Below are 72,089 nucleotides of genomic sequence, written 5' to 3' on the forward strand. Positions count from 1 at the left end.
ATTATTCACCCATTCATTTAATAAATACTTTAAAGCACTTACTCTGTGCCAGGTACCATTCTAAGCCCTTTCATACAAAATGTTGTCATTCAGCTGAAGCTTTTCTCCTGGAGGGCTTTCTGCCTGATTCCTTCTCCTCCCCTCGGGAACACAGCCCCAGCGTGCCTTTGGAGGCTCGTGGGGAGAAACATCCCTTGTGAATTCTTTGTTCAAATTAGACATTTTCTTGGCTCCAGAATTTCCTCTTAGCCATAAAGTAATATTGACAGTCCCCACAGACGTGCAACTTACCAACTGCCCTGGTTTCTATGCCTCATGATTATGCTGCGTCATCATCTTGTGGGAGTGATTTGTGTTAAGAAGGCTGTGAAAACCACCCTGTTCCAATTGAGCGGCTTCCAGATGGGCCACCATGCTGAAAATGACATTGACACTGAGCGGGCAGCACCGTATAGTGGCTGAACGCTTGGGTGCTGCAGCTTGACAGCCTGATTTCCAATTCTTGCTGAGCAAAGTTCAAAAAGACCCCCATCTCTTAGCTGTCATTCCTTCATCCTTCCTACTTTGCAAGGTTGAAGGGACTACACGGAATGAGGGGAGCCGAGCACTCAGCACAGTGTCTGGCACAAAGGAAGAACCCAATTTACATTAGCTTTATTGTTGTTGGTTAAAAGAGATCAAGCTGGAACTACACATATGTCCTACAGATGCCATTCACTGCAACTTAATAGCTACCAGAAAACAAAACAAACCCACAAACCCCAAGCCCTCTATCAACGGATGTGCCGTGAGACGCAGCTAGGAGTTTAAGTTGATATAGTTGTAAGACGTGTTTTTATGCCACGAAACCCCATGAGAACACAAGTATTGTCAGGACGTGAACAACACCCATATCCGAGGATTAGATTATGATATTCGTACGTAAGTTAAGACTACTGACTTGACCTGTGATATATTTCTATCCTTGCAATAAGAATAAATGATTTTCTTCTATTGTGTGTGTTGGCCAACAAAACTAATCTAAACCTCTGAAAAACATGATTCCAGATTCATTGTATGTTGGCACTTTGGAAGGGCTCTTGGCGATCATCTAGTCCTGCTCTCTTATTTCATAGATGAAACCCTAAGGAGGCCTCTTTAGGCCTTAATGTTAAGTGGGTTGATGAAGTTGGAGCTAGAAGACACTATGATCTAGTGCTGTTGCCAAACTCCATAAAGATTCTTCATATAAACAAAATCAAATCACATATGTTACTAACCCTTCCCTTAGTGCCAGATGAGCATTTGGGTCTCCAGCCATAGAACTTATCAGCACTGGTCATATGTGTCACAGAGGGGCTCATCCATGCCTCCCAGTGTGCACAAACATGGACTTTTCTCGTGCTTAGCAAGAGTTTAAGCCAGGCATCCTCTATATACCTACTTTGAAAAATTATTTCTATATCCATATTTCGATTCACACAGATGCACCATGTCTGCTGACCCCACCTCATTTCTAGAGTCTTGGGACACTATTCATATTGCTTTTTATTTGTATTTAGCTGTAGTTAATTTATTTTGAAAACTTGAGCCACATGGAAGAATGGTATGATTCTCCAGTGAAAATGTTTCGAACATCCTCAAATGATGTTTTACCTACCTTACTCCAGCAACGATGTAAAGCTGCTTAAAAGGGAACGTAATATCCCAACAACAATGAAGAAAGCAAGCACAAGACAATAAAGTTTTTAAACTGGTGATCTGGAATTTTTTTCTTTGCGCATAATGAGGCCAGGTTCAACATATTGATTCTTGTTAATCTGATCTAATTTTAAGAACTTTGTTTTCTTCCCAGACATCGATTTTCACTCCAGCCTTTGGATCAGAAACTAAGGTCAGAGTAAACAGTAATATGAGGACTGAAGGTGTAATAGAGCAACTTCTCCAAAAATTTAAGGTGATCTTTGTCATGAAGCTGAGCTGTAACTCTCTTGTATATAATTTAACTGTAGATACCTAAATGCACTCTTCTGGAAAAGATCTATGAATATGTAAATCTAAATTAAGCTGTTCAGTTCTGAAGAGCTCTTTCTTATGTATCTCACACCTTTTCATAATTGAGCCTTGAGAAATTACGTTATTCCTAGGGAGCAGAGGACTTTTCATGTCTAAAAGTGCAAAATGAAAGTGAGGAAACAGGTGGATAATTTGGATCTGGTTGGCTTAGAAAACATCTGACAATGAACAAATGATCAAATATGAAAGAATTCATGTTCGTTTATTTTTTTTCCTTTGACAGATTGAAAATAGTGCCCAAGATTTCGCACTCTACATGATTTTTGCAACAGGAGGTAAGCTTGATCGCTCTTCTTCATAGGATTCCGGGGTGTTGTAGTTTTCTGTCCCTTGGGAAGGCAGAGGAGCAGTTAAACCTCATTCTGTGGAAGAAAGAGAAGGAAGGAAGAAGAAAGAGAAAGGAGGATAAGAGGGAGGGTGTTTTACAAGGTTATTCGTATTTCACAATCTTAGAAGAAGATGACTTAAGAATAAGGTATTTTAGAGGAGCTTATAATACAAAAGAGTTTGCTTGTTGGCCAGATATTAAATTACCTGAATGGAAGTCAGAGCTCGGAGTTGGCAGGGGGTGGGGGGGTAGTCTGTGGAAAGTTCCCAAGAATTGTTATGCTTTGAAGTCCTTGATTTCTATACCTCTTACTTTTTTTGGGTTTCCTTTCTCATTCCAGCTCCTGCTGGAGTCATAATGCATACCATTTCTCTTGTTATTATCACTCTCTTAGCACAGTTCCTGCCACTCTGTAGATGTGTTTTCTCTCCCTCAGTAGAGGAAGTTATGCACAACTCGGTGGTTGGGAGCAGAAGGTTGGCTGCAGGACATTGGGAAGAGGCTACGCATGGGGTGCTGAGAGCAGGGATGAAAGAGACATTAGAGAAAAAGCTAAGGCAATACTGAAATGAAATTTTTGAAAACCCTGAAACTGAAAAACTTGTATGTAAAATTGTAGAAATATCTCCAATTACAGTTTAAGTGTCAGAATGTTTGAGCTGGAAATTGAACAGAATAAAATAATATGTTTTGATGCCAGAACAACTGTAAGAAAATGAAAGTTGGGTCTTTAAAAATAACAAAATTAAAGCCCTTACAAATTGAAAGCTTAAAATATAAGAAATATAATATAAATTTTAAAAATTCTAAAGGTGTGTGTACATATCTATTTGTATTCTACTCATTTAGGGAAAAACTAAAAGGTATAAAATAAAAAGCAGAAACAGACTATATAAAAATGCAAAAGATACAAATAGTAGATTATGAAAACTATCAGATAAAAGATTAATACCTATAATATCAGAGTTCTTGCAAAACGATAACAAAAAGACAATTCAATGAGAATAGAACCCACAATGCAATTATATCTCAACTTTTAGCAGATTGGCAAAGTGTTTCAGAAGGGTTCTACCTATGTCTGGTGTATTGAAGGGCAAAAGGATATTTTCATGCAATTCTGGTGAAAATAAGACCGTCTTTACTTTTTTGGAATTCATTCTAACATTATTAACATTTACAGGGTACATATCCTTTAACCCAGCAATGCCACTGGTGAGAATCCACTCCACAAGAGTAAAAGGACTAGTACCTATAGATTTATGTGCAAGGCTATTTATAATGACAAAAAATTAAAGACAAAGTCACCTATCATAGGAGAATGATTGAATAAATGGTTATTAAGCAGCCATTAAACAGAGTGTGTTAGATGTATACCAGTTAAATGGAGGGAACTCCATAATATCGATTACGTGAAAAATGCAACATGCCCAAAAATGTGTATAATATGATCCCATTTCTGTAAAAAATTACAAATCTCATTTAAATATGTGGTACATAAGTTCATATGATCAGGGAGAAAGGTATGAAATGACAAATATTAAATCATGAACATCGATTACCCAGCTAGGGGCTTAGGGTGATGCAGAGAAGAGGATGGAAGAAGGAGGAACACAGAAGCAAAAAAAAAAAGGTAAAACATTTTTTAAAACATGGCTACCGTAAAAATAGCAAGTTTCACATGACCATCTTTATGTACTGTGTGTTTATGTGTGTGTGTAAAGACGTATACTAAAGGATGTCCACACGGAGGGTGAGGCTGTTTGTCTCAGAGTTCTGGGATTCCAGGTGATCTTTACTTTCTGCCTGACACTTGTCTCCGTAGTTTCAATTTACAATAGCATGTGTGTTTTTTAAGACTTTATTGAGGAATAATTGGGAATAATCGACACATATAATTGTATACATTTAAAGTATATAATGTGATGATTTGATATACATTGATATTATGGGATGATTACCAAGATTGAGATAATTAACACGTCCATCACATCACATAGTTAAAGCTTTTCATGTGTGTGCGTGTGTGTGTATGTGTGTGTGTGTGAGAATACTACTCTCAACAACTTTCAAACATACAATACCGTATTATTAACTCTAGTCACCAGAGTGGACATTAGATCCTCAAAATTTATTCTTCTTTTTTTTTTTTTTAAGATTTTTATTTATTCGACAGAGACAGAGACAGCCAGTGAGAGAGGGAACACAAGCAGGGGGAGTGGGAGAAGAAGAAGCAGGCTCATAGCGGAAGAGCCTGATGTGGGGCTCGATCCCATAACATCAGGATCACGCCCTGAGCCGAAGGCAGACGCTTAACCGCTGTGCCACCCAGGCGCCCCCAAAATTTATTCTTCTAATAACTGAAAATTTGTATCTCTCTCACCCTCTTTTCCCTCCCTGGCAGCAGGAGTTATTTTTATAATCAGAAAAAAAAAATGTCTATTTTCACTGCAAAAATGTAGTTCTTTAAAATTTTATCTGTAAAAATCTTGTTTTATTTTATTTTTGGTGTCAAAAATTTTGTACACAAAATCCAGAACAGAAGATAATCCTAACTAGCACCGTTTAGGGATCAGGAACAGAGAAAAGAATGGAAGCGTTATTTTTTTGAAATTTTTTTAAGGTTTTATTTATTTATTTGACAGAGAGACAGCCAGCGAGAGAGGGAACACAAGCAGGGGGAGTGGGAGAGGAAGAAGCAGGGTCCCAGCGGAGGAGCCTGATGCGGGGCTCGATCCCATAACTCCGGGATCACGCCCTGAGCTGAAGGCAGACGCTTAATGACTGAGCCACCCAGGCGCCCCAAGAATGGAACTTTTAGCACAGCTTAGGTATTAATCTGGAAAATACAGACAGGTGCATTTTAACACCTTGTATCGACTAAGCCCATGATCCAAAACAGTGTTTTTCAAATTCTAGTGCGTTTCAGAATTACCTGAGAAGTTCACTAAAAATACAGATTCCCAAGCCATCCAGATTCAGGAACAGTCTGGGAATATGTATTTCTAATAATTATCCCAGAAACAAATTCATGAAGCAAGAAACTTTGCTCTGTAATATTAAGAACGCAACAAACTGACGATGCAAAACCAAGTTATTATAAGATGTAGAGGTCAGAAGAGGATTCTAGTGGGTTAATAAGATGAGCTAAATTATCAGGCTTCTCCCTCGCTTCAGAAATGTGGCGGAATTAAAGCAATGAACTCTGACTCCGTGGAAACAAGAATGAATAACATTACTTTAATTGTGCTCTCGATCCTCTCCAAGTCCCACCCAGGGGATGAGAACAGTTCTGATTCTTAGAACTGTTAAGAGCCCAAGGTGATTGATTTCATAAATGGCAATGTAGAAAGGACTGACTGGTCTACCCTTTTCCCCTTTCAGTCTATTTCAACATAGCAGGCAGACTGTTCTTTAACAGTGTAAGTCAGACCATGTCACATCACTTCTCAAACCCTTAGTGATCTCTCTTCCCATAGTAAAGCCAGAGTTTTACGCTGGTCCCACTACACGTTCTCTCCAACTCTCTCTCCTTCCCTCATCTTCATATTTGCCACCCTGGTCCCTTGCTGCTCTTTGATAGCATTCGAGATGCACTGACCTGCAGGGTCCTGACTTACTTACTTACTCTGTTTGGGACACACTTCCTCCAAATAGCTGTATGGTTCCATACCTCATCTCCTTCAGTCTTTATTCAAATGTTACGTCTTCAGTGAGGCCTTTCTCAGCCACCCTATCAATAATTACATACGTGTTCCCTGTACACATCTATTTGCACATACATATTCTTTCTACCCCTTTCCTTGCTTTATTTTTCTTCTGAATACTTATCACTAATACATGATGTGTTTTGTTGGTTTACCTTCCTTAACCTCTGTGTCCTCCACTAGAATGTAAGGTCCGTGACGGAAGTGATTTTACTCTGCTTTGTTTTATAAAGTGCCCCGCACAGAAAACAATGCCTGAAACATAGTAGGAACTCAAAACATATTTGAGGAAGGAGGAAAAGAGATGAATGTAAGGGCACTGTGTTCTGTTCATGTTTCACTTTGATAAAAATGAAACCATGGATGTGAAACTATTTTGACAGAAAGCTGGAAGTGCTTTGGTGGGTGGGAGTATTTACAACTTTTGGAAATTTGAAGTTCCGGGAATATAACATGTTGGAAGTTATTTTCTTTCGCATCTCATTATTATGGCTGAATGGATGAAACCCTCAGATGAATGAAATAATAAAAATACCTGTGATGTAAAAAACATTATGAATATATTTTTAAGGATGATCCAAGGGTTGGATTGGGATGAGAAACAAGGGGATCATTGAAGATGATTACAAAGCTTTGGACCTGAACAACTGGGAAGATGGAAATGCAGAAACTGAACTAGGAAGGAATCAGTAAACATTTGTTGAGTGAATGAATGAATGAATGAATGAAAACTTATAAAGAATTTTGTGGGTGTGTGGCTTGATAAAAGCATACACGGAACTGGAGATTTGTCCGAACGTCCGAACCAGAGGCAAGGCTGAATTATCTGAGATAGGAGTCAAGTTGAAGAGATAGCAAGAGAAAGGAGTCCTTTTGTAGTCTTTTTCTTTGAAGGCTTTAATTTTAATTTACTGATTTGAATGAAGGCTTCCTGTTATATGTTCTTTTTAGGTCTTCCTCCAGTGTGAGCTAAAGAAAGAAAATGGACCGACGGCGTATCTTTCTTCTCTCTCTCTAGGACGGACTCCTGCCTATCGTTGATTCTTGTTTTCATTTGCAGAGCAGAGACGGCTGAAGAAGACAGATGTCCCGCTGCTGCATAGGCTCCTGCAGGGACCCTCCAAAGAGAATGCTCGCATTTTCCTCATGGATAAAGATGCGGAAGAAATTAGCAGTGATGTATGGATACTGTCACCCCGACTCTGTCTTTGCTTCCTCCTGACTCAGCACCTCTCACAGAATCTGCTTTCTTTTTTGTTTCATTTTGTTTTTTCCCTTTCTAGGTGGCTCAGTACATTAACTTTCATTTTTCTCTCCTGGAATCCATCCTTCAAAGATTAAATGAAGAAGAGAAGAGAGAGATCCAAAGAACAATAGCCAAGTAAGTCAGGAGCATGCATGCCGGGTGCCTATTCCTTTAATAGGCCCAGTGCACAAAATGTGTTCAATTTTGAATAGCTTTTTTTCTCCTTCTTATTTTCAGATTCCGTACAGAAAAGGCTATTATACTGAAATGCCTTCAAAGTAAACGCGTAGTAAAAACGGAGACAACGGTTTAGCAGTACAGGCTGCAATTGCTGCAACACTTCAACAGAATCAGAGGGATATTACCATTTGATGAATGCATGCCTTCGACCCTTGCATTCGTACAAATATATATGAACTTGAATTTGTAGGAAATTGAATGTTGAAAAAGCTTGTCTCTCTTTGAAGTGATGAGGTTAACTAGGGTTCACAGTTGCACTGAAAGCGGCTTCAATTTAGTTTCAGTAACTGAAACAAGCTTGGATACTGTGTATTCCAAATACTTTAACAGTAAAACACTCAATGAACTCGAATCTAAACGGTGTCTTCAGACGTTGTGTAACTTGAACTTTTTTTTAGCTCAAACTGTCAAGAGAACTGGAGCATCATCAACTGATCTCAGAAGTAAAAGCTGCCAGCTCTTGAAATAAAAGAGAAGCACCCTATCAAGGAATCGGAGGGGGACAGTGTTTCACAGCTCCTTGAAAACTCTTAACATCTTTACGAAATCCAGGATGGTCTCTAGATGGTCGGGGGCTTTTGGCTATTTGTAACATCAGAGCTATCTGTCCTTTGGGATGGAAAAGATTATGGGCTCTGTTAAGAAATCCAAATTGCAGTTTTCTCAACCTCAGCCCTTTATTCCCCCCCTGTTCTACTCATGACTTTCAAAAATATTCTTAAGCATTTTTAAAGTCAGTTGAACTAGTTTTCTTTGTTTTTCTAAACAAGTATACCACAGAGGCTTAATATATTTAATCAGCTGGACAAGGTTTGGCCCACAATAACCATTCATTGCCGAATGAAAACAACGGATAATGCAGAACTTGCAGCCGAAGGTAGGCAAGGAATCTGGAGTTCTGCTCTTTTCCCCCAAGACAACCCATTCCACGAGACAACCCTCAAGGTACTTAACAGTCCGCTAGAACCAATTTGAAAACAAACACTGAGAATGCCACAAGTATCATCTATGATTTTATTTATGAACTCTATATTAGAATGGAGTTTTATGCCACACTATTCCATTCTCTAAACTACGTCCATTTGCGTTCCTCATAAGCATTGTATTAAATTGTTTGGGTACATTACATGTACTAAGGGAGAAAGGTTGGGTGTCATAAGCCCAAGTTGGAAGATTCATTATCAAAATTAAAATGCGAAACCATTGTAAGACAAAGGTGTTACTTCTTAGTGTCACCAAAACCGAAACCTAAACTGGATGAAAGCGAAAGTGTACTATGACCTTTAAGTCCTAAGAAATCTTTTCTTGAGGAAAACAGAGGCTTGCTTCATTATCCTTCCAGCTATCAGTTAATAAGAAAAGGGTCTCATCTTGCCAAAATGGGGCAAATGAAATAGTTAAAATTCACTATACTTATAAAAAAATTTTAAGTAGTGTCAAGTGCCTGCCATAAATGACAGAAGATTAATCATTAATATATTGAAAGTCTACAAGATGTGTAAGAAAAATACCAAGACATGGAAAGAAAAAAAAAAAAGGAACCACATAAAAAGTAAAATACAGGGAAGGAAATACAAATAGCTACTAAGTGTGTGTGAGGAGGGACTTGTATCTTACTGGAGATCAACTGTATTAGTTTGTGGCCAGTAAGGAGACAGAAACACAGTAATTTAAGCAGGAGAAGTTTAATATAAAGAATTAAGCTGTGGTGATAGGAGAACAGAAAGAAAGAGAGCTCCAAAGGATACCCTAAGACTGAGGAAGAGGACCCCCAAAAGGGAAGGTTTGGAATCAGGGGTTCGGAACTCACCAGAAAGGCTGTGGTTGCAGCCCATGGTAGAGGAGAAGTTTGCTGCTTGCTAGCACCACAGTCGTAGGGCAAAGGAGAACAGCCCTTTGGGATGCGGAGCAGCTGGGGTAAGTGGGCAAGTGTGCAGAGGGCCTTGGGGGATTCTCTGCAGGCCCAAGGCCCAGGTCTCATAGTGTCGTGTCTGGAGGTCTGTGGGAAGTTAGGGGGCACAAAGAATCAGGGGTACTGCTGCGGGTGTGCCTGGACTAGGAGCTAAAGGGGCTTCCTTTGCAGGAACCCAGGGCAATTCCGTGCATGATTTGGGCTGCAGCATCTCCAAAGCTGTGTGGGACAGAGGCTGGGCCAGTGGCTTCCTAGATGGCCACCCCCGGGGGCGGGGGGGTGTCTCTCTGTGAACAAGCCCTGAATGGAGGAGGTGGAGCAGAGATCCGTGATTCGTGCTAGGTCATTGACCTGGGCTCAGCTCCAGGTTATGCCACCACACACCAAATCGAAAGCTGGAGGAGGGGTTGGGGACACAAATGGGAAAGAAAGCTGCACCCTACAGGCAAGTATCCTGGAGAAAGCACTCCGGGCAAAGCAGTGGAGGACAAAAGTCCACCTCCCAGAAGCCTTGACAGTCTGCCCCTAGAATCAGGAAAGCCCAAACTTCCTCCTTCAGTGTTTCTTCAGCGCCCTCTATTGACGAAGCCCGTCATCACGCAAAATGCATTTAAAGGGTCCAAGTCCATTTTCACAGAACCAACAGCTATGAATGAATGTGGAGCCCAGAGTCAATAAAATAACTGAGATGTCAACAAAACGCAAGGTAAAGAAAAGCAAAATGCACTTTTGGGTCTATTAGCAAATATTACGAAATGATATTAAATACTCAACAAATGACAATGAGATAACCACTCCAACTACTGGTAGAAATACAAATGGCTATAACTTTTCTTGAAAGCAATTTGGTAGTCAGTTCATCCTATAATTCAATTTATAGGATCTTATAGTGAAATAATCAGGCATACAGAGACATTATTCAAGGATTATTGCTTATTATATTGCTATTGTCATAAAAGGAAGTAAATAGCTTAAATGATCAAAAATAGAAAGAAAATGATTAAAGAAGGAAAAAAATTTACCCATAGAATGGTATGCAAATATTAGAATTATGTTTCCAAATAAACTTTCATTAAAGAAGAAAATTCTTACATATCTAAGTAAGACTATACATACAAATATTCAAAATATCTCTTATTCATAAAATATGTTTATGTGTGTGTGTTTACACTAATATTTGTACCTACACACAAACCAAAAACACATTAAATGTGGTTATATCTGGGTTATAGAATTATGGGTGAATTATTTCTTATTTTTCCATGATTATTAAATATTCTATAATAAACATGTGTTACTTTTTAAATTAGGAATAGAAAAGTTACGATTAGAAAGTTATCAACAGGGGTGCCTGGGTGGCTCAGTCACTTAAGTGTCCAACTCTTGGTTTCTGCTCATGTCATGATCTCAGCGTTGTGAGATGGAGCCCCACATCGGGCTCTGCACTCAGTGCAGAGTCCGCTTGAGATTCTTTCCCCCTCCTTCATCCTCCTCCGCTCCTCCCCCTGCTCATGCTCTCTCTCTCTCTAAAATAAATAAATAAAACCTTAAAAAAAAAAAAAGGAAAGCTACTAACCAAAAGTAGCAAGTACAAGAAAGCACGGAGTTCTAGATGCAAAAACATCTATTTAATAAGACATTAACTTCACTTCTTTGGTAGTTTTAAAATATATTCATAAAGCCTTTGATATTCCTCCTTTCAAGAGTAGGACCTAATACTCCTCACCTTGCAAATGGACTGGACCTAGTGACTCAATCCTAATGAATAGAGGAAAGCAGAAGTGACAGTGTGTGACTCTGGGGCTAGGTCATATAGCATGTGGGGTCCTCCTTGCTCATTCTTGTGGACCATAGGCCCTGGGGAAAGCCAACTGCCATGTTGGAAGTAGCCCTAGAGAAAGGCCTGCATGATGGGAATGGAGAACTTTGCCAAAGTCAGCAACAACTGAGGCCTCCCAACCCAGCCAGATGAGTGGGCCTTGTGCTGGCTCCAGTCAAGCCTTCAGATGACATAGCCCTGTCTAACCGAATGACTACAACCTCATGAGAGACCGTGAGCCAGAAAACCCAGCTAGCCCCCTCCTGGATTCTTGATCCTCAGAAAACCTATGAGAAAAGAAATGTCTGTTGCTGCTAAATTTTAAGGTAATTTGTTACACAGCAATAGATAACCAATATAATTCCTGAGACAAAAATTTGTTCGGAAGCATTTTTGCATAATATGGGATATAAATTTTTGTCATAAAACTCTTTATCCTTGTTCTAGGTGGGTCAAATATTTCACTACCAGTTACACATTAGTTCAGATTCAATCCCAGGTAATGTTATACTTACTAATGGTAGAGGACCTGTTATATTCATCTTCATATACTTCACTCTACTTAATGCTGCATCTGGTGTATAAAGTGTGCTTGATAAAAATCAATTGGATAAAAGACTTAATGACTTAGTGAATCAGTGAGTAAAAGAATGAGTGAATGAGTTATAGGAAATATTTTTTTTCTAAAAATCTTCTGTATGTATGCCTCCTTTTCACAAATCTGACCCAGTAGTTAAAGAAATATAGAATCTTTTCGGAATGGTTTCCCCTAATTTGATGGTATATTTTATTATCTCTTGGCTATACGAAACAGTTAGGCAGTGTTGCTATGGAATTTTGTTTAGGGCCATTAATGTCGGTTTCAGGAACTGAAGGAGAAAGAAGTCCATTTTCAAGGCAGTTGATGAGGTGGAAAAGATGGCAGGTGTAACTGTTATGTCGCTTTATCTACATGTGAAAGGGAAGGAATGGGATGCAATCAGGACAAAACCCTCAATGGCATCTGTTTGTCTTCTATTTTTTTTAGTAATAATATTTTTTATTATATCATGTTAGTCACCATACAGTACATCCCTGGTTTTTGATGTAAAGTTCCATGATTCATTAGTTGCGTATAACACCCAGTGCACTGTGCAATACGTGCCCTCCTTACCACCCATCACCAGTTTGTCTTCTAAATAAGAATAGCTAACACCTATTAGATGGAGCCATTTGAAATTCTCAAGATTAAACCTACAAAAGCAGCAATTTCAGATTACTCACACTAAGAGCACTTGCCATTTGCCAGGCAGTGTTTTCAGCTTTACATTTGCTAGCTGATTTGGTGTTTATTATAGTCCCACAAAGATATGACCCTTTCAACCCAGATTTATAGATGAAGAAGAAAGCCACCCATGGAGGTAGGATTGGAATCATGCTCCAGAATCCGCCATCTTAACCACTCTAATCTATGACCTCACTCTCAACTACACTCCCTGGATCTGGCAGTGGACAGTTGACAATCTACTTCTGTGGACAATTGTGGGAGTTACAGGAAGAAATCATGCAAAGGCTGGCACTTTACACGTAACAAGTGTGATAAATCTTAGCTGTTGTTGTAATTAAACTACAATATGCCCCCACTCACCATGTATCCTTATCCTCCACTAGGCCTTACCGCCCACAACTACTTAATTTTTGTCTTAAAACCAGCCAAACGGAATCACTTGCTACTCCCCGAAACACCTCACAGCCCACCACATCTCTTTTCAAACCCTGGGCGTTTCTAGTCCTTGGCCAGGGTCACTCCTTCCATGACTTTTCCTGGTCTCCGTGACAATGTGTGATCTTGGACTCCAGTGCATCACATTATCAGTTAGCTCTGCTCCTGGAAGCTTGAAATCTGGAAAGTTTGAAATCTGCCCTTTGTTATAATTCTTTATTTGTTTGTCTCTTGTATAAATTCATTAGCTATCTGGTTTTCGTATATTCATACTATGCTCTATTGCACCTAGCAGTGTATGGAGTACATAATAACTTAACCGTTTCCTTGGATCTAGTTTGCTAATGTATATGAACATGCTGAAATCACTGGAATGAGGAAAAACTATTCAAAGTCAAGGGACATGGGGGCACCTGGGCGGCCTCAGTCAGTTAAGTGTCTGACTTTGGCTCAGGTCATGATCTCAGAGTCCTGGGATCGAGCCCTGCATCAAGATTCACCCTCAGCAGCGAATCGGCTTGTCCCATTCCCTCTCTCCCTGTCCCTCTTCCCACTTGTGTGTGCACATGCTCTCTCTCTCTCTCAAATAAAATAAATAAATAAATAAAATAAAGTATACTATAATGAGGATTAAATTTTTTCTATAATCAAAATAAGCTCATTTATTTCATAAGCACTAAAATATTACTGCTTAGTTTTTATTATACACTAAATTATCTGGAAAAATAATAGTAAGTCCAAATGATAAGTTCATTGTGTCATTTATGCCAAGATTTCTGGGGAGAAGACTACTATTACAAATCATCACTGAAAGCTTGAGTTAATAAACATTAGGGCCCCCATTGGGTTCCAATGTCACCATCACATATATAGGGTAAAGATAAAAGGTGGAGGGATGGGAAAAATGGGTAAAGGGGGTCAGAGGTCAATTAAAAAATTTAAAGAAGAGAGCACACATACAAAAAGGAATTCACAAATCTATATTAGAGAAAAGAGAGGTGAGAGAGAGAATGAGATGGATAGGAGAGAATGAGAAATTGAATGAACATGTGAGGAATTCTTCCAAGGCTGAGGCTTTAAGTTGCAGAGACGATGGTTAACAGAGACAGCACTAGATATTTGGTTAACTGTTCACAGAAGGAATTAGCCATTGTCTTCTCAATACTGTGAAGAGAAAACTGCCACCGTTTGCAATGAGTGCTTCAGGAAGATTTCTCTGGTGTTGAGTTTTCAGATAATGATGTTCCTTGACGTGACAAAGGAGCACTAACGCACTAGTGAAGAGCCCAGTTTCTGGAGATGAATGATCTAGATTCAAATCCTGGTTCCAAGCCACCTGTGAATACTTGAGCAAGTTACTTAACCTCTCTGTGCACAATGTCTTGGTCTGTAGACTGGGAAGGTTAATAATTAGATCATCATTAGATCATGATGAGGATCGATTGAGTTTTTCCAGGTAAGAACTACAAGAATATCTGGCACGCAGCACATGCTAGCTGTTCCTTCTCGCGCCAGCGACAACAACAAGCCGGAAGTTAAGTCTAACTATGTGTCTTAGGACACTGGCTGTTGCAAAAGCAGACTTATCTGGCACGTAGGAGACAATGTACGGCCCACGGGACCTACCGCTCACCTCAGTCCTGACCTTTTGGAGCTTTGCTAGTAACTCAAAGACTCTTGGCAAACAGAATGTTAAATATTTTCTTGATTTCATAATGTGTTCAATGCCGTAGGCACGAGGCAAAGTCCTGATTAGTTCAAGTCTAACTGATGGTGAAAGAAAGAGACAAAAAGAAGGAAAGACGTGTTTTGACCAAGCTCCACCGGAAGGTTAACTTTATGAAGATAAGGATTTTGTTCTGTTCTGTTTGGCCACTGATGTGTCACAAGCCCCTAGAACCATGCCTCGTACACGGCAGACACCCACTAAAAATCTATTGGATGAATGAATACGTGGTTCCAGTACCTTCCCAGTTCCACACTTCTTCAAAAAAAAAAAAAAAATCAAGGCAGTTATAAAGGTAACTCACTATAAAGCACATTCCATCCAGTGCATCAATAATCATTTTCAGCCGTGGAATAGACAGAAACTTCAAAGCTACACTTGGGTCTTTTTCACTCTGGAAACGCAGCAGCCTGTTCCCAGCGAGATGTGGCAGTCCATTGCATCTACCTGAAGTGTTGAAAGGCCCCTTGATTTCATATTTCTGGTACTGCTCCTGAGAAGCTGAAAGCTTCTGGGAGAAAGGAAGAATGTAAACTTGTTGTATCGGGGTTACGGTAAGTAGATTTCTCTGCTAAGTAGAAAAGGAGAGATTTAGTATAGCCTGGCGAGGACCCTTGAGTAACGTTGTGAGTGGCTGAAAAATGATGTTGTTGATTCGTATTTTGAATATTAGACGTGTGTTTCATTAGTCATGAAAAATAAAAGGCAGTTCTCAGCAAAGGCTCTATGTTGACATTTTCTGGACTCATTTGCTTCCCAAGAGAGACTGGCACTTTTCAATCAGTTTGGACCCCTAGAAAAAAAAGCAAATTAGTACATCTGTAAGAAAAAGAGAAACAAAACAAAGCATCTGAACGTCTATGATCCCCAAATAGAAAATCTTTAAGACTTAACTTGTTATATGCTTGAGAGGGGCTCTAATGTGCCCCTGGCTCAAGGTCTTAGAATTTCTCACAGCCTAGTGTCTGAGCTTAAGGACTGAGCTAACCGCAATGCCTCTCTCACTCTCAGGACCCCAGTTTTGGAATAAACAGAAACTTGCTTTTTCCTCACAAAAATATGGCACTCTTGCTATAGGGTAAAGATAGACAATGAACATCAGTGTCTCGTTGCATTTTAAAATTTCTCTAGGCTAATCCCATGTTAAATCATTATACAATCAGGTATAAGAACTCAAGAAGAACAAAATCACTAACATTGATCAGTGTCTCTACTGCTTTCATATATACTGGTGTTGACCTCTATGCTAAGTTCAGCAGTTTTCCCCAATTTTTACCTGTACAGGCTTTATTCAAATAAAAGTCATTTGTGGAAGCCCAGAGATTGATTGATAAAAGTTAACTTGTCTTTAGTGAAGTGGGAATGGGACCCCTAGCACTCCATTGCTAAGCTTAGTGCTCACACACACACACACACACACACACACACACACACACACCCTAGCTGATAGATGACTTGCACTCCTAAGAGCTCCTAGCAGCCTGTGGGACATGGTTAGAAGTTTATTAATTTAGTCCTTCTTCTGACCCTCAAACAGACCACACCTAAATCATCTAGAGACTGGAATCTATTTAAATTTGTTTTTAAAAAGAGCTCCCCAGTTTAAGGGATCCTCGTTTCTTTGGTAACCCATGACTTTTTAAATCCATCTTCATGGGAAATTTTCCCATAAGCTTAACCTCAAGACCCTCACATTTAATCTTCTTCATTGGCTCTGAACCTAACAAGAGTGGGGTAAGTCACATTTCTCCATATCTGTCCTTCCCGACTTTATTTCATAGTTGCTCAGTAAATTTCTAATTTGTAATGATAACAAATGTGGAGGCAGGGGGGACGTTTCTGGGAAAAGTAAGGTAGAAGAAAGGCATCAGAGAAACTACCATAATCATGAGAAATGTCCTTCATGAAATAAGGGATGATAACTCGACATCTTGAGGCCAAGTCCAAGGAAGACTTTGAAATATAAACTATGGACTCGTACGATGGAATGCGGAGAGCAGAGAAAAGAACGAGGAAACATTTTCCTTACACTGACACCAAATGAGTCACTCTGATTTCCTATAATCCTAGACATGTTGGTAGACCGCTATCATGTCACCCAACCTGAGACTTTAGAATAAACATTACCAGTCAATTTCTCCATATCCCTGTGACATGCTTCTCAATCCTTTTTTCGCTCTAAATACTCTCTGGACATAACAATTCGCCAGTGTCTTTTTAAAATGTATCGTCTCTCATCTCTCCCAAAATCCCAGTGCAATCATGGTAAAAATATTATTTAAAAAAGAAGAAAGCCTTATTGATGCTCAAAAGAAAAAAAATCAACATAAGAGATATTGATGAACTGCTGAGAAAAAAGAAGAAAGTCATCAGTATGATATTGACCAATATTTCGAAGTACAAAAATAGGAGCTCAGAATAATTAAATGATATGTCACAGCAGTAAAAGACCAGAAAGTCACTGATTTCTGAGTTGCTTTTGGTTCTTGTCTGCTGCCCAGCCTGTTTTCAAACTTCCTGAAGACTCCTGTAGCCACCACTATCCTTTCAATAAACTAATCTTAGCAAGAGTTTGATCCTATTATTTACACCTAAAGAACCCCCATTGACATATCAGCAAAAATACTGTGCAAATACATAGACAAAATAGTATTTTAAAATGCAAGGACCTAGAAAGGTTATCTCCCAGGTGCTCATTCTGAAATAATACATACATACATACATATGCACATATATGTTAGGAGGGTAGCCCAGCAAAACAAAATAATCCAAGAAAAAAAAACATAAAATAGTATTTAGATTTTACAAATAGTCTAATTTACCCAGGATTATACTAAAATGAGACCCCCTGTGGACAGCCACGAATCTCCTAGAAATAACTAGATCCAATTGAAAGATTAAGTCAGACCACTTTTTGATATATACTTTTAAGAAGACAGACTATTCTCTTAAAAAAGCTGTATTATTAAGAACCTGAAACATTTTAGTGGTATGATGAAAGTAAGTGCTTTATTTGCCAACATAGAAAAAGAAAGACAATTAGTAACTCCCCAAAACAGGAGGATATACTAGGGAATCATAGTCCAAACATGCAAAACTAAATACAAGTGGCATGATTTTCTGCAGCTTAGTAGGTAAGAAAAGAGATTTCGTTTAATCTCTACACCTTTTAACAGGGTAAGTCATTCTGTTGGTCAATCCATTCGTGGTACTGATATAAAAAATATTCCAAGTAAACACACAATTAAATATACCATTTAATGGTTTCCAGGTTTTAGCATCCACTTATGAACAAAGCATATGAACTTTATATTTAATATGCAGATAAATAAACCCAAACAATGTAGAAGTAATGGTATATATAGTTTAAAAAGAAGAGCTGGCAAGCAAGTCAAAGGAAGTTTGGACATGTTAACTATGCTCTGGAGAATCATTAGATGCCAAGTGGTATTAAAAGGCCAAGAAATAAAATATAACCAATAAAAGAATTAAAAATACTTTTAAATAAATTAAGAAAGTGTCTATGGATAGGGTTCTTGAAGTTAGCATAAGTACACTATATTCATCATGTGATGTTAATATTTTAAGAAACTGTTAAAGCGATGATGGTAATCACTGGAGCTAAAAGTGAAACTTAAAATTGGTTACCCTTGAATGGGATAGACCGGTGATGGGTAGTAAGGAGGGCACGTATTGCATGGTGCACTGGGTGTTATATGAAACTAATGAATCATCGAGCTTTACATCGGAAACCGGGGATGTACTGTATGGTGACTAACATAATATAATAAAAAATCATTAATAAAAAAAAATAATAAAATAAAATTGGTTACCCTTTGGGAACGGGAAATGCACCCGGCCCTTCTGCCTGAACTTTTACTGTGTTCATGTATCACCTACATAATTTTCAAAACGTGCGTAATGTATTATAAGAAACTGAACGTGGTAACCAGGAATGACCTGATCCACATAGGTTGGGATTATCATGTTGCTTTATCTGGTCACTTTTTCTCCTTTGGAAACACATCCAAGATCGCGGGAGCTCTGATAGTAGACCCATCAAGTTGTTAAGTACAGACTACTTAACCGGCAGATCTTTCCACATGAACCTGTGTTAAGTCACGTCTAACAGTAGAACCTTGTTTTTCTTCCATTGTTAAATTTCATGTATTATTTTCAAAGCATTGTTTCAACCTGCCCACCTTTCCACTAATTCATGTTTACTTTCTCCTATAGTATATTCTGTTGGTTGATAGAGAAATCTCTCAGGCTATAATTATCCTTCCCCACTGACCCGGCAGAGAGAATTTCTGTGAGTCGAATTTTCTCCTTGAACTTGCTGATGTCTACAATTCATGTTATGATTTCATGAAATGTGAGATGCCTTTTCTTTGGGCGATCCAAATTCACGCTGTATAGCGGAGTGTCTTATTTTCTTTCCTTTATATATTTCAGTTGTACTCTTGCCAACATTCCAACATTGACTTTGGTCCACCCTTTTTCTCCTTAGAATTTCTCTTCTTAAAATATGTCTTCCATCTTGTTTAAAAATGCTTTATCCTCCCAATAGCCATAGTTAGAAAGGCAGTCTTCAAACCTGCCCGCTTCCTCTTTTAACAGGCAAAACAGGTTCACATAATCGACTATTAAAATCTCAGAAAAGAAAACAAAGAAAATGCCTGTAGGTCCTTTGAGCCGTTTGTCTTTTCTAGCTAGCTTGGAACATGCACGGACTGCCAATTGGCTGCGTCTCTTCAGTTCCGGTGTCTTGGTTCATGGGGGTTCCTGGAGTATCTAGGGATTATTCCTTCGCACTAAGAGTCAAACCTAGACTCCTTTGATAAATGTAGAAGCACGAAGACACGATTTCTTGACGGTAAGATTCTAAAATAGTTCGCTCATCTATTCCCACATTTTTGGCTAAGGCTGTTCATACACTATAAGGTTATTTTTAAAAATATTCCAGTCTTATCCTTATATTTAATATCCCGACATTCTTGCACTTTTATTCACAAGTATGTTATTTTCCAATTGTTTCATCATTTCTGCTATTGTCTTTGGTTCCGGCTTCTCACGGAGAGTTGGGCGTAGGAGATATGGGGAGGGGATGGGGAACAGTGTAAAATTAGTCACTTGCACCTTAGCAAAGCGATTCTTAAAGCGGTCCCCAAATCAGCTGCGTCAGCAGCACCTGGGAACTTGTCGGAAATGCAAATTATCAGACCCCACCCCAGAACTACTCAATCAGACGCCCAGTGGGTAGAAAAGGCTGATTTTGTTTTAGTAAGCTCTGGAATTGATTCTGATGCACGCTCATATTTCAGAATCACAGCCCGAGAATAATCAGACAAGGGTAAGTTTGACCAAACTTTAGAGATAATGCATAATTACAGATAACAAGCATTTTTATCTGAAGAAGTAATTCTGGCAAATTTTAATTAACATGATATATTCTTCAGATAGCTTCTTTTTTCTCCCTTAATTTGGGGGAGAAGTCCTAAAAGAAAGTAGAGAGGGGAGAGGAGGGAAGGGAAAAAAAATTGGGCTTTCCAACCATTGAGTTAAAGATTGCTGTTAGGCAAAAAGTGTGGGGAAAAAGCACGCAGAAATCTTCCTGGCGTGCTATTCACCAATAATAGTTTAACCAAGTGGTATTCTTATGCAGGAGCGAGAATACTTCAAGAAAATTCCCCTGGGAGTTCGCCGGCAAGGCCCTCCTTCTTCAAAGTGTTGATCTGTGTGGCTATGGGGTTGTTAGGTGGAAACATGTTTTCTGAATGCTTTACAAAAAAGCAAAAAGGCCTTAAAATACATAAATAAATAGACTCTCACATAGGTGATTACTTTGATTTTGTGTATCAGCGAGTCTGAGAGTCAGTAAAATTTTTCTGTGAACAGCCTGATAATCAATACTTAGGGCTTTGCAGTTCATACAGCCTCTGTCACAACTACTCAGTCTGCAATTTCTTAATGCAGCCGTTGTAGACAGAAAGCAGCCGTAGACAATATGTAAATAGATGGGCACCACTGTGTGTCAATACAACCCTTTTTCTAGAAACAGGAAGCGGAGTCGATTAGCCCAAGGGCTGTAGTTTGCCTGCCCTTGACTAGACCATAGATATATGATTTTTAACATAAACACATGCACAGTTTAGCTGAATAGGTAGGAAAGAGCCACCGAAGGTAATTAAGGATTCATGAAAATTGTTACCTGTGAAAACATTTCCCTGGGTCACTGCTAAACTGAACCCTGGTCCAAACCATTCCCAGCCTGTTTGCACTATAAAGGCTGCTTTATTTATTTGTTTTACCTGCATTTTTGCATCCCTCTACTCAGATACTATAATCTACTATATCTGAGTTTCTGCTCCTCAAGTCATGTCCCTGGGACAACCGTTTGTCCTGGGTCCCCTCCATGAATTTACGTGAAATTTTCTGTGCCACATCTACCATGATATTCTTAGAAATTTAAGTCCCGCGACTTTAAGTGAAAATCGTTTACTTGTTAACTATATGGGATTAGATGAATTATAGAAAACAGTCTGCTGGGAGTCAGTTTGGTGGGTGTGCACAGATACTTTTTTCTGTCATCGTTCTTTCCTCTCCATTCTTCAACCCCTCTTCTAACGATCTTCTGACCACTGAGAAAATGAAACCCTTTGCATTGGCTCCTTAGTTAAGCCCCCAACTACAATTGGTGACTATTCCTGACTGTGCCCGTAGAAATTTCTAGAACAAAACTACAGTTTGCCCACACAAGTTTTTAAATTGTTATTTTTTTAAAATTTCACGACATTCCAAGGACACCATTTCTCTACAGTTACCAAAGTCTTCAGTCCCCCCTCCCTCCTTGCATCCCCAATTCCTAAACATCTCTACTCCATCTGGTGTCATGACTCTGGTATTCATCTTTATCCATGTCTCATCCTGCTAGTTTCCTCAAATAAACGTAAATATTAACATATCCTAAACCTGAATGTAACCGATTACACCAATTCATCTAGACTGTGACTTTCTCCTCATTCACTCACAATTGGAATGGAGAAAGTATTTTGTGTTTAACTTCAGTACATCCTAAGCGCACTGAGAGAACAGACAAGGAAACAGGGATACCTCTTCCCGGAAACACATGTCACTTGTCTCTGCTTGGCAGCACTTCTTCACCAGGTGGGCGAACTCCGCCATCACTGATTGGAACTGCATCTCTGTCGCCTGTGGTTTCTGCTTCACAAGGTTGCTGAGGAGCCTGAATCAGACAGGAGTGGCAAAAATACCAGTACACCCTGAGCTCTAGAAGGCCAGCTTGCACACCTGCCTTACTGTTGTAAAGCCGGACACCACCCACGCCTCTTTGTCACCCCCACTTTGACGCTTAGCAGCCCTGAAAATGCTGTGATGTGTTCACAGATTTCACACTGCTGACCTCCATCTTCATGTTTTATCCAACAGACTTTTCTTCCAGGACATCTATTTTACAAAATTCATACATTAAATTTAATTATTTTATATAATTATTACTAAGGTAAAGATTTTTGTTTTCTCTTTTCGTTGCATTGGATGGTAAATAGATGATATAGTAAATTAAATAGTTTTTCCTATAATATTTTGTGAGGAACATTTATTCTGAACAACTAACTTTCAAATAAATATTGCAAGTGTAACAACCTTGTAAGTTGAGGGTCTTTCATATGTTATTAATGATAAACCAATAAACTAATTTCTAACATGGCTTGATAATCATCCCCAACTCTTCACCGAAGAGTTTCCCCCACATCTGTAGTTTCAACCTCTTTGACTATTCAAAAGTGTAACCTGGTTTCTATCTCTCTACTTAATAAAATAGTATTCCAAATCTTCCAGTGTTATCTTTTCCCTCTCTCTCTCTCTCTCTCTCTCTTTTTTACTGTTTTAGACCAAGACAGATTTAACCACAGAGAAAATAAGGCATGAGGGGTAGGGAAAATGCACATTAATCGGTATTTTACTATTTAACCAAAAACCTTTGCTTATTCTTCATTTTCAAGGTCACACTGATAATAGCCAGTGACCTTATTTGTGCCTTGAACGGGTATAAAAGAAAATATCTCAACGCACTGAGTAGCTATTTCTATGACAATTTAAACCACAGGTCCAGTAAACGATTCCAGATAGTAAATATTTTAGGCTTTGCCCACAGAGAGACAAAATGGAGGATATTATAGAAGTATGATGTTATAAATATATCCTACCACAAGACAGAAAACTCCAGACCCCCGTTTGCCTGGGGTGGGCTGCCCACATGGCAGGTGGCAGGCACAGTTTGTGTCCAGTGGCCATCAGCTGGAGAAGGTGGGGAAGAGGGGCCAGCCAGTGAGGAAGGAGGTACGTACTGGGATCAGCTTCACGCTCTGCCCCAGACACGCCCTCCTCTTCTCCCAGCTGTCTCACTGTGGGCGGCTGGCCCAAGCCACGCGCTGACTCATTTGACTCCTGGACTAAGATGCCTCTACCTTTTGCTGCCCAGCAGTGACCAACAGCAACGTCCCCAGGGTATAGGGGGCACCAGCTCAGGCAGTGTGCAGCAGTGTGCGCGGTCACCCGCAGGGAAGGCAGGCACCAGGAGCAAAGTGGGGGACATGGCTAAAGCAAACTTGGCCCTCTGCAGCTCTCAGGCCTAGCCCAATCAAGCAGAGCCCTCAGGACGTACAAAAACAGCCACACCCAGATGTCCATCGCTTACCGATCCCATTAAACAATAGGACAATACACCCAGCTTAACATGGTAGCCCAAGGGACGTGCTTCCTTGAACTTGCCATTTCAACTCCACCCTCTCCCACCGCCCTCAACCCTCACACCCACACCCCGCCTTGAGGATAGACAAACTTAAAACAACAGCATGACTAAAAGTATTAGCAAAGCATGAGCTAATGACTTTTTTTTAAAGATTTTATTTATTTGTCAGAAAGAGAGAGAGCGCACAAACAGGGGGAGAAGCAGGCAGAGGGAGAAGCAGACTCCTCGCTGAGCAAGGACCCTCATCTGGGACTTGATCCCGGCACCCTGGGATCATGACCTAATCTGAAGGCAGACACTTAACCAACTGAACCACCCAGGCATCCCACTAATGATTTCTTTCCAGAAACTACCTCAAAAAGGAGGCTGGTTTGAGGAACACACAGTTGTTGCCCCTAGGCTGCCAGACAGAGCTGAGAGAAGCTAAGAGATTTTAACTGCCTCCATGTTTGCCTCTAATTCTAAGTCCTAGGAATCTAGGGGGAAAATCAGATATGGGAACAAAGAATTATGTACAAAAATGCTCATTGTCACAATGTATACTGGTTAGAAATTGAAAACAATTTTCATGTCCAGCAATAAGGAATGGTTAGATTCCTTATGGTACCCAGATGGTGGAATATTACAGTACTTTTAAAATGTGCTTTTGAAAAATAATTAGTGACCAAAATGCATACATTATAATTTTTTAAAGCTATATAAAAAAATAATGGCAACAGCCAACGTTTTTTGAGTGTACTGATATTTACTATGATCCAGGCAATGTGCTGAGAATTTACAAATATTATCCCATGTAATACTGTCCGTTACCTTTTTAATAAGTCTCTATGTCAGCTCCATTTTGCATTAATAACCGTGATTTCAGACCCCCCTGGGAATATTACAGCTCTGGGCTTATACAGCAAACCAGGGAGGTCAGCCTCCCTCCCCAAAGGTAAGAGGATTGAGAACCACTTGGGAGAACTCCTCGTGAGACCAGAAGTCAGCCTCACAGACTTCCACCCAGTGAGAAAGGCTTGGGCAGTGGAAGGCAGAAATGATTTTGTGGTTCCCCAAGTGAGCTTTCATTAGACTCATTTCTGAGTTACATGGCATCGGGATTCCTCTTTGAAAAAGTGCCATAAGAGAACTTCCATTGAAGTCCTGCCGACTTCACACAGCACTGCCCTGGTACCCGCCGTAAGTGTATAATCCTAAGGGTCAGGTGGAAGGGGTGATTTTCTTTTCACGACAAAACAGAAAGCAGCTTTGTCATGTCAAGGGATCCAGTTTGCAGCTGAGCAGGAGACAGCAGCACCTGGAAGGCGTGACTGTTTCCAGGGGCCCAGGAGCGGTGCCAGGGAGAGCATGCTTGGAGAATTCCTGAGGGTGAAGGGAGCTTCCTAAGCTCTCCCCTGAGGACTCTAGGGATAATTGCAGGAACCGAAATTTTGTATTAGCAGCTAGTCGCAAGATTGTGCAAAACTTGTATTATTAAATATTAGAACCATAGATTGATGGACAAAGGGCAATTGTGGGAGCATGTGCTTATATGCATATGTGACATTATATATTCTTATCGTATTCATGTCTTTATACTGGGCATGTCTGCAGTGTTGGAATAAAAGTGTTATGATTTTCTTCTCTCTTCTGTATTTCCTAAGTTTTCTGCAATGATAATGCATTACTTTAATAATAACAGAAATCAATATTTTATAAAGAAATAGAATAGTATATTTTTTCCTCTCTGATGGTTCTGTACATAGTCAATCTTCTAATTAGACCTAAACTTGATCCTGCTTGAAAGAAAATGCTGTACTTGTTTTTAAGTGTCTCTATATAATTTAAGTCTGTATGGTTAGATATATCATCAAACCAGTTTCCACTACCTTTGAATACTTATCAGTTTTTAAGAAATTAATTAGTAAAAGTGAGAAATACAGGCCATTTCCTATTGGAATTTGGTAGAATTTGTATAAGAATGTATTTTCCTACAAAAACAATATTACTCATGATGCTGAAATTCACTGGTGAAATTCAAGATGGTGAAATTCACTCACCAATCCGTGAAAGCATAGGCTTGCTGAAGTCCCAAGTAATAGAAACTACTTGTCATGGGTAGTGGGTACCCATGCAGTTGGGGCTTCTCTGGTCTGGTTTAGGGGATTCAGCGCTGAGAGGGCAGGAGCTGGTATAGGAAGGGGACAGAGTTTACTACTAGTTCATGCAAAATCTGGACTTCTGTTTCCTTCTGATGTCATAAAAAGGGCACAGACTTCGAAGTCAAACTTACTCTGGCTCAACTAGGTAGTGTGATGGTGAGCGAGATACTTAACCTCTCTGACCTTTATTTTTAAAAAGAAAATTTGAAGACCTACATTGAAAGGCTTTTGTAAGGACCAAAAATAACATATTAAAGGGCTGAGTACAGTAACTGGCATACTTCAGGCAATAAATAATGGCAAAGATAATAATAATGATGAATAATTATAATAATAATAGCACATCTTGCTTCCATTTCAAATTATCGGTTGCTTCCAACCATGGTCTCTTTCTTCACTGATTTTCACAATAAATAGTACATCATCATAGCTCTTCTCCTATGTATTCATTTATTCATTCAGCAAATGATTGATGAGGCTTTTTACAATTTCCCTGAGGACCTGAGCTGTAGATTCAACAGTAATAGAGAAACCTAATGGGAGAGGCAGGAAAGCTCCCTTGTCTATACCCTCCTCTTCTCTCACTTACAAGCTGTGGGATCCAAGTGCCTTCATGGCTTGGCCCCTCCCAAACCCTGTAGTATCAACCCAAAAGTTTCTCTCCCTTCTCACTTAGGCCTCAGTCACACTGAACTACTCTGCTTTCCTCTTTCCCCTGCAGGGTGAGCTGGTTTCCAACTGCACTTCCCCAGAGGGACCAGTAGGGGGAAGACGAGCATGACTGCTGGGTTTCCAGAACATCAGCCAGCTGTTTATTTAAACCAGGAGAAACATCCAAATTGTACTAGAATAGGCAAGAGGAAAAAAGTCTCTCATTAGGAGAAGACAGAAGGTCTGGGAATGAGATTCAGAGCAGGGATGTCAGGAGGTCATGTTATTCTTTCTTGGAACTCCAGACATAAAGGTGGTCATTTCTACAGCTGGAGACTCTGTGCCACTTAGAAGCTTGACTCCCCCCACTCCCCAACTGTCAAATACTTGTGATCTGCTTGCAGGTGATTTACCTTTCCTGCCCACTTTCTCCCTCTCCCACCTGATCTCCCTCCCCTCCCACCTGACTGCTGTTACTTAAAAATAGTTCCCTTAATTCTCTTTTTTAGCTTAAAATTTTTAATTTACCTTTTTAAATCTTAAATCCTCTTTTAATTCAGTGCCATCAACTTGTTTTCAGTTTTTCACTTCTATGATATTAATCTTTTATTTCCGTTAAATTTACCCACCATTTCATTTACAGTACATTCTAATCTTTATATACTATCTTAAATCTTCACATTTCAACTCAATATTTTTAATTGGACTTAAAATTTTTTTTTTACTTTGAACTTCTGTTTCCCTTTGATTGTCTCTATCTTATTACATGATCTCAACTTCTACCTTCTCTTCTACTTGCTCAATTTTTCCTTCCCTTCCAGAAGCCCCTTCACTGGCTTTTGTGTTTGCTTGTTTTTGCATTTATGCTGTGATAGTCAGCCTGCATTATTAACGGATAAAAACCATAGCAAGCCCTTGCCAATATCCCAGGAAGTAAGAGGGGATTTTTTCCAATTTGACCCTTGACTCCCAATATAGATTCTCCCAGAATATTCCAGAAATCTCTACATTAACTGTTTCTATGCTATTGTTTTCTCCATACAGAGAACACAGTGAACTCACTAGAACAGGGATGATTCCTAATATTTCATACTTTTTATTATCTAGCCCTTATCTAAGAGCTGAGTGTTTTATTTTATTTTGAGAGGGAGAGAGAGAGTGTGTGTGTGGGTAGGAGGGGAGGGGCAGAGAAAGAGGGAGAGAGAGAATCTTAAGCTGGCTCCACGCCCAGTGTAGAGGCCGACCAGGGGCTCGAACTCACAACCCTGAAATCGTGACCTGAGCTGAAATCAAGAATGGGACACTAAACCAACGGAGCACCCAGGCACCCCAAGAGCTCAGTGTTTTAAAAATTATAACCAGTATTATAACCCTTTGATTAGGGCACACTAAAAGCTATATGTTGGTAGTTAAAGCATATGTGCTTCGAGCCAGATAGCTTGGGTGAATTTTCCAGCTCAACGACCTATTTCCCCATTGCATAATTGCATACCAAGGCTTCTTGCCTTCTGAGCGTCAGTCTCCGTACAATTAGGATGGCATGTAATGTTATCTGCCTCATCGATTTGTGGTAAGGATTTGGAGAGAAGCCACACATAACGCAGCACCTGTCTGTGCCTGGAGAACTTCCTCGAGGGAAGGCAAACCGCACGCTAGGAGAGACAGAGCCCCCGTTCTCCCACGTTCTCCCATCCAGCCTGAGCGATGGAACTCAATGTTCCAAGGGTCTTTGGCTGTTTACTGGGCAGTGTTAAAGTCTAGTTTGGGATCGGCTCGCCTTGAGAACTGCAGAAAGGATTCCAAGGGTCAGCGGGCTCAAGAATTGCAAGTGGGGATAAAACTGAGCAAGCAACAGCCTGTGCTTGTTGCCCGAGGATGTGTCATTCTGGAGGCAACAGAAACTCTGCCTCACTTGGCAAGATGATAGTGCTGGACTCGGAATATTTAGACCCTGCAAGTGCACGTCTTAGAGTGAATACATGAATTAGAAATGCAGTAAACTACCGCTTCTAATGATCTGGGGGGAGAAGGAACAACCAGCACTAGGGCTTCCTTGCTTTCTCCTGAGGACAGGAGCAGGGGCACTAGAAGGGAACTGCCCCACCGTCGGGGGCTTGGAGTGCTTTCAGTGCGTGCTGCCGATTCAGGGAAACCACAATTTCACCCTTTGGCTTTTCCTAGAACAGTCACCTTTGGTCATCTCCAAATGGGACCTCTAACAGCACACTCACCAGAAGCAAAATTCATTCTGCGGGAAAATGCCTGGACCATGGGATATCTTGGCTGCAGGCTCAGGAGCAGGATGGGGGTGAAGAGATGGATGACTGATGCCGGCCGCTAAGAAAGGCAATTCTTTGTCTACAGCAAACAAGCAGCCTCTTTTCTAAGAGCTGACAATAAGTGTTCCATTCAACCCGTCTGTGCAGGAGCGGGAGAATTGCCAACCACCTGTGAGATCTTAATCACCTTGTGCTCTCGGGGGCAAAGGGCGAATCGGCTGCTCTGAAGTTCGGGGTGCTGATGCGCTACTTCCGAAGCCAAGCCGTGACGCCTCAGTCACCTCAGCCTCGGTCACAGTCAGAAATCCGAGTCTCCCAGGTCACCTGTTATCATGCTGAGCCTTCTACACCCCTAATCTGACCCATCTCCTGTGCTCCTGGTCCTCTGTCTCCTTTGTAACTTGAGGCTTTCTCAAGAAAACATCCCCCTAGCCACAGCTTCTCTTCTGAACTGCTGTCTGGCTCTGTACGAAAACAGGAGGCTCCCCAGAGGACACAGCTCCCCCCGGGACCTTTCAAGAGGAGGCTGGCTGTTTTTGCTTGAACTCCACCTACCTTAGTACCTAGGTCTCTTTTACTTCCAACATCTCTCTTCTTCATGCTCTTGGGAAAGCCATGGCTCCTTCGAAGTAACACGTAATCAAGCTCTAACATCCCTCACCCCTACTTCTTCCTGCCCCATATAGAAAGTCTGGCCATTCCCCCTCATTTTTGATGACTTCAGACCCAGTGTATCACCTCTCTTTCCACCATTATCTTGACATTTATCATTTTCTGTAGTTTCAACAACTGCATTAATGATCCACAGGTGGCAGATTGATTACAAAAACGGACCAATTGTCCGTCTTTCTCTGTACTCATGTCTTTTACGATGTGATGTTCCAACTCTTCCTAGCAAGAAATGAAGCCTATTTCCTCACCCTACTTTAATCCGGGCCGGCCCTAGGGCCTACCGTACAGCAGCAGTGGCATTGCACGGTTCCAAATCTGGGCCTCGAGAGGCCTCCACACGTCCACCTTCTCCCAGCTACCATGTGAAGAAGCCTAGGTTAACCTGCCGGAGGATGGAAGACCACATGCAGTGGAGACAAGCCGTCCCAGCCCAGGCCAGCCTTGGCCACCCAGCTTCCAGCTGACTTAGCTGCTGACCATACGCTCGTGAGTAAGCCCAGCTGCGAATGGCTGAGGCTGGTGCAGGTCAACAGACTCATCCAGTCAACCCACAGATCCATTGCTGACTTCAGCCAGAAGCCCTTTTTACACAGAACACATGTTGGGAAGCTCTGCTCGAATGTATAGACATGGTACTCTACTGGCAACATTTCTGACCAATAGGCTTTAGTATTGGAAACAGCAACCAAATCCATATAGCACTTTGCAAAGTAATAACTTATATTCATAAAATTTTCTAATTAATAAATGTTGTCATATGCGTTACATACGTATATATCACACACACACACACACACACACACACGTACAAATGTTCCAACTTTCCCATTTTGGGAAAAATACATTAATGTACTTCTCTGTCAATATTTTCTGATCAATAGACTTCAATCTCATTAACTGATCTAATTGGGGTAGCAACCATGATAGCCGCATTGCAAAACTGCAGAATATTCTCAATTCTACTTGACCTCTAACATAACATTCAGCTGATCCATCCATTATGTAATATTTACATCCGAGCCCAGTTTACAGTTCTCTATACCTGCTCGCTAAGGGCAGAACAAATTAAAGAACAAATTAAACAAAGATTCTTACTTTTGTTTTTCAGTTTGGAATTCCTCGTCCTGAGCTTTGCACAAGTTCTCTTTAAGGTTGGTGATTTGGTCACAGGATAAAGGCGGAGAAATGTAAGTTCCATCCCCTTGCAGATCATCAAAGCATGGCTTCCTGAAGGCATATGAGTCATCACAGCAGTGGCCCACACCAGCATTGATAGCCTCTGCCTCATGTCTTCTGCATAAAGCTCCAAGAATTAGTTTTGCCTTTCCCAGAAGAGAATTACAATAAGAGCCATAAGGTTTTGGTCGTGTGTGTGTGTGTGTGTGTGTGTGTGTATTTTTTTTTTTTAACTTCGTAGAAAATAAGACTCATAAATATCTCAAATTCTGGTTTCTGCTAGCTCTGCCTGGATTTCACCATTCGGGAAAAAGCAGGAGCGTCAGATGCAGCCTGGTTCCCAGACTTGTCCTCTCTCTTCCCCTCATCCTCAAGTTGAGTTCACTTGGTCTCCACCTCCAGGTTCCTTCCCAGTCCAGTTTGTAGACCAGTGTTGACTTAAGGTAGGAGTTTCTTATGCTCTTTTAAATTAAAATCAAGCCTCAAGTCAACAGCACTGCTAATTTCACTCAGATGTATATTTGATGAGTGGAGTTCTTACTTAAGAAGCTCAAATCCAATTTGTTTCTTTCTTTCTTTTTTTTTTATAACTGGACAACTGTAACCACCACAGAACTTGGCATATGGTAGATGCTCTATGAATATTGAATAAATGAATGAATGAATGAATGAATGGTGAAAGAAATCCTTGGATCCTATTCCAGTTATCTCCTTCATTTCCTTGTCTTCTTCTAGAACTGTCACTTTGCCTTGCTCCTCGTGTGTCTGATTCTTAGCCTGATGCTATCTACAAGTCTGTCTGTATGCCTTTCCAAGCATGACTCTCCAAGTTCCCAATCATTTATGTATTTGGGAATGAAGTACTTGAAGTCAGTGAGCATCAACATTTCATGTATGAGTTTATCCATTTTAATTTTATCTTTTTAAAAATTTTATTTACTTATTGGACAGAGAGTTAGAGAGAGAGCACAAGTAGGCAGAGCAGCAGGCAGAGGGAAAGGGAGACGCAGACTCTCTGCTGAGCGGGGAGCCCGACGTGGGGCTCGATCCCAGGATGCGGGGATCATGACCTGAGCTGAAGGCAGACGATTAACCGACTGAGCCACCCAGGCACCCTGATGTGTGAGTTTATCCATTTTAAATGTAACCAAAGAGATCACCTTAAAATAAGGCTTTAGAAACATATATGTCTAATTGAAAGAGTTCCCCAAGGAAGGCATGACTAGATAATAAAAATTTATAATAAAATAAAAGTTAGACAGGGCTAGATAATAAAATTTTTATATCTGCTATGAAAAAAAATTCTGTTTTATCAGAAGAAAGACCAATTTAGCATAAAGGAGATGTTCTATCAAGAACATAGGGCAGAGAAAGCTGTCACCAAATAAGAATGCAGTAGTGTTAAAAAAAATACCACTTGAGAGAGACCTGGAGACTACATCTTGGAGACAGGAACATACAAGTCCCTCGAGGGACTTCTCCCTCTCCATTGTGAGGAAGACATAATTTCGCATTCTTCGGGATAGCCTGGAAGAAATATCCCTTAAGACCATCTCTAAATATTTTGAGTCAGGAAAAAGTGTAGTCTAGTTATTAGGCCCAATTATTGCTGCCACTGGAAAGACATTTCTTATTGCAAATGAACACACTGGTGGTATTCTGTCTAATAATAATTTAACACTTGTGAGTTTGATGTGAGATAATAGAAAATAAAGTTGATTTTGACCCCAGCTCCTGACAAAAGGTCTTCGGAAACCCTTGTAAATTCCTAAGTGATAAGAGAGCTAGGAGCATCTTTTGTTCTAATGAAGTGACTCTGGGGGGGCTCCTGAGTGGGAGCTGAAGACCAAGCCATGATTGGAAGCTTGGAATTTTCAGCCCCACCCTGCTTCCCATTCTCCAGAGAGAGGAGATGGGCTGGAAATGAGTTAGTAATTGATCATATATACATAAGGAAGCTTTTTAAAATCCCAGTAGTATGGGGGTTGGAGAGGTCCCAGGTGAGTGAACCCATCCACATACTAAGAGATTGACACATCCCAATTCCACAGGAATAGAAGCTTCTACACTCAGGATGCCCCCAGACCTCACCCTATGTATCTCTTCATTCACCTATTTCCTTTATCAAATGTTTTACTTATCTGGTAAACTTAAGTGCCCTCTGAGTTCTATGAGCTGCTCTAATAAATTAATCAAACCTGAGGAGGAGATCATGGGAACCTTAGATTTATAGCTGGTCAGTCAGAATCATAGGGGACAACCTGGACTTGCAATTGTTATCTGAAGTGGGATGGGGGCAATCTTGTAGGACTGAGCCCTTAACCTGGGGGATATGACACTATCTCCAGATAGATAGTGTCAGCATGAGTTAAACTGTAGGACACCCAGCTGGTGTCACAGAGAATTGCTTGTTGTGCAAAAAAACATCTGGTGTCAAAGGTGTTGTGAGTGTGGTAGTTATTGTAAGAATAAAGGAGAAACATGGGAGGAAGACTGTTTTTTGGGGTTTTTTTTCCCTATACATTTGATTAGGATGACTTAATCTAAAATCAGCATTATCTTTGAAGTTGTTGACAAAGTCATTTTTGTTGGCTTGAAAATCCAAGAATTAGACCCTGGGGTATGATCCAAGTAAAGACTTGTTGAATCTGACATCACCACCGTTAGGGAAGTAACAATCTTATCTCTGCCATTAATCAAGACAATTGGCATGATCTGACCTAGAGAAAGTTCTCCTAGAGACAGAAATATTAAGCTCCATGGACAATTCATGATGTGTCCACAAACATGAGATCGATTGCTGGAGGCTGGAGATTAGGACTTCAAGAACACGCAAACATAAAGTCACAGATGTACTTACCGAGTCCTCCATGCAGGCAAACTGTTGCTCATCTCTCAGTGGGCAGCATTTGGTGGCAGCGGCCGCCATGTTCTTCGTGAATGTAACCAACTCTTGAGCAGATAGTTGGGGAGCTTTCTTAGTATAAAGGATTATGAGCCTGAAAGAATAATTTCCTCTTACTCCTGGCAATGACCATGTGCCTAAAAGGAAGAATTCTGGAGTTTCCTCAATATTTGACAATCTCCAGCTTAGATTGAACAAAGCATTAAATAGGGTTTAATTCTTTTTAGTCCTTGTTCCAATGGCCCAATAACTTACTCAATATTCCTGGAATTCTCTTCACACTTCACACATCACTCCACCCTGATCCTTTGCAGGGCGTGGGGAGGGGGTGGGGGGTAGTACTTATCAAGGATACTATGAGAGCTAATGTGGATGGTTGCAAAATCAGTCTTAGTAAAATCAGCTTCTGAAATAAATGTATACATAGGCCATTAAAGCTTGTGTTGGTTGTCTACAGTGTGTAGGAATAGGGGCACAGCAACAATCAGCAAACAGGCCCTACTTTCACGGGGCTCACACCCTAATGGGTGAGATAGCAGGTACACTTGACTTAGTGACAGGAATTCAGAGTGCTGTGGGTGCACAGAGAATGGCAGCTAATCCCATCCCAGCGAGGTCAGGCATACCTCCCGGAGGTAATGGCATGTGGGCTGAGATCTAACAATAACAAAAAATGAGCCAAGTGAAGGGAGTGAAAGTGGGAGAGGAGCCATTGAATGTGATTGTGGCTTTGTTTTGTGGGGTTTTGCAGGGGGGTAATTGGGGATTGGATACAGAAAGAGGAACAAAGCTTAGTTACAGGATCAGATTTGCATTGTTTTTAGGATAATTATAGTTGCCACATAAAGGATGAGTGAAGGTGGTCAAGAAGCATTGTGAAAGAAGAAGTTGAAGGCCATTCAAGAAGAGAGACAGTGATAGCCTGAAGTAGAAAAGTGGTAGTGGGAATAGAGGGATATGAGGAAGATTTTAAGGAGAAAGAGTCTACTGACCTGGATTTGAAGACAACAAAAAGTCAGACTCAATCATTGCATTTATATTACAATGGACTTGGGTAAAGAATTTAGCTGTAACATCCAAAGAGCAGGCAACCTAATCCAGTGGTTCTCAGTGTATGACTGGTGGACCAGCAGTATCAGCAGCGCTGGGGACTTGAGTGTTATATGCAACTAATGAATCATCGAACCTTGCATCAGAAACCAGGGATGTACTGTATGGTGACTAACATAATGTAATAAAAAAACATTAAAAAAAAAAGCAAATTATCAGGCCTCATCTCAGACGTATGGAATGAGAAATTCTGGGGATGGGGCTGTGTTTTAACAAGTCCTTCAGGTAATTCTGATGTACTCTAAATTTTGAGAACCACAGATCTAATCCTTAAACTGAACATTAGCAAATGAACACAGTGTAGAAGTAATAAGCCAAATATTCCTTCTGAAAGAATAATTTTTTTGGATCCATTATTCTGGACATCAATTAATTAATTAATTAATTCCTTTAAAATATCACTTTAATTCCTGCACAATTTTTGTATTTGTTTGGATAGACTAGGTTTGTAACAATAACAAAAAATGCAACTTCGTTGCATGGCTTCAAACCACAAAGGCTTATTTCTTATTCAAGCCATATGTCCAGTACAATTTGGCATGATGGTTCTGCTTACCTTGATCATTCTGGAACCAAGACAGATAAATCGGCTGCCTTCTCAAATGTATCTGGCTATTGTGTAAGAAGGAAAGGAGAAAATAGGAAAGCACGCATCGGTTGTTAAACTTCTGCCCCCAAAGTTTTCATATTTTATTAGCCAAATCAAGTCACATGGTGTGATATATATATATATATTTCTAAATGGACACAATATTTTGCAGATCCTCCAATCAAGAGGTTGAATCTATTTCTCTACCCCTTGACTCAGCTTGGCCATATGGCTTACTTTGACTAATCAGATAGTAGCAAATGTGATATAAGTAGAGTCTTAAAACTGGACATCAATTTCAAGCTGAATTTATGGAACACCATATCAAACTGATTTTTTTCCTCAATACTCTACTTCTAAATAGACTATTACAGTAAGACCCTAAAGATGACTAAAAATTGGCCTTTGGTTTTTGATAGAGTGGTCTTTGACATATCAGTCTCTGCACACAGATTTATGTATTCTCTCTGGCAAATAGCTAAGGTATCTATTCATCTCTACCTTCTACGGTGAAAATACTAAATTTACTATATGACCAGACTTGAAACTGACAAAGGGACCCTACAGCTGCAGGCAAAGCCCCAAACTAAATGCCCAGGTGGGAGGGAGAAGACCCCAAAGAGACTGCAGGAAGGCAGCCAGGGCCTGCTTGTTTCCCTAACCTCTGGACATTGGCTGGAATCTGGAAACTGGCCTGGAAAGCCACGTGGAAACATCTAAGGCTATGAGGACATCCGCATTATCAAGACAAAGAGAGCAAGGTTAATTTTGAACTCATTTTTTCCTTGGCCTCTGAGATTTCAAGGTTGGATGTAGACTTTTAGTAGCCCTCAGTGTCAGGAGTTAACACAAACTCACTAACAAGCATAAATCTGGACAATATCGTGAAACCTACCTGTCATGGAAGTTAGCATTTCCTAGTTTCTCATGTAAATCACAGTGATGTTTTACACGCTCATGGCTTTCACGAATCACTCTTTGGAACATCTCTTGCTGGAAAATAGAGATAATCAGTGTTATCACTGTAACAAAATATCTTGAGGTAAGATTGCAAAACCCTGATAGTTTAATGTAACTGTTTTCCTAAACCCAGGACTTTATTTACTTAGTGAGCTTGCAAATCTCGAAAAACACATTCTGGTAAAATAGGAACGGCCATGTACTTTATGGAGAAAAGAAGTGGTCTAACAAGATTGATATTTAGTTTCTGGCGATATAAACTCGTTTGTGGATACGGTGTATTTTCCAAGCATAAGGCAAATCATTCATCAAGGCCAAAGAGCTCTTTAAAGGTAGCTTACAGATCTCAGTTTGACTGGTCAGAGTGTGCTGGTTGTATTTAATAATACAGCCTTTTTACATAAACAGCACAGATACAGAGATACAGATATAGGCATGAAATATAGATATGTATTAAGAAGTCACGGTTTAATAAAAACAGGTAGCAGCCTTTAATATAGTAAAGCACTCCACAAATACACATTGAAGCGAATCAAATGGAATTCGCAGAACTAACCGCTAGTTCAAAGAGTTCTTCAACTATGTGCATAAAATTCCAGCAGGAAAATACAAGTGACCTTGCAGGCTTAGCTCTTCAGTAGGAGGACAGGTTATCATCTCAACTAATCTGACCCAGCGTACCTGGTCTTCCTGAGCAGTGTTTGTTACAGTGACAATTTTACCAGATTTGCAAACTGTTTGCCTGGATTGAACCCTTAGCCTTGCCCGTACTGCTTGTGTGATGTTGGGCAAGTCTTTTAAACCTTCTACAACTCAGTACTCTCATCTGTAAAATGCAGTTACTAATTCTGGCATTACCTATGTTACTGGGCTGGCGTGAGGATCCAATAGGACACTGGTTGTAGAGTTGCTTTGTGAACTCTAACCATCCATGCTCCTGTAAGGTGCTGTTGTCACAATGATTGTTGTGGAGGTCTACTGGGGATGCTGCGAAAGGGTGCTCACCCTCAGGGGAATAAATTACCTTCGTTGATCCTTCTCTCTGGGAACTGAAAGGTGGTAGATGTACTTGCTTGAGCCCAGACAGGACAAGAGATCCGTCAATCCTCTACCAGTACCCTGCCCTCTGTCAACATGGAAGCCATTGCTTAGAAGAACAGAAGCCAGAACCACCTGGCCCCTGGTAATGCATGGGTAAGCGATCATCTGGTCACATATGTAAGGTCACCTGCTTTTTTCATGTCAGGTGCACAAACAGAGCTGCTGCAAACAGTATGATTTCTGGCCTGAAACAGGGACAGTTTCCAGGACTGCTTAAAGGAAATAGTCAACGTTCTCAGACCTTAATATGCTGTGCTTTCATGCCATCTGCTACGGAGCCCAGACACTCATCAAAAGAGTAGATTGCACAGAGAAGTTTTCATGAAGCACAGAATCTATAAGACAGTGACTCAGAGAGCTGCTACTGTATGATGATGTGTCCTTTGGTTTAGAGGAAAATTATATTTGTTGTGCAGTGTTGGGAATTAGCAAGAAGACGCACAATCCTTTTATAAAATACGGCACTACCAACAGCACCGGAATTTTTCCTAGGTTGGTAATTACTTATGAGTAACAAGTTAGAAAATAAAAAGGCATTTACCCCATTGCTATAGCATTCCAGAGGATTTTCTAATTTACAGCATTTTGCCAATAAATTTTGATATACAGTATCCACTCTTAAAATCACAGGAACTGCCAATTCTGAATGTCTTCTTGAATATTCATAAAGAAACCTGTATCCATATCAAACATATTAGAAAGTAAACAGTAAAATTCAGAAGACATGAGTTTTCTTTCAAGACCTAATTATGATTATGAAATTTTTTCAATATTTTCACTGATTCTAGGCGTTTGGAAACCTTGGGTGGATGGCAGGGAGGTTTCATTGACTACATTTTGAGATAAGGAAACAGAATCAATAAAATGACGAGATTTTTGCAAAGTCACACAGGAGTGGCGTCAGATTCAGAACTTGGAACTAAAACAATCTGATTAGCTGAGAGTGTCTGGTTCAGGGTCACTAACTTACTTTTATGAGAAATTAATTCCCAGTGATTGGATGAGAGCACATTTTTCTCAAACATCTTTGAGCCTAGATTTTATAAGTATTGGAATTTTTGTGCTAGGAAGTGCTAGCTAGTTATTAAAATCATCATCTTCCCCTCTTTTCCAGATAAGCTTTCAAGCTCGAGTAGTCTGAGCCTAATCTACACATTCTTCTGGGTCACAAGAAAGAGAAATTTGGACCCTAGAATGTTTACAAAGGAATCACAGAGTTGCAGGAGGCACCTTTGAAGTGATCTTATCCAACCACCTAAGTTAGTAGCTCGAACACAAGAGCCTAAGGAAATTAAGTGGCTTGACCTACATTCCAAAGTTTACGCATGACAAAGCTAGTCTTGGAACTCTGGTCTCCCAACTCATAGCTTAATGTGATATCCACTACGAAGTTGTGCCTATCGACTTTTCTAGTACCAAATGCAAGTTTAGGAATGAGTGGGTTCAGGCAGTGACATTTACTTTTATAAGCCATATCAAATGTAATTTCGGAAATATAGCTCAAATCATTCTACAGAGTGCTTTGAAGAAAACTCAAATTCTTAGGCTTTGTTGGTTTAATTGCTCCAAATAATGCTTCACAAAGTGACTTTGGAAATACTTCAATCACACAGCGGTATTGCTTTAATATTACGTATTGAAATCAGTTTGTCTTGCACAAATTAATAGGCATTTCTGAATGGACACCAGAATCTCTCTAATCTTTAAATGCCACACCACGGCTTTGGTAGTAGGTATTTAATTAATTAGAATAGAAGAGTTCACCAGGTATACCAATCTGAAGCCCTTACTTAGGAATGAGTACTTTGGAGCAAAGTTTGCAAACACTTGACCCTCACTGTGTTTTTAAAAATTCTGTATTAGTTGTCAACATTTAAAAATCAAGTGCCTTTCGGCTTCTTTCAAAATGCAGTAGACCTTATGACCCAGCAATTGCACTACTAGGTATTTATCCCAAAGATATAAATGTAGTGATCCGAAGGGGCACCTGCACCCCAATGTTTGTAGCAGCAATGTCCACAGTAGCCAAACTGTGGAAAGAGCCCAGATGTCCATCGACAGATGAATAGATAAAGAAGAGGTGGTGTGCATACACACACACACACACACACATACACACACACTGGAATATTACTTGCCATTTGCAACAATGTGGATGGAACAAGAGGGTATTATTGCTAAGTGAAATAAGTCAATCAGAGAAAGACAATTATCATATGATCTCACTCATATGTTGAATTTAAGAAACAAAACAGAGGATCATAGAGGCAGGGAGGGAAAAAATAAAACAAGACAAAATCAGAGAGAGAGACACAAACCATAAGAGACTCTTAATCATAGGAAATAAACTCGGCATTGCTGGAGGGGAGAAGGGTGGGAGGGATGGGGTAATTGGGTGATGGACGTTAAGGAGGGCAACATGACGTGATGAGCACTGAGTATTATATAAGACTGATAAATCACTGAACTCCAACTCTGAAACTAATAATACACTATATGTGAAGTAATTAAGTTCATGAACTTAAATGAAAAATAAAATAAAATAAAATAAAAATGCTGTAGACCCAATCACCCAAAGCCTGCATTCTCATATGCTAACAAGTGACTGGAGTTGTATAAGTAGCTGCCACTTCAGACTCTGCCAAGCATCTCCTCTTGAACAATTTAAGTCACTCATCTACATCTTGGGCTAGCCTCTGTCATCACCCAAACCTACAACCTTCCCCCCAAATCCATAAATACAATATTCCGTTATGAAGATTTTACAAAAATCTGTATTACTCTTGCAGGAGATCATCTGGCTTGCTGGAGAATTGCTTGCATACAGATCGGTCTTCTGTAAACCTGCCGAGTGGCATGAATGAAAGATCAGGCTTATTGTCATTTTCTGAGATGATAATGCATTCCCCTCGGAATGGTACCGGCAGTGCACAGCACGGACTGATTTTGCTGGAGAGGATCGACTGTTTGGAACAGGTGTAGTTCATAAGCTGGCTCTATAAAACATCAAAAGGAGCAGTTATTTTTGATGACTTCATTCTGAACTTATTTATTTTTATTGTTGTTACTAGAAAACCAGAGAAAAAGTTGGTATCTTCCATTGCTTTATCCTTGGCAAACTGAGTGAGAGACCAAAAAGGTCATGTATAGTTACTTGTTCTAATAAAGAAGGCTTCTCTATTTGACCTCATTCAAATGTCACAAGCTCTTTTAACATCTCTTAAGGAACTTAAGGGGAGACAGACTTTAGTATTGTTTCCATGGTTAGCCCCACAAGATACAAAGAAGAGTTTTATTGTCTTGCTATTGTTGTTATTGTTTTAGGATTCCAATTTAGGAAACATTTTGTCTCTGTCATTTACCACATATATTGTTATAATATTACTGTTATGCTTACATATTTAATGTATTTACTTACACACACATACACAAATAATTATGCATGTGTGCGTATGAGTAAGTTAATCTCTACACTTAAGAAACTCATAGTCTAATTAGAGAGTCAAATAATTGATCAACAAGCATAATGCAGTGTAACAGAAGTTGTAGGAGAAGTGCATATGTGACGCTTTGGAAGAAAAAAGATTGGCAATACAGATTGGGTGGAGAGCAGAGGGAAGATATTAAACAATTTGAGTCCTGAAAGACAAATAAAAGTTACTTGGAAACTAACAAAGAGGAAGAACATTCCAAAATTATTCATCTTTATATATAAAAAATCCTGGAAGTGAAAGAATATGACATATTTGGGGAAATGATATGTAGGATCTTTAGGGGTTATTGAGAAAATGTAGTTGAGAAATGATGGGGCTTACTCTGGAAAACAGTGTGGAAGTTCCTCAAAAAGTTAAAAATAGAACTACCCTACAATCCAGCAAGTGCACCACTAGGTATTGGCCCAAATACAAAAATTGTAATTCAAAGGGACACATGCAATCCCATGTTCACAGCAGTAATATTTACCAGCATCAAAGAGTGGAAGCAGCCCAGTGTCCATTGACTGATGAATGGATGAAGAAGAGGTGGTAGATACATATACAATGGAATATTACTCAGCCATCAAAAGAATGAAATCTTGCCATTTGCAATGATGTGGATGGAGCTAGAGTGTATGAAGCTAAGTGAAATAAGTCAGTCAGAGAAATAGAAGTACCATATGATTTCACTCACGTGGAATTTAAGAAACGAAACAGATGAACACAGGGGAAAAATAAGAGAGGCAAACCATAAAACAAACTCTTTGTGATAGTGAACAAACTGGGGGCTGCTGGAAGGGTGGTAGGTGGAGGATAGGCTAGAAGGGTGATGGGGATTAAGGACGGCACTTGTGATGAGCACTGGGTGTTGTATGGAACCACTGAATTCTTCTCCTGAAACCGAGGGACAGCCATCTCGGACTATATGTACAAAATAAAAAAAATTTTAAAAAAGACAGATATATTGGGAATACCAATTTTTAAAGGGTAGTAGAAGAGAGGAAGAAAATTGATGAAAGAAATTGTGAGAATACAGACATTCCAAGTAGATGAAAAACTTCTCCCACCACCTATCATCTTCTAGACACACCTTTGCAGTCATCCCTGGAAAAATAAATCAGCGCAATGATTGACAGCTTTGGCTCTGAAGTCCAACTTCCTGAGTTCTAATCTTGACTTTGCTACTTCCCAACTTCGTGACCTAGGCAAGCCACTTTGCCTCTTGATGCCTCAATTTTCCTCATCTATAACATGGGGTTAAAGTAATACTTCCTAAGATTGTAGGAACTAAACGGATTAATAATTATTAGGAACAAAGAAAGGAGCCTGACCCACGTTAAGTACTATAAAAGTGTGTGTTGAATAAAAATAAGCACTAACAATTATGGAAATTTACAATTACAATACAAATGACTGGGAATGTTTTAGTTCTTGTGTTCAGTATCAAATTCGTGGATGTCCACTAAATAATTATGTTTATAACATTAAAAAAACAGCTAAACAAATCTGAGGGAACTAATAAAATTAAAAGCAGAAACTTAGTAGAATTAATAAATAAGCCCGAGAACTTTGCCTTGGAGAAGACCAAGGCATTAAACAGGACCTTTGCAAAGCTAATTAAACAAAGGAGAAAACGCGAATACATGGAGAAAAGGAACTATAACTACATACTTGATGTTTTTAATTACCAAATAACATTATTATGTAGAACTCAATACCTAAATGAGAAAATGCTGATAAAGGAGACTTTATTTTTAAAAAATGTGTGTTCTAAAACCCGACCCAAAAATGGTGCCGTTGATGCTGAATGGTCACAATAGTTATAAATTCACTGAATTTGTGAATACTGATGCATCAGCCCTGGGGGAATCCAGGATTAGTTGCCTGCAAGTCTCTGGTCACATTTTTGTTGTCAAGAGATCAAGACCTAACCTTGTGTTATGTGTGTTTCTATTTAAAGACCCCTTATTTAATACACACTTGATTTATTAATGTTGAACTAATACATCTAACAGGTTAGTTTCTCCATAAGGCACATCATGGCTTCTCTGTGTTTAGGAACTCCAGACAGCACTTCAACACTATGCCTGGGGGCCATTTCAAAGAGCTAACTCCCCAACAAAAAAACACAAAAATGTGGAAAATGTGGCACTAGACTGCAGAAAGGACACTTATTTACAGTAAGAAGGCAGAACCTTGATGTATTTCCTCCCAGTGGGACTACTGGCATCAGGCAACTCAAATTCTCCACTGCTCTGAGCGTGCCCAGCAAGCCTGCAGACGACCACCAAAGTGCATAGGCAACTCAAATTCTCCACTGCTCTGAGCGTGCCCAGCAAGCCTGCGGACGACCACCAAAGTGCTATGAGTATTGACTTGGGGGTGACAGATAAATGTTGGCAAATAGGTGAATTCACAAACACTGAATTAATAAATAGTGAGGATAGACTGAAATTTGTCAAAATAAATCTATAGCAAAAGAAATTGAAAAGCTGTCTCATGGGTTTCTGTCTCAATCTCTGCTCCAGTTTCACGGACAAGTTCTTTCAAACCTTCACAAAACAGGTCATGCTCAATACTGTTACATTATTTCAGAGATTTTGAAAGGAAGAACAGTGCAATTTTGGGGAGGTAGCATAACTGAATACCAAAACCTGAAAGTTCTAGATCAATTTCATGTAAACACAAATGCAAAAATTTGAAAATTATGCATATATAAAATCCAGAAATAAAGCAAAATGAGATGAATGTAAGCAATGTAAAGATGATTAAAAATTAAGAAATCTGGGGCGCCTGGGTGGCGCAGTCCTTAAGCGTCTGCCTTTGGCTCAGGGCATGATCCCAGCGTTCTGGGATCGAGCCCCACATCAAGCTTCTCTGCTGGGAGCCTGCTTCTCCCTCTCCCACTCCCCCTGCTGTGTTCCCTCTCTCGCTGGCTGTCTCTGTCAAATAAATAAATAAAATATTTAAATAAAAAAAATTAAGAAATCTTTTAATATGATTCACCAATGAATAAGTTAAATGGAAATCAAAGGATGATCCTAAGAAAACAAAAGAACATTTACTAATGTTAAGAATCCATCCCAATTAAAAACAAAAGGACCTCGGGGCGCCTGGGTGGCTCAGTTGGTTTAGTGTCAGACTCTTGATTTGGGCTTAGTTCATGATCTCAGGGTCCTGAGATAAAACCCCTTGTCGGGCTCTGTGCTCAGCACATCTGCTTGAGATTCCGGCCCCCCTCCGCCCTGTTCATGTGCACGCTCTCTCTCAAATAAATAAATAAATTCTTTTTTTAAAAAAACTAACCTCTAAAATAAGAATGAAAAATCTCTTAACACACAGACAATACCTTTCTCAAGTGAGTAACTTTAAATCTGTTTCCATGAAAGTCTGGACCAAGACAGGAATGCTAGAACCATTTATAGTTATTTTATATTGTTTGTGAATACTAGCCAATATGATGAAATCATTAACGATTGTTCTGGCATTCCTGACATGGTGTAGAACTATAAATGGAGTTGTTATTTTGGCACGGGTATTGTTTATGTGTTAAAGGATATTAGAGATTTTGTTTTGTTTTAATTACGATGGAGTCTGTCTGGTCCCCACTTTCTCTTTACTCTTCCCCCAAGTTCACCTAATCTTCACACAAATAGCATTCTAATAGTCTGTCCTGAAAATCCAGGACTCCTACTAAGTAAGCGGGGGAGTCTGTCTTCCAGCACTCGCTGGGATTCCTGCCATACAGACAGAAGCTCAAGAATGACATTATACTGTGTATCCCCAGGATGAAAGGGGCAGTGCCTGCGGTCACCCTTCCCAGCAGTCGGGCTGAATATGGCACTGACTTCACAACCACAAGAGGTACCAAAGAAAAGCTGTGGTCAGACCCCAACTCTGTTCTAGCAAAGTAAATAGTTGAGGACGTAGAATCCGAGGGATGCTATTGTCTATGCGATGACTTTCTATTTTAACACCGTAGTTGCTTATATCCCTTAATCTTTCATGGAATGGGACTAAAATCGTTGAAGGTGGAGACTCCTGTCTATAAGAGTCGTGGACATCCCCATGAAATGATGATACTAGTCTTCTTTGTTCCTGGGTTTTATTTATCATGATGAAAATTCTTCAATTTTCTAACTTGCAGAATGAGTAGGAACATGACTTGTAACCTGTGATTTACTAAAGCCTCGTCGGGTTTTTGACAGTTACAATTTTTCCTTCTCTGGGATTTAGAGACTTTACACTTGGATGAGGGGCAGGTGAATTCTATGGTGTCCATGCCCCCAAACCGCAAGCCCACCTCTTTGTCTTGATGTCTCTCTTTCCTCCAGTCTGATGTGGCCTGGGGCTCTAGGTTGCAATTCTGGGACTTGCTTGGGATTCAAAGGTGAATGAAATATAAACCTATTTGGAAGGCAATTAGAGGTCAGCTCTAAAAATTAAAGAATAACAGAATAAAGTGAAAAAAGACAGGATAAGTAAGGAAGAAAGGAAGGGAAGGAGGAGAGGAGTGAGAAAAGAAGTGTGGGAGGGAGAAAGAAACAAATCAAATCATTGCCTGAGCTGGGACAAGACAAGAGGGGAGACATTCTGGTAATTCCGGTAAGATTGAGAAATGCTCATTACTTTATTTTAGATGCATTATGTACCATGGTCACCTTTCTTTAAGAATTGAAACTTTTGGGGCGCTTTGGGTGGCTCAGTTGGTTAAGCATCTGCCTTCGGCTCAGGTCATGATCCCAAGGTCCCGGGATTGAGCCCCATGTGGGTCTCCCTGCTCAGCGGGAGTCTGCTTCTTCCTCCTCCCCTCCCCCTGCTGTGCTTCCCTTTCTCTCTCTCTCTCTCTCTCTGTGTCAAATAAATAAAATCATTAAAAAAAAAAGAATTGCAAGTTTTTTTCAAGGCTGAAGTGAGTTTTAAGAAAGGAGAGGCTCTCACCCTGCCAAGTACGCACGCGACTACGTCTCCTTCGCAACACGTCTGATGCAGATTTTTAATATCCACGGCCAGCCTGGCAATTTCAGAAAAGTTAGCTTTCGGTTGTTTTTTAGTCAGCAGAACCAATTCCCTGAAAAGAAAAATAAGTACATTTTAAACCATATTTTGAATTCAATCCTTTCTAAAATTAGTTCTAGTTCATTGAGTAACCAAAATAATAAACACATTTGCAAATGTAGGAGGAAGACAGTATATTTTAAATGCCTTCTATTTCTTCAATCATAGCACTCAGAGTCACACAAAGATCTAAATCACAAAACAAATACCATTCAATTCATAATCATGCAAAATACAGTCATTTTCATCATTGAAATGATCACTTAAAGACGCTGAGTTGCTTAGATGGGTAATTTGGAAATTTATCTGACCTGACTTTCCAAGTAAAATTCTTCATCATAAAGGCAACAATTCTAAGAGTCTTGGGTCTCCCTTGCCTCTCCCCATTGACAACTGAGCAACATCCCCCAAATTTCTCTGGCAATAGGGAAAATGGGCCTGCCTTATAAGGAGAACTAAGCTTCCATGCAGCCCAGTGTTGTTCCAAATTGGGGAAGAAAGGAAGGACACATCACTTCACAGGTAAACTTGGACAGAATTACAATCTGGGCCGGGAAAAAGGCACAATGAGTAACATCCAATTCTCCTCACCCCACACTCTTCCATCCCCACCCAGAAAACAACACTAGATTTTTCTGTTCTGCATGACACTGGAACCAAAATCTTTCCTGTTTTCCCAGAGAAAAGAATACATTTTGTCTGCCAGCTTTTATCATGCGGAACAATTAAGTTCATGTACAGAATCTTTTGTGCGCAAAGGAAGAAACTGAGGCAGGAGACAGTGGGTTGTGCGGTTTCAAGCCCAGCTCCATGTGCCCTATTGAACAGGCAAGTAGCATACGTGTAGAGAAAGGATCCAGGTTTGCATTGAGAGACGTTATTAATTGAAAGAAAAATGATTTTTCAAATGAGTTTGATCAAATGCGGTGATCCAACAGCAACAGAGTTCATATATCTCACTCAGTAACTTACACTGCTTTTGCTACTTTGTGGTTGAATTTAATCCCAATTTCACATAAATGGTGATGCCTCAAAGATATTTCTCTAATGTATTTTCTGATGGGTTCTAGCTGTAATTAGAAAAACAACTCATCAAAGAAATGTGGTCGTAACAGAAAAAGTCACTCTTGTCATTAGTAAACAAGAAAGAAAAGCAAAAGTTGTTTATCTCCTCAAAATTAGGAAGTCCTTATTGTCTTATTTAAAAGAGACCAAATGCAAAAGCACAATGTGGTTGGTTGGTTGGTTGGTTGGTTTTATAAAATAGCATCTCACTTCCCAGAGATCACCTGTTCTAGAACCTCAAACATAGGGAATAAAAAGAAGACATGAAAGTGAGCAAACAAAAGTCCAGAGAGCCACAAGAATAAATTTCAACAATGTCTTACAGTTGTATTTTGTTTTTATTCAAGTTACTAGCTCTGTCATCTTGGACGTGTCTCCTACTGCTTATCTAAAATATATGCTCCAGTTTTGCAATATACATTAAAGAAGTCTCCCACCCCCAATATGTTCATAGTTTTTAACCCAGGATTTTTACTTTGGAAACAATTGCAAATAAATTCTTCTACATAAAAAAAAAAACATAATTATGCAAAAAGAAGAACATGCATGTTTTGTTACAATGGCAACATTTTGGAGACAAAATGTCTCAACAGCAGAGTGATGGTAAAGTAAATAATGGCACATTGATTTTGACAAAATGTATACTTCTAATAAAAAGCAGGTATGTTTAAATCTCAAATCAAAACTAGATATGCAGTGTGATCACAACAATGTAAAAATAAAATCTGTGAATGGAAAAATGAATAAAAGGACATATACTAAAAGTGGTATCTCCGTGTACTGGGAGTATTAGTAATATTTTAAAAATTTCAGAACAACTCTATTTTTTCACTTAAAACATTATAGCGACCACAGATTATTTTTACTTTGGCTAACTGTACCGTACCGTGCTATTTTTAAGAACAAGTCAAAAAATATATACGAAGGCAACAGTCAAACCACAAAACTAGCACAATAATTATAACTTAATTTAGTAATTATTGTTAAATATAACTGTATTTTATAATTAATTGTAAATATGATTATTACTTTAATCCTTATTTTGTTGTAGTACACTCATTTAAAATCTAGTACAAACAAGCTTGTCTACTTCTTCAAGAGTCTCTGAAGACTTAACTCATAAACCACATTCTCTGATCAGAGACACAATTTTTACACACTTGGTCATGTCATTTTCTCTGAGGAAGAATGAAGAACTATTAGGAACAGACATCCTAGAAGCAGCAATACTGTCAAGATCATAAAGTGGGATAGAAGAGGGAAGAACTCTTGGCTAACTTCATAGGGGCATGTTATACGTTAAGGAAAATTCTCCACTGAGAAGGGTCAAAATTAAGAAAACTTTGTAACTTAAAAGAGTAAGCACAAGTTGCTTTAAAAAAAAGCTTAACCCCCACAAAAAAAGTTCATTCCTTAGAAATGTGAAGTAATGAGATATAAGTCTGCATGATCATTTGTTTTTCCATTTTTAATTAATATAAGCCTAAAAGGAAAAAAAAAAAAAAGACTGTCCTGCTTAGGAATTCAGATTGACTTCTGAAGGAGTCACTAGGGGACAAATGAAGAGGGAGGTAATATATATATATATATATATATTATATATAATATAATTATATATATTATTATGAAGAGGGAGGTAATATATATATATATATATATGGAGTCACTAGGGTCAAAAAGAGGGAGGTAATATATATATAATATATATTATATATATATATATATAATTTATATATATAATATATAATATAATAATATAATAATATAATAATATAAATTATATATATAATATATGTATTATTATATATATAATATAATATATATATATATATATATCAATCACATTGTGATAACAATGTGAATCGCCTCAGTCTCTCATCACCATGAGGTCTTATTTAGTAGGTCTGGAGAAGGGCTTCAGATTCTGCATTTCCGGTGAGCTGCCAGCCTATGCATATGAGCTGATCCACAGTCCACACTTTGCAGAGCAAGGCTCTAAATAACAGTTGACGTACGAATAGTTTACCTTTATCTGGAAGCATTCAGTTTTATTTTCTTCTTGGCAACATGACCGAATAGTGGTTTCATAGCAAGCAGACATGGTCAGAATAGTGGGTCCATACAAGAATGGATACTTTCGAGATGTTTCATAAATGTACCTGTAATTGGGCAAATACAAAGTTGTGTAATTTAGAATTCAAGGACATGTGCCAACACTGTTTCTTCATCTAGTTTTGTTGACCTGAGCTTCTAGAATTTCATGGTGAAAGAGATGAGGTAGCACAGTACGTAAACACACCACATGTTCACGTCACTCTGGACGGATCACTGTGAAGTTAGTCGGACATTCACTGAATGCCCATGAAGTGTAACTTCCAGGCTGGTGGGGAAAGAAAAAGTTACTAAAACTTTCATTTTTATGTAAGAAAGAAAGTTCAGTAGTCCAAACTGAATTGTAAATGCAGGCTTGTACAACTGGTGCAGGAGGATTAAATTAAGAATCTATTAGTGAGGGCGGAGGAGACTCTCAAGATCATCCGGAAGTTCTTTCTAGACTAGGAAAGTTAACGCCATTGTCCTCCAAGACGTGCCCTTCAATATTTTGGTCTGTTACTAAGTCTCCTGTCTTTATTTCTCTCTCTAGTTCATTCATTCCTCACACTAGTAAAGCCTGGGCATTAGGTCTGCCTTTCACTTATAATACATATCTCCTCTTATTTTTGCAAAGCTTGCTCAAAAGACCCCACAGACACACGTGCAAAAATACTCAACAAGATGACATTACAGGCAAAAACTGGCTCAATGCTCACACAAATCCAAATCCGTGTGCGTAGGGAGACTCCTTTTCCAGACTCCCTTGCAGTTAGTCTGAGAACATGTAACTGAGTCACAGATGGGGAAATGTGAGTGAATGTGCTCCACAGTGCTCTGAGGTGTGGCTGTTAATGTCTCAGCACAGTTCCCTGCTCTCTCTCTTTCTGTTTCACAGTGACCTTGGAAACACACGCTTCAGATAATATAGAGATGGAAACATCTTGCATTCCCGAGTTACCCCTTGGAGGAGAATTGTCAGGACCAGAGCCGAGTTAGAGAGAGATGAACTGCCAAGTGTCAGAGTAGCCAACTAAAACCAAATGAAAGTAACACTCAAGACTTTAATCACCGACTGGGAAAGTATGAGCAAGAGGTTAAACTGCAGAAGTGTCGATTCCTCCCCCTCTCCCCCTGTCCACTTCCCCCCAAGGTCCTGCACCCGTTGAGGATCCGGTAGAACACCACAGACTTGGGAATGGCTTTCTCCTGTGGGATTCCCAAACAAAAGCCCTTTCGGTTTGAAGGACCCTAGGGCAGGCGGAAGGAGAGGGGAAAGGGCCGGGAGTGGGAAAGCCCTGAGTGCTGAGCCAAAGTGTACAGAGGTCTGTCCAAGTTTCTCCCTCCATCACCCCTACGAGGAAGTCTCCGCAGAGGTCCCAGGGCCAGGAATGAAGCTGTGCACAAAAACACGGCCCATCTTGGGGGGGGGGGGGGATCGAGCCCTTGACTGCAGCTCCTTCAGAGACTGAAATGTGTTCTGCCCCAATCTGGTGTGGGAAGGGCAGCTTGCCCCCCTGAGACCTGCCACCTGTAATTACCTATTGTCAGGCATGAAAAAAAAAATCTGCCCAAGATTCAACCAGAAGCCAGACTCTTCAAGAGTCACCAAAGAGAACTACCCAATTTAGACTGTGGTATGAAAAAAAAAAATCTTTACTGAATTCAGTCAATATTTAGTACTTTAGGATTTATTTATAAATTTAGGATTTCCTCGTGACCACAGCATAGCTTTGTGCATCCTGATTATTATACTACTATCCCTAATACAAGTTTAAGATGTAATATCTGTAAAGCAGGCTGAAATCAGCGGGAAAATGGTGATACCAGAAAACCGGGTTTTCAACATTGAAAGGATAATGGAGGAAGCAATAGATAGAATAGGGACTTGGTTCATGTTTTAACTTGTTCCCACCCCCAGTTGCTTGGATAATACATAAATCTATATGCCTGCTCCTTTGGGATCTAATTCCTAGTCCTTTTGGGATCCCAGAGAAAGATACAGCTGCAGAAAACACTGAAGTCCAACGAAAAATTGCTACCGCTGCCTTCCCTGGAACAATTGAAAAAGCAATTATGTCTCATGACAAATAGCCAAGGAAATGCTTAAAATATTTCAATAGAAATCCCTGAGTACTACAGAGTCTAAAAGACAAAATCCCACCCAAGAAGGTGGCTAGAGTTTCTGGGGTCAGGGACTATATCCATATGTGACTTCATCAGAGGAGTATTTCTTGCTGCTTTCTGACCCAATAGGGAATAATGGTGCCAAAACGAAAGACTGGAGATTTGCAGGAGCCCTGAAGCACTAACCAAACATCAAGAGAGGCCTTATCTAGCAACTGGTGTGTAGCAATCCCGTGGTAACATTTCCTTTCAGTTGAAAGTACAAAATCTTTTCTTGTGGGTGGATGACCGAGGTGGTGGCCATTAGAGTTGTTTACCAGAGATTTCCAGCTCCCCTCCTTTCAGGGAAATGGTAGGATTGCACATTCCCACCCCCTCTGAGGTGAGGTATGACAATGTGACTTGCTGGTTAATGATGTGTGAGAAGAAATAATGAGTGTTGCTTCTGAACGAGCTTAAGAAGCAATACACGATTTACTATTAGCCCCTTCCCTTGCCATGGTAATCAAAGAAGCAAGTGCTGAGATGGTGTCTTTGTCAACCTAGGTCCCTAAGTGACCATGATAAGCAGACCTCCTTCCAATCCACATTGGACAGATAGCATGAGTGAAACAAACAAACAAACAAACAAACCTTTTGTTATATTGAGCTGCTGAAAATTAGAGATTATTTGCTACCACACTAAAGTTGGCTTATCCTGGGGTTATTACTTTTGCTTTTTAAAAACCTTTAAAGGAAAAAATCATCCATAAACCATGGAAGGAGAAAAATAGGCCAAATAATAGAACTAAACAATATTCATTAGCAAGACTTAGAAAAGTAGGTCTGTGCTCCCCCAAAAAACCCCTCTTCATTCTCACTAAGAGGTCCCAAACCCCTGGAATTTTCATCAATAGACTTCTATCAGCAGAGTTTCTTAAGCCCAACTTGTAGAAACAGAACAGAAGAGCAGAACTGATATTTTCAACAATCTGCCTCCCAACATAAGGCAAAATTCTTGGCCAATATGAAATTTCACCAAAGCCATTCAATACCTTGCTCTTTATTGTGTGTGCTGAATTAAGAGTTTATTTTTGTGCTACAGTAACAGTTCCCTTAGAAGATATTCAATATGAGCAAATCTAATTTCAAATCTCCAAAGACAAAGTTTAACTTAGTATAAGGAAAAGCTTTCTAATAATTAGAGCCATTTAAAAAATGGAATGTCTCAACTGTAAGGTAACATAGGGTCACGTTTGATTGGAAGTTGGGTTCTATAGTCAGACATACAATAGAAGCTTACAATAATTAAAACTGCTATTGAAAATTCCTCAGATAATCCAAAGGTACAGTAATTATGGTTTTGTGTATTTGTAGCCTATGCTATCTTCTGAAAAGTCTTAAAGAGCTGATTTCTTCCCCCAGCTCTAAATATGTTATTGTTTCCTTGGTTGAGAATTAAATGAAGTTGTTGCCTTATAATTATGAGACAAGTAATTAGAAAATTATTTTTCCTTGAATATCTATAGTTGTCTGCATATCAGTTAAGATTAGCTTTTAAAATAACTCCTTAATATGGACTTCATTGTTAATATTCAAGAAGAGATTAGACTCACTGCCGGAGTATTGGTTAGATTTTTGTAATCTCAGAGGGTTCAACCAAAACCTGATTTTATAATTCTCCCTTAGAGTGGAAGCACTGTAGTAAAGGGTAGCTGAGTCCTACTTTGGTTCCCATTTGGTTGCCCCTAATGTCAGACAAGTTGGAACCTGTCCAATCCCGTCTTTTGTCCTTTCTTTTCCTTTTTTTTTAAAAGATGTATTTATATATTTGAAGGGGGGAGCATGTGAGCACACGCACACACACACACACATGCACACACGCACAAAGGGGAGGGGCAGAGAGTCTTAAGCAGACCCCACCCTGACCGCAGAGCCCCACAGGGCTCGATCTTGAGACCCTGCGATCATGAGTTGAAACCAAGAGTTGGACACTTAACCGACTGAGCCACTGGGAACCCCAGGCCTTTATGCCTAAGTGGCTAGGACCAATTAATTTCTTCTTGAAGGTTCAATAATGTCTGGGGGCAATTCTGCCTCCACATGGGTGAATTAAAAGAGTTTACATTATTCAACATCAAGTCACCCTGTTTATTCACCTCCGGTTTAAAATTTCATGTCTAAAATCTGAAATCAAATCACTACCACGCTCCTTGCCCTCTAGAACCAGCAACAGATCTCTTTACCTGATTCCCATTGTCTAAGCCTGTCTTGATAAGATGGCTAGAATTGCATTCCTTGAGAATTGAAGCGTTTTGTTTCTCTTACCATTTCTACCTCTCTAGACATGGTTTCCTGCCTTAAACCCAAGCCACTTGCTCGCACTCCTTTACAGATAGACCTCTATGCTCACTAGGTAAACAAAATAGAAGCTTGTCTGCTCATTTTCTATAATGCTATCTACTCCAGATGGGAATTATAGAATCAAAGTTAATGAGCAGAAAATTCATCTCTGTCTAATCTGCAATTGTCACTTATTCGTAGGTTCCCAATGACAGGCTCTCTCCATGCCTATCAGATACCCTCTATGTTATCCCTTGATGAACCTTCCAAATGCCAGCCCCTTCTCGGAGCTATTACCGGCTTTCTGTCCCCAATACTCTGTCTATTATGCTCTGCCTACTTGCTGGACCTTTCTACATCATTTGCTTGGTCTGACTCATCTAACCATTAAGGAGACGGGTCCTTTACATTGTCTTAGTCATTTTGTAAATCTTTTTTTAAAAAAATTTTGTCCTAGTCATTTTTAATGTTTCTACACACAGACATTTCCATACCCTGTCAGGTTCACTGCGACTGTAATTGTCATTCTGAGGGAGAAAAATATGTATTGCAGCTCAAATTTTTACCTTAATTCATGTAATAAAGTTGTGTTCTCAGAGTCCCATACATATAAAAAAAGATCTGTCTTCAAAATTGGAAACCACTCTTCTTCAGAGAGTATGGCAAGGAGAAATGTCTTACCTCTCCTTCCCTGGCACTTGGTTCTCTTCGTCCATCTCACAGATGCGCTCAGGATTTGGAATTTGGAAGACATCACTGTCATCTGCATCACCTTTTTTGCGTAATAGGAAGCACTTGAGTCTTGCTTTGTTATTTATATTGCAACAGTCAGAAAACTCCTGTTTGTCAGCCTTTCCTTGGTTATCACAAATGTGCTCTAGGAAGGTAGTCATCTGTAGGAGGAATAATAATTTAAAGGGGAAGCGTGTGTGATCTACATTCTTAGGAAAGGTAAAGAATTATTATCAAGAAAAAGGCCACTGAGCGTATGATCTTACACTCTGTATTTAATAATCCTTGGACATAGCTCTTTTGAGCAAAAGTTTTTGTAGGTTTTTAGGTCTAAATTCCCACATGCTGGACATGGACCAAATGGAATTTACCATTCTCTTCTTTCCAAAATAATTGTGATTTCAAATCTATTTTCATACAGTCATTAAGAGGTATTAAACATTAGCCAAATTCCCGAGCCTAACCAAATCAAGGTATTTTTTTATAACTATCCACCAAGAAATAAATGGAGTTTGCTTTCCTTGCTTCCTAATTGTTATTAGCTTGGTTTCCATGGAAAGTTATTTTAAGAATTGAACTCCAAGGCAGTGTGTATTCAGTGTCAAATGTTCAAATGAAAATGTAATAATTCAGCTAGTTTTCAAATACCTTTGAGTGGCAGTAAATGTGTGGGATGCTGTAAACTTCAAACATACATGTCTAGATTTAGGGAATAAAGGCAGAAAATAGGCCATCTTTTGAAGTAGAGATAAGAAGGAATCACCATAAAATAAGTGAGACAAGTCACTAGCAGAAGCACTTCATTTCAAATGTGTTTCTAGGGATGCCTGGGTGGCTCAGTCAGTTAAGCAGCTGACTGGATTTTGGCTCAGGTCATGATCTCAGGGTCCTGGGATCGATTGAGCCCCACATGGGACTCCATGCTGAGCAGGGAATCTGCCAGAGGATTTTCTGTCTCTCTCTACCTTTGTCCCTTCCCCACCTCTCTCTCTCTCTCTCAAAAAAAAATAGATCCTTAAAAAAATAAAATAAAATAAAATAAAAGTGTTTCTAATTAGACTGACGGTTTTTCTATGTCTACTAAGAGTCTATTAAGAGATAGGTAGGTTTTAGCCCCGAGAAGATGGAAAAAGAAAAAAACAACTTACCAATAAAGAAGAAAACTATTGATCTGTAGTCTAAAATGTTTAGGATGAGATACATTATCCAAAAAACATGTGGATTGTGCAAATATGTTAGTGTTCATCAAGAATTTTCTCATAATAAGATAGACACACTTCATAAGACAGTAGTGATCCCCAAGATTTTCTACTAACTAGGGAAAAGAGCCCATGATAATATTCACTTTTTTCTTCTTTTTCATATGCTTATAGAAACTTTTTTAAATTAGTACTTTGATTTCCCAGGAACCTTTATACAAGGATGTCAGATAATAGCTTTCCAGTGGGAGAGGCAGAGCAACCAACTGAAACGAACAAATTGGCATTCTAGGTTATAATTCGTTCTCTTGAGCATTTGGTTCTCTGAGTCTGATCTCCCAGAGATGCAATGAAGAACTGTAGGCATATAAACCTACAAAGATTATATTTTGAGTATTGATTGATATACATATTGTTGCCTTAAAAGCCCCTATCTACTTCTTCAACATCCCACTTCATAACAACACCTCTGGTTGGAATTTTAGTTTTAAAAAAAGAGAGAGAAAGGCAAAACATGATCCACCTACCAACTGGTGAGCGCATTCTGACGGTGACTCATGTGCCTTGAGGACCTTGCACTTCTCTGCGAGATCTACCAACTCTTCAACTATGGTTTGTACTTCTTCATAAGTTAGTTTCTGAAGAAACTGAGCAACCATAATGCTGGTGCTGAAACATAACACTTAGAAGAGCGTTAAAGATAAAATCAAACTCTTCCTCCATCATCGTTAGATCACTACCCCTGTCCCCCTTCCAAAATGATTGTGATTTCATATTTCAGAGGAGAGAATATTGGTAACAAAACTCACATGTCCCTTAAGTTCTCCTGCAGATAATTCGGGCTATTAATGTGGCGCAAGGCTGAAAAAAAAATGAGATTTTGTTTGCATAAGAGGATATTTTCAAAATTGAAATCTCCCTTTATAATTCTGAAATCCATGTTTATTCACTTATAAATTACCAGATATATTTTAGTTACCATCAAAAATTAAAACGAATTACCAGACTACGTCTTCACTTGAGTTTAAACTGCATTCTCTGAATAACTTATTTCTCTTCAAATATATTGTGTACTTGAAATCTGTCATTAGCCCACAAATAAGTTGCATGTACTTGTGTTGACACAGCTGAATTAATTAACATGATTTTGTTATTTAACTCTTTATATTAGAAGTTATTAGTATATCCAAGGAATACTAAGAAAATTAAAGTTTAACATTGGGAGCAAACGTATAAACATTAGCACTTTGCCAGACTTCATTTGGCAAAAGCAATATCTCACCCATTCTGGATTTACTCATCAACTTTATCTTTCTTATCACCTCCACTCACCACTCACCACACACACACACACACACACACACACACACACACACACACGTTCCCTATTGAAAACAATATCTTCTTATACTAACAGCTTCTAAAGAGCTGAGCAGCTTTCTGTTAAATAAAGAAACCATTATCGTCTCTATTATGGGGAAAGGCTTTAGAGTCAATTACTCTGAGTTCAATTTCTAGCTCTGATACTGAGTGTGGCCTTGGAAAAATAGCTTAAGCTCTAGAAGTTTCTGTTTCTCTACCTAGAAAACATAAATAAACTCTACCACATTAGATAGTTGTTAGGATTAAATGGACACACCCGTGTGTGGTGCTGAGCACAACATGTAGCATAGAATAGGTACTGAAGAATGTAGCTCATAATATTACTCCTGCTATTATAAACACAGTTGCTTTACCCAAAATCATTCATCCGGTTTCAAACACAAGTTTGAAAAGTGTTGTTCCCTCACCTAGAGTGGAAGTAAGGCTAAAACGAGATCTTCCTGTGTGTGCTGCCTCTATATATTAGCTCTCTTTCTGCATCCCTGCCACAAATTAATTTCTAGCAATTTCCGATGACTCTGTTGACAATGATGAGCACTGAGGAAGATTAGCCTTTCCTTATATTTTAGTATATTTTTAGTAGTCATTATGCCTTTTCTCCTGGCACATGGGATGTATAGATTGTAAATAGGATCCCTACCTGCAGCTAGTAAACTTCTCTGAAGAGTTTGACATTGAACGTAGCTGAAGAAAACAAGAAAACATATGGGTCTAAGAGTCTTCATTGTTCCAGATGAACCTTAAAAGAAGGTGCTCTATCATCTGAAAGAACTGAAGAATCCTTTTATATTCTTTTCCAGTAATTACTATTAATAATTAACCTTTTCCTGGTGAATATTTTTTCTAAGCCAGTACGACCCTGATAATATTGAAGAAATTCATGACAATGGAGAAATATTGTTAATGGATGGCATTCATTAATGAATACTGGATTTTAAAATGAGTCATGTCAACCTACTTGTTTTTTCAAGGTTATACCATGTAGGCCTTGCAGTAATCAATAAGTACCTTTGGTAAATATCTCATTTCCTGGGAATACCTGTTGACATGGACAAAGTTCTGAAGGGGGCAGGAGGGAAGGTAAACATGTACTACCACAGATTCAGATAAATGGTTAAAGCCCTGGTTCCAGTGCTGGGCACATTTTCAAGTCCCTGGAGAATGGGGGAGCATAGGCCTTGGGAGCAAACCTGAGGAAATAGGACCTAATTTATTGAGTGTTTATTGTGAGTCTGGTGCTTCATGTGACTATACTTAGACAACAATATTCTTATTTCTTGAATAAGAAAGTCAGACTCAGGATCATATAGGCCTGCCCAACATACTAGGCAGCCACCTAAATACAACACCTGGAAGACTTGAGTTCTGGAAAAGGCCAGGAACACATCATGCAGTCTGTCTAAGGGCAATAGGGTACTGACAGCACTGGCGAGGGTGAACCAAGAAAAGTGCACGGGCAGCCTCTTGGCCCAGGAGCTGTATGAGATTGAGAGCATCATGAAACTCGAAGGCAGACACGAGAAGGATGAGGAGCTGCTAGACCAGTGAAGACATCAGGATGCAAGTGTGCAGATGAAGTACATCCAGTGCTGAAGGTGCTCTACGAGAAATGGGAGTTGGCAATGAAATTGGGCCTTTTCTTCTAGCAATTGAAGGAACAAAATTTTCAATGACCCAGGACAGACAACCAGAAATCACTTCTGAGTACATGCAGCCCTTGAGGCTTAGATCTGAGGCAGATCCAGAGGAACTGCATTTGCCCTGCCAGATCAGAGCCTGCCCAGAGGACTGAGAAGCCAACCAAAAGCAGCACCTGGGAGCCTCGAGTTCTGGGGAAGCTTGGGAACACACCATGTAGCCTGTCTATAGGGTACAGGTGGAGGAGGCTGGACTGCTTTGCAAGTACATGACTTGTTGGGCTGCAGGAATATCCTTCACTAAGAGACACCTGAGAGCCTTGATTACTGGCAGAACAGAGGTATCCAGAAGCCTTGCAAAGGCTGATTCCTGTATGCTGACCATGGTATCCTCAATAAGAGACACTTGGGAGTCTTGTTTGTCGCAGAAGTCTGGGACTTCAGAAAATATGCCGACCTGAAGTACTTGGATTGCCCTGCCATGTTGGCAACGGGAAGAAAGGGAACATTTGAACAGACCTATTACCAGCAATGAAATTTAATCAGTAACCAAAAACTCCCAACAAACAGAAGTCCAGGGCGACATGGCTTTACAGGCAAATTCTACCAGACATTCAAAGAAGAGTTAATAGCTATTTGAAGCAGGAGAGCTAGGTTCTTGTCTCACAGAATTGAAGAATGAATCTCATTGACAAAGGAGAGTGAGAAAGCAATAGAGTTTTATTAAACAAAAATACAGGAAAAGCTCTCAGGAGTGGGAGGGGTCCCCACAGGGTTGCCAACATGGGCCTCCATGGACAGTCTTTTATCTAAAATTGACCAGGGAGCTTGTGGCCTTAACATTCTTGTGACATCTTGGTTTGAGTAAGGACTGGTGATAACATCTTTAATGGCTTACTTCTACTTTGGGGTCTGGTGATTCATGTTGGTTACAACGTGACTGCCATAAAAAGACCCCACCTCTGATGCCACAACAAAAAGAAATAAAAGCATCCAAATTGGTAAGGAAGAAGTTAAATTTTCACTATTTCTAGATGACATGCTACTGTATATAGAATACCCTGAAGACTCCACCAAAAAACTATAGAAGTAACAAATGAACTCAGTAAAGTCACAGGATACAAAATCAATGTACAGAAATCTATTGCATTTCTATACACTAATAATGAAGCAGCAGAAAGAGAAATTAAGAAAACAACCCCACTTATAATTGCACCAAAAATAATAAAATACTTAGAGTAAACTTAACCAAAGAGGTGAAAGACCCATACTCTGAAACTATAAGACATTGATGAAACAAATTGAAGATGACACAAAGAAATGGAAAGACATTCCATGCTCATGGATTGGAAGAGCAAATATTGTTAAAATGTCTATACTACCCAAAGCAATCTACACATTTAATGCAATCCCTACTAAACAGCATTTTTCACAGAAGTAGAGCAAACAATCCTAACATTTGTATGGAGACACAAAAGACCCCAAATAGCCAAAGCAATCTTGAAAAAGAAAAACAAAACTGGAGGTGTCACAATTCCAGACTTCAAGTTCTATTACAAAGCTGTAAGAATCAAAACAGTATGATACCGGCACAAAAATAGACCCATAGATCAATGGAACATAATAAAATCCAGAAATAAATCCACAATTACGTGGTCAATTAATCCTCTACAAAGGAGGAAAGAATATGCAATGGGGAAAGACAATCTCTTCAATAAATGGTGTTGGAAAAACTGGACAGCCACATGCAGAAGAATGAAACTAGACCATTTTCTTACACCATACACAAAAATAGACTCAAAATGTATTAAAGACCTAAATGTGAGACCTGAAACCATAAAAGTCCTAGAAGAGAGCACAGGCAGTAATTTCTCTGACATTGGCCATAACAACATTTTTCTGGATATGTCTCCTGAAGCAAGGGAAATAAAAGCAAAAATAAACTATTGGGACTACATCAAAATAAAAAGCTTCTGCACAGTGAAGAAAGTAATCAACAGAACTAAAAGGAAACCTAGTGAATGGGAGAAGATATTTGCAAGTGACATATCTGATAAAGGGTTAGTGTCCACAATATATGAAGAATTGATACAACTCAACAGCCAAAAAAAACAAATAGTCCAATTAAAAAATGGGCAGAAGACAGAAACAGACATATCTCTAAAGAAGACATCCCAATGGCCAACAGACACATGAAAATGCTCAATATCACACATCATCAGGGAAATCCAAATCGAAACTACAATGAGATTTCACTTTGCACCTGTCAGAATGGCTAAAATAAAAACACAGAAAACAAGAGGTATTGGCGAGGATATGAAGAAAAACAAACTCTCACACCCTGTTGGTGAGAACGCAAACTGGTACAACCACTGTAGACAACAGTATGGAGGCTCCTCAAAAAATTAAAAATACAACTACACCATGATCCAGTAGTCACACAACTGTATATTTACCCAAAAATACAAAAATACTAATTCAAAGGGATAAATGCATCCCTCTGTCTATTGCAGCGTTGTTTACAATAGCCAAATTTTGAAATCAGCCTGAACATCCAACAACAGATGAATGGATAAAGAAGAAATGGTGTAAATGTACAATAGAATATTATTCAGCCATAAAAAAGAATGAAATTTTGCCACATGGATGGAGTTAGAGAGTATAATCCTGAGCAAAATAAGTCAGAGAAATACAAATACTGTATGATTTCACTCATATGGAATTTAAGAAACAAAACAAACAAGCAAAGGAAAAAAGAGAGAGACAAATCAAGAAACAAACTCTAGAGAATAGATAGTTACCAGAGGGGAGGTGTGTGGGGGGATGGGTGAAACAGGTGATGGGGATTCAGAGTACAGTTATCATGATAAGCACAGAGTAATGTATAGAATTATTGAATCGCTATATTGCATAACTGAAACTAATGTGACACTGTATGTTAATAATACTGGAATTAAAATAAAAAACTTAATGTAAAAAAATGATCGAAAACAACGGACTCAGGACCGTAGGATTTGCTCAGGGACTCACAGGTAGAAATTCAGGTCTGTCTGACTTTGGAGCCCACACCACCGAGAGCTAGTAATGAAAACTGAGGTGTCAACATTCCTGAGCTATTGTCACCTTTGCCTAACACCCAGTTTGGGGGGCTGGGGGAGGAAACAGGTATTTACTGATTAAATAAAAAGTTTAAGAGAAATGTGAAATCCAAAAGTTTTGGAAATGGGAGATCACCGGTTACTACTTTAACAATTCCCATCCTGAGTTTCCTTATTTATATATGGAGGATTTGGACCAGATAATATCTAAGATTGTCAGCCCATCGCTTGATTGTGCTACCCATATATTCTTATTTCTGGTTTCCTAGGCAAAAAAAAAAAAAATGTATACACACACACACACACACACACGAAAAATATAGCTGCCTGAAAAATAATGACAATTCCGTTCTTATTTAGGTTTGGGACACATCAGCTAATGATAAAGAATATGGATGATGTGTGATGGATAAAGATGGATAAAGAATATGGATGATGTGTGATGGAAGACGATGGAAGACGATGGAAAAATTATCTTTGGCAGGTTCTCATCATCCTTTTCAGGGTCCTTTAAGCAGTGATAATGCTCAGCCCCTCTTCTGTTGTGTGTTCTTAGAGCTGTGCCCTTGAGATCTTACTCTGAGACTCCCGAAACAATTAGAATAGGACTTATTACTCTAGGGATGGCTAAGACTTTGGTTGAGAGCTGCCAGACTGTCACCCACTGCAGACACTACTGAGTAATTATTGCCCTCTTTCTCTATGAACCTTGACTCAGCCTTAGAATCATTCACTGCTCAATGCCACAAGACAGCCACTATTAATTGATTGGAGCTGACACTTAAAAAAAAAAAGTAACCATTGCACATGTGCTAAACTAATTCCTCTTTTTTGTAAAAAAAAAGAATGGACAAAACTTTCATCCTATTGGAACTTTCATCTCAGAGTAAGAGATTCTTGAAAATATAAAATGATGTTAAGTCCTTCATCAGTGACTAAAAGTGGAATTTCAGACCAGAGGAAAAACAAGTAGTGAGGATTTTTTAAACAAAGGCAAGTGGATGAGTTTTCTGGTAAGACTCAAAAGACAGCACAGAATTTGTTCGCGAAGAGAGTGAGATCTTTACACTGACCTTTAAGATAAAAAATGGAAGGTGTACAAGACGCAGTGATGATTTTTAATAAATATTATTTCACCACAAACCTAATTCTTATCTGAGTCATAGAAACAGAGTTTGAAGGAACCTTAGAAAGACCAGGACTGGGTCCATGGATCCCACAGAAAATCTGGCTGGGGATTGCTTATGCACATGCAGTCTTGGCACTGATTACTGTACCATGAAGCCTACCCCACTTAGAATCATCGCTAGTACTAGAGAATTCTTCATGCACTTCATTCTGGCATGTTCTAGTCATTGGTTTGAGTTCTGTCTGAGCAATACAGAGTATGCGTGATGTGCCCTCATTCCAAATCCTCTCTTCTCTAGGCAAAATATATCTTTCGAAGAAACCATTCCTCTCTCTCCTCTCCTCCCATCACACTGGTTACGTTTTTTATTAGTATGTTCTCTGGCGCATCAGTAGAGGGTTGTATGGCAAGTTCCTCTGTAATTATAGAGTCTTGTGATTAGAGGCTGTTAGTCAATATCTAGCATTTCCCTGAGTGGGTGTGAACATTGAGGCCATGGAACGGGAAAGATGAACTCACTGGCAGTTCACAAAATGCACTTGAAGAAAGGGTGTTGGGTGCCTGGGTGGCTCAGTCGGTTAAGTGTCTGCCTTCAGCTCAGGTCACGATCCCAGGGTATTGGGATCGAGCCCGCATTAGGCTCCCTGCTCAGCGGGGAGTCTACTTCTCCCTTTCCCTCTGTGTTCTCTCTCGCTGTCCTTGCTCTATCTCAAGTAAATAAATAAAATCTTTTTTTTAAAAAAGGTGTTCATTGCCTCCCTGTACAATATGGGACTGCTTTAATTTTAACCCAGCAGGTTCCTGGGTCTCTGGTTTCGTATCTGCTGTGTTTAGCATAGTTTTGGACACGTAACAGAATCCACTGTTAGGTACCAAATTGAATTAGCTAACTGGGCTCTGATTCACTTCTGTTTGCTAAACTTATTATCCATTATCTAAGTAAAACTTTCTTCCTCTTCTTCTCATTAGTAAATGGAAGTGTTTGAAAAATGGCAAAAGGACAAAATAACTTCACAAAATAAACATCTATTATCTGCTGGCCATGGTATTGGCTACTTTATATAGTAATTTAATACATTTCTCTAAAGCCTTTGTGATATGGAGATCATTCTCCCACGTTATACAAAGAAATGGAGGTCTTGGACTGTAGGGAGCTTGTTTGAGGCCGTACAGCAAGTTAATGGCAGTAGGAATTTGATGCTTCCCCCCTACTACTCCCCCTACACCTTAGCTTAGATTGAGTGCCTGTTCAATGTGCTCCCGCAGCAGGGGACCTTTTCTATCCTTGACATCATATGTGATTGCTTGCTTACTCTCCTTCTCCCTTGCCATGGGGAACCATCTCTAACTGGCTCATGTTTGTACGCATAATGTCTGACATGCAGTAGGAGTCTAAAATATTTGTTGATGAAATAAATGAAAATCCCAAAGACTACACAGTAAATGCTATGCCAAAAGAACTCTCTGACTATTCTCATGTATTACCTCTTAAATGGTCATCATCTTCCATTTCAGACACTAAAACACCAAAAACTTTAAAAGTTTAGAAAACAGTCAGGATAATCAGGCCATGAGTGCATGACCAATATTCATTTCCTGGCTTCCCAGCCACCCCCACCCCCCACCCCCTGCTTAGACATCCCCGACAAGCACTTACATCTTCAACATTAACAACAGCTACAGCTTGGAATAGTAAGAGGCAAGAGCCATTGTCCCTGATGCCTTGCGTGCTCCTCCCTCTCTATGAATGACAGATTTTAGAAGTCATCCAACATGGCCACACCTAGGAGATAGGGTGTACAGAGGTCAAGAATATTGTTCTGGGATTAGAGGACTCAAAAGCTAACCTTGGTTCTGCCAATTACAATGAACAGATCAGTTTATCTTCCCAAGACTCAAGTTCCCTGTTTGTAAAATGGGAATTAAAATGATATCCACTTCAAGGCGCCTGGGTGGCGCAGTCAGTTAAGCATCCGACTCTTGGTTTTGACTCGGGCCCTGATCTCAGGGTCATGGAATCAGCCCCACACTGGGCGCTGGGCTCTGTGCTCGGGGTGGAGGCTGCTTGAGGATTCTCTTTCTCCCCCTCTCCCTACTCCTCCCACTTGTGCTCACACACGCTCTGTCTCTCTCAAATAAAAAATAAATCTTTTTAAGAGAAGGCATCTACTTCATAGAGTTGTCAGGGTTCCATGAGATAATGCACGAAAAGTACTTCGGACGATGTTTCATACATTGAAAACATTCAGGGGCCACGGGTAATGTTAGGAGCAGCAGCAACAGGAGGGCTGTCTGCCCTCAGCTCCTCATGTCCTTTCCAGTAGCAGCAAGGACAAGCATCTGTGAGGATTCTGCCCACACCATTGCTGCCTCAGAGCCCCGCCTTCCCTGGAGCGGCGTGCATTTGCCAAAGAGCTGATGATGCTAATGGAATGAATGCATCCTGATTGGTTAATTTGGTCATCAAGTTGACACATGACATCAGTCTTTGAGAAATAACTTTATGATCTTGTTTATTGCTCGCTACAATAACATGATTTCAGGGAAAGGTTACAGAAGAATCTTTTCACTGCCTTCTTCTCAGAAAACAAAATCCACCGCAGGACAGATAGGAAGTGGGTAAGTCGGTGTTCCTCTCTTCCCCCCACAACCTGGGAAGAAAAAATAGGATCTTACGCAACACAAGAATGTGAAATCGTGTAACTTGGGTGATGGGAAGTCACGTATATAGAAAACTGTGGTAAGGATGTTGTGCTTCTTAAAGATGCAAACCCACTCCCTGTGGCGGTCAGGCCTCTCTTCCCCAATGCTGAACATCAGCTTGTTCCTAGAGTTTGTGTATGAGTCTTACCTAAACTGCAGAGGACAGAGCATCCTTTACAGAGCTTTGTGAAATCACAAACAAACTGCTTTTCGTTTATGAACATGCTGTTGTGGCGAGACTCTTAGGGCAGGTTTACTGAGGCCTGTCTGCCCATCCTCCGCCCTCCTCTCCCTGTCAATATTCACAGATTTCAATTGCCTCTCCCTTCGGGTCCAGACAGCTGAGTGCGGTAGCAGAGAAGGACTGGGTACCTTTTGGCTCCCCAGAAAGCTGCGAGAGAAGTGCTACCACAAATACTGCCGCCCAGCGTGGTACAGACCCAGAGAGATGCGAGAGGACCAAGACGGGCCTATGGGGTACGAGGCATGTGGGGTGAACCAGAAACAGACACCGAAGCACCAGAAGGGAAAATCCTGGGGGGCCACAGAAGCTACATGGACATTTGGCATTCGGCGCAGAGAGCAGGGATTACCTTTGGTGGGTTTTACTTTGTATTTCTTAAGCAGCCTGGCTTTTGGCTGTCAATTTGGGACCCTGAGAGGGAAGAAAAAGAAAGAAAAACACATAGAAAAATTTAAGACATGATTATTTAAATTTGGAGATGCATGTTGCCTTGAATTTGGGGAAGAAAAATTAAAGCAGTCCCATCTTATACAGGGAGACAATGAACACCCTTTCTTCAAGTGCCTTTTATGAACTGCCAGTGACCTCACCCCTCCCTTTCCATGGCCTCAATGTACACACTCACTCAGGTAAATGCTAGATACTGATTAATAACCTCAAATTACATTAAACATATGTTGTAAAAGCTAATAATTTGAAACACACACACACACACACACACACACACACACACAAATTCCCCCAGACTAAGCACTCCCTTGGAAAAAGCAGAGGGCTGTGAACCAGAATGAAGACTATGTGTGAGCGTGCGTGTCTGTGACCAGGGAGGAAGGATACGAGTGGCACGAGTTTGCGTGTGCGTGTGAATTGTGAGTCTGGGGTAGAGCGGGAGTTGCTGGGAAAGGAATGGTGAGAAAGGAAGTTGGAAATCAGTGAAGAGCTGCTTCCAAGCAGCCGTCCATTGGGGCTGGCCTTCACCCGTACCTGGGAATCCTGGACCACCACAAGCTGGCGAGAGACTCCAGTCACTGAGTGAGAACACTCAGGGAGCATGTCTCCTCTCCTCCCCCGTCACTACCTACACCCCCCGACAACTCCTCCCTTCACACACATGCATGCTCACCTGAAGGATGCTGTGACAAGACCATGAAGGTGAGACAGCCACCCCTGAGAGACTTCACAGACTAATACCCTTCCTGCTCCCCTCCCTTTGGAGCTGATTATGATTTCCTTTGCAAATCAGTGTGGCTACTCGTTTTATTAAACTAATGAGGGATTCAAAACAGGACAGTATGCACCAATGGTATAATTCAAGGATGATTATCGCCATTCTCATTTACAGATGGTGAGGTACAGGTCAGTTGAAGTTGTATGACCAAGATGACTGGAATTAGAACCTGGGTTCTCCTGACACCTTTTTCTTACACCCTGTTGTTACCAAGGAGACAGTGCCGGGGTCCTTCAACTTGTGACCTCAGGCTCACGGTGTTCTCAGAGGCCTCAGAGACATCGCAGGGAGGAAGCAGGGTCCTATTGGGAGTTCTGTTGTCTTGTATGTGACCAGGAATACCAGCTGTGTTTCAGTGGAAAAGAAATAGAACTACCTCTTCATTAAAGCAGGCTTCAGGCCCCTCGGCTTTGCAACACTTCACCACCACGTTCGTGAAGTCCGTAAGCAGTGACCGCAGGGCCTCGTCTGTAAGTTCAGGCTTTCTCTTCACCAGATTGACAAGAAACCTGTGACTCAGAGGTGCCAAATAGAATTAATTAAAGACTTCTTTCTTAAGCTTCTCTTCTCCAAAACGCTTGTCACAATATCACATGTCTTGGGGGCGCTTCACTGGGGGGAGTACAAAAAGTTAAAATATTCGTGTTCAACTTGTGGGATGGATTTCATGGTAACATTCTTCAGAGGGTTATGTAATCATAAACAAAAATGATATAAAAATGTGAACATATATTAGGTCTTCCTTATGCACAGTAAGGTAGATTATGTGATTCCTTTTGGTCTTTCTAGAAAATTCATTTTCAAAACAACCTCTATTCCCTTTTTCTCAGTAGCTGAATGCTGTTTCCACTCCACTTATACAGACACTACCTCAATCCCCACAAAAAGTGTTATTCTTTAATATTTATATGTTGCCTGAGAAGATAAAATTCTTGTCCCTTTTAGACCTCTCATTTTTTCAAACATTAAGCAAGATTCTCAGGACAAATATCTATGACATTCCCTCAAGAAAGTCCAGTTCATTATGAACCTGCCCATGAGAGTTTTTGCTGGCTGCCCTAAGCCCCCTTTCCAAATCAGTGTACTGGACCCTCCACGCCTAGCAAAAGAAAAGACTAGCTAAGTTTTGACTTATAAGCAACAGCAATAAGTAGGCCCCGCTGCTTTTCTGGATTGGAGAGACTGGACAATTGGATGGAAGGAACAGGATTAGAACACCAAAATCACATATGCATTACAACACACCTTCTCATTAATTATGTGCCTTCAGGCTGAAGAAAAAGATGAATGGAAGAGAATGTTTATACCTGTCTTTCTTTCTTTGGAGCTCCTCATTATGAGCCTGACATAAGTCTGTGTGAAAAGTGAATAAATCTTGAGATGTAGATGGAGGCACATATGTTTTATCAGCTTCCAAGCCCTCAAAGCAGGGCCTTCTGAAGGCAAAGTTGGTTTTACAACAGTGGTCCACATCAGGGTTGATGTTCTGATTTTCATTTATTCCACATAACTCTCCAAGAACTAAATCCATCTGTCCCAATGAAAGTTGGAATTCAGATATGACTTTAAAACTCAGGGTTTTGAAATATGGTTAGAGAAACAGTTAGATTGTTCTATAATGACTGCTAACTGTACTCAGAAAAACCCATGCACTTGTAAACATGATCCTTCATACAAAGCAAAGTAGAAGCTTGCCTTATAACAAAATTTCATCCATTGCAATTCAAATGCCTAGAGGTTAATTTCTTGTTAGCATATATACAAATCTGTAATTGTAAGCAGAGACCTGCAAAGCAGGCAACTCAAAGTGGCAGCCAAACACTGTGGCCCTTTGATTTATTCCCTTCCTGGAGTGTCCTCCAGGATAATCTCCACCCCAGCCCTCAAGAGATACATCCAAGTTGTGATTGGGCCTGAAGCATCAGTTCTCTTACTGGCCTGGGGGACAAGACTGAATTTGTAACATTACTTAAAATTACAAAGTTCCTTATATCATTCTGAAACAGTATCATTATTCCTGCCATTTGCCCTAACAATTTTCAAATAACAAATTAGTAATAAGAAGTAAGAGGGGCTCCTAATAAGAAGTAAGAGGTGGCTCAGTCGGTTGAGTGTCCGACTCTTGATTTCGGCTCAGGTCATGAGCTAGGGGGCATGAGATCAAGCCCTGGATCAGACTCCACACGCAGTCTGCTTCTCCCTCTCCTTCTGCTCCTCCCCCAGCTCGCTCTGTTTCTCTCTCTCTTTCTCTCACTCTCAAAAAAAAAAAAAAAAAAAGAAAAGAAAAGAAAAGAAAAGAAGAAGTAAGAAAGATGATTTGGAGAACCCCAAGAAAATATTGAAGGCATTCTCCTTTGCTTCTTAGGATTGTGATGCAGTGAGCCCCCCCCTCAAAACTTTGACATTCCTTGCTTAACAATGTTGAAAACAATGACGAAAGGTATATAACTGCCTGATTGCTACAGCTCAATGAGTACAGCAGGTGTCTTTTTTTTTTCTTTTTTTTTTTTTTAAGGAATAGTTAGGCATGTGGGCCATGCTCACCAAATTATCAACGCAGGCAAACTCTTCACTCAGTGTGCAGCACGTGGTCAAGGCTGTCACCATTTCCTTGCCGAGAAAGGTCAGTTCTTCGGTGGAGAGCTGGGGGGCTATCTTCGTGAGTTTGATAAGGTAGCTGAAAGAACATTTGTCTGTTTGGTTCCAAACAAAAACAGATACCCATTTTACCTTGTCTAGCTACTTGAAACCCTAACTCTTCAAGGCTAGGGACAACCAAGGAAAGGACAACGTGAACCTCGGCTTTCTCATAAAATGGTAGAGAACTGTCTCTTCACGCCCTATTTTCCCACACCCTGACTCCTAGATTCTGCATTTTTGGCTTCCTCCTAATTTCATGGTAATCTCAGAAATTCTCAGATTTGCCTGGGAATATAGGAGCTCCCCAGCAGCAAATACCTTGGCTAGTATGTAAAATCCTGCTTGAAATCCCTTGCATAATTAAGACATATCTTAAAGGGAGAATTTAATTAATAGCTACATTGGAAGAGAATAATTTGAGATGAAATAAACTAATATCTTCAACAGGCTGATTTTGAGTTCTCAGTTAACGGCCGATTGCAAAAACAGTGAAATCATATCTTTTAAACTGTGTTTTGATTTAAAGATGTCTGGTTTAAACACACACTATATTAGCCTGGTAATTAATTAAGAGAATCCAGAATAAACTGTGTATTACTCATGAATGCTCACAAAAGTACTAAAAAATAAATATTAAAATGTTACACAAATCCAGAATTATTTCTATAAACTCAGTAAGATGGGTTCAAAATCGGGGCAAACCATCTTTTCCTTGGGAAATTCCAACAACCTGAAGTTTGCTCTATCCTCTGCCTTCACACATGGGGCAGAATCCAGAGATTCTGGCTTGGGATTGACAAAGGCAAGTCCAAGTGAAAACTTAAAGCATTAGAGAGTCAATTTTTCAGAATCCAGTCTTTCTTTCATTTCTAGCCTCATTCCTAATAAAGGCTTAATATGATAGCTTACTGCAGATTCTTGACCTTTGTGTTTTTATTCTTTCCCAGCTCATGGATTTGCCATCACTGAAAGACTGAGCTGAATTTTTGACACTTTGTGGCACTTTTTATCTTATCCTGGTCACAAGTGTTAACCAACTTGTGTAAGCAACTTACTAGTGTTTCAAGTCATCTTTCCCCAAGTTCTGGAAACGTTCACATTCTCGTTGCACTGTCTTGAGGCTTTTCTCAGTTGTTTCATTGAATTTGTTTTCCTAAAAATAAGAACAATCGTATTTATGAACATTTTATCTAAAATTTAATTATAAGGTTCATGTCAACTTGTTAAATAGCTTTTGTTTGTGCAGTATTTTCAAACAATCATTACCCCATATTGATAGTAGGTTTTTTATATGAGTGTGTAAGAAGTAAATCTTTTCAGCTATAAATCTAGATATGGCTTTTACTAAAGTTTGAAATTCCTAATTTTTCATCATCTTGTATATTTTTTAGAGCTTTCCAGCTTTACAAAGTATAATTCAAATCTTATGTTGACAATGATCATATTTGATTATCACTTTCAAGTGGCCAGAGTAGTCTTTCATTTTTACATAAAGGAAATCAGCCTTATGAAGTAAAATGACTTGCCTAGAATGACCCAGCTAGTCAGAATTGCCACAGAACTTTTTAATCATATTTGTCCTTATTTCGTGTTTTCTTTTTCATCGTTTAGATTTGGAACTTTAAAACTCCAATAATTATATTCAAATATTTGACAAGCTCTATCTCCTCAGCATAAAATTGGATATCTACTGAGTGGCCACCAGAGAGAAAACTACACACCAGTGAATGGGTGCTGTGGGGCACACTGTGGCTCCATATGAAAAAGAATCTTCTAGCACTGTGATTCATTTAAGGGTCAAGAACAGGCTCCTTTTAGGGACAGTGGCAGAACTAGACTGAAAGTCAAGTCCTCTTACTCCGTTGCTCAAATATGAACGGATGTAAACTGATTTTTATGGCAAGTGCAAGCAATGTTTTAAATAAAGCAAAAGAATTGGTATTCAAGGTCTTTGTCTTTCCATATGAATGTTAGGATTGTTACTATTTCTGTGAAAAATGCTATTGGGACTTTGATAGGGATTGCATTGATTGTAGATTGCCTTAGGTGCTATGGACATTTTTAACATTATTAAATATTCCAATCCATAAATAAATAAATAAATAAATAAATAAATAAATAAACAAATCAAAAGAAGCGCATATCAAATGAAGGAGAAACAAATCAGAAATGTCAAATAATTAATTTCTCTATTATATAAGGAATGCATATGAATTGATACTAAAACACATTAATTTCAACAGGAAAATGGATAGTGGTCATGAACAACTTATTCACAAGAAATTTATAACTACAATAGTTAAAATCATATGGGAAAAAGCTACCTTCACCTAAAAATCAAATAAATGCTTAAAACACAGCCACTTTTTTTTACATATAAATCTAGCAGTTAATTTCCTTGTGCAATGATGGCGAAGGCAGGGTGAAGTGGATATTTTCGATCACTGTTGTAAGACTGTATGCTGATAAAGCTTTCTAGAAAGTAACTTGGGCATTTTGGATCGAGTGTTGTTTTTTTTTTTTTTAAGTCTATATACTTTGACCTAATAATTTCCCTACAGATAACCCATCTTAGGAAAATAGTCATAAATATTAATAGAGGTGAATGGAATGAGATACTCACTTCAGAGTCACTTATAAAATTAAAAACCTAACTAAATGTTCACAATGTCCAACACACAGTAGAACAGTTAAATAAACCATGATGATGAGATTCCATCATTTAAAATAAAGTACATTTTGAAATCTGTTTAATGACATAAAAAGTTTTCTATGATAGTAACTTAAAAATAGGTCCAGGGGCACCTGAGTGGCTCCATCAGTTAAGCAGCTGACTCTGAATTTCAGCTTAGGTCACGATCTCGGCTC

At 39.6% G+C, this 72,089-nt stretch overlaps 3 protein-coding genes across 5 annotated transcripts in view; 1 reads left to right on the forward strand and 2 right to left on the reverse strand.

Annotated features, from left to right (window-relative positions):
* The window catches only part of RASSF6 (Ras association domain family member 6), a 46,027-nt gene extending 36,936 nt beyond the window's left edge, over positions 1–9,091 (forward strand). Inside the window, exons 7-11 of one of the 3 annotated variants that reach the window (XM_008693208.2) lie at positions 1,835–1,936; positions 2,279–2,330; positions 7,148–7,266; positions 7,371–7,468; positions 7,546–9,091. In XM_008693208.2, the coding sequence (XP_008691430.1) occupies positions 1,835–1,936; positions 2,279–2,330; positions 7,148–7,266; positions 7,371–7,468; positions 7,546–7,615 (441 nt within the window). In that variant the 3' untranslated portion in view covers positions 7,616–9,091. Of the gene's footprint in view, positions 1–1,834; positions 1,937–2,278; positions 2,331–7,147; positions 7,469–7,545 lie in introns of all 3 variants that reach the window. The other 2 variants (XM_040625453.1, XM_040625454.1) reach the window with 2 other exon arrangements.
* A 6,091-nt stretch (positions 9,092–15,182) lies between these two features.
* On the reverse strand, positions 15,183–57,267 carry LOC121101544 (alpha-fetoprotein-like). The gene is made up of 14 exons (XM_040625362.1): positions 57,183–57,267; positions 55,969–56,020; positions 55,687–55,828; positions 53,910–54,121; positions 48,715–48,847; positions 46,596–46,693; positions 45,507–45,636; positions 39,871–40,085; positions 37,631–37,763; positions 35,924–36,021; positions 33,285–33,423; positions 30,344–30,570; positions 21,846–21,978; positions 15,183–15,525 (listed from the first exon to the last, which is right to left on the reverse strand). The coding sequence occupies exons 1-14, from the start codon at positions 57,265–57,267 to the stop codon at positions 15,478–15,480; spliced, it is 1,845 nt and encodes a 614-aa protein (XP_040481296.1). The 3' UTR covers positions 15,183–15,477.
* Positions 57,268–65,728: 8,461 nt separating this feature from the next.
* The window catches only part of AFM (afamin), a 22,556-nt gene continuing 16,195 nt past the window's right edge, over positions 65,729–72,089 (reverse strand). Inside the window, exons 10-14 of the mRNA XM_040625328.1 lie at positions 70,277–70,374; positions 69,126–69,258; positions 67,889–68,112; positions 66,958–67,090; positions 65,729–65,764 (exon numbers count right to left, since the gene is read on the reverse strand). Of these exons, the coding sequence (XP_040481262.1) occupies positions 65,729–65,764; positions 66,958–67,090; positions 67,889–68,112; positions 69,126–69,258; positions 70,277–70,374 (624 nt within the window). The remainder of the gene's footprint in view (positions 65,765–66,957; positions 67,091–67,888; positions 68,113–69,125; positions 69,259–70,276; positions 70,375–72,089) is intronic.

This window comes from Ursus maritimus, unplaced genomic scaffold, assembly GCF_017311325.1.
Source record: "Ursus maritimus isolate PB19 unplaced genomic scaffold, ASM1731132v1 scaffold_8, whole genome shotgun sequence".
NCBI lineage: Eukaryota > Metazoa > Chordata > Mammalia > Carnivora > Ursidae > Ursus > Ursus maritimus.

What these genes read in the sequence shown, in the direction of transcription:
- LOC121101544 (XM_040625362.1), bottom strand. Translation starts at nt 57,267, where the DNA reads ATGAAGACTCTTAGACCCATATGTTTTCTTGTTTTCTTCAGCTACGTT. An exon ending in GAGAAGTTTACTAGCTGCAG is followed by an intron (nt 56,021 to 57,182) that starts GTAGGGATCCTA and finishes TTTTTTTTTCAG; the next exon opens with CCTTGCGCCACATTAATAGC. An exon ending in CACAAAGTAGCAAAAGCAGT is followed by an intron (nt 45,637 to 46,595) that starts GTAAGTTACTGA and finishes TTTTCTTTTCAG; the next exon opens with GGAATTGGTTCTGCTGACTA.